Source organism: Armigeres subalbatus, chromosome 3 (genome assembly GCF_024139115.2).
Source record: "Armigeres subalbatus isolate Guangzhou_Male chromosome 3, GZ_Asu_2, whole genome shotgun sequence".
Lineage (NCBI taxonomy): Eukaryota > Metazoa > Arthropoda > Insecta > Diptera > Culicidae > Armigeres > Armigeres subalbatus.
This window is the reverse complement of record NC_085141.1, coordinates 267,776,123-267,848,211: the sequence shown is the minus strand read 5'-3', so window position 1 is coordinate 267,848,211 and position 72,089 is coordinate 267,776,123. Positions and strand designations below refer to the sequence as shown.

Below are 72,089 nucleotides of genomic sequence, written 5' to 3'. Positions count from 1 at the left end.
AGTTTTATGATAAATTCAGATTTGTATCAATACAAACATGTGTGTACAATACTCAATTTTAATATATCTTTTGATTGTGGTGTATTTTTGACCTGTATTTTAATCAATTTTGTGTCAAAACCTTATTTATAAACTTCAAATCTTATAATAATTTTGCCTATGCAGCGAAAATTTACATTTTCAAGTGTATTTTCATGTTTGAATTGAATTTTAATGCGGTTTTCACGTTGATGCATATGTGTAGCATCCTTTTAAAGATCATATAACTTTTACATGATAAAACTTGTCAATAAGCTCAAAATGAGGGTGGCTCATATTGCCCCGTATGTTCATATTGCCCCTACTACCCCTATACTTGATATCGAAATATGTATCTGTGAAGAAATACAGCGTGGTGGAGTTAATTGGAATAGTACTAAACTAGTCTTATGGCAGTTCATAAATGTCAAAATCTCGTCAAAATTCAATTTCAAATCTACCTCAACCGATGATGTCTCTAAGTCGTTGAATTAATAGGCTGGTTGATTAGTTTGAGAGTTTGAACTTCATCTAGTAGGTATACTGCCGTTCTATGCATGCTTGTACCAAATTTAAAAAACGACAAATTAGAAAATGGCATTTTAAATTGAACACTAATTTTCATTGCTGGCGTATAACCATAATGCAATATAAGATTATTACATCACAGAACCATTCAGAAGACTTAATTTCATTGTAATCATTCTTATATTTCACTCACAAATAGAATTTGGGACAACGATCATGAAAATAGTTTGGCAGGACAGTTATGCCGAGAAATAGAGCACTTATTTTACGGTTTCTACGCATATCAGTCCCGTTCAATGCATGATTTCGTGAATGACTACTGCGATTGACTTACGTCTCCACATGCTTTATCTATGGAAGTGAACCTGCCACGTGGTTGAAGTGATTATGTCGCTTAGAATGAGTATTGTACAAATTGGCCCCATTAAACCAGTGCAACAGGCTAAGATTGCAAGATCTAAACAAAAAATGCTATTTCAATGTGTGTTGCTCCATAAAATAACAGAATCCGCCATAATGATGAATTGAATCACCACGAGACAATTATGCGTAGAAATTAAGCAATGGGACAAATAGACTTGATGTTGTTTTCAATAATTTTCCGAACAAAGTTCGAAATCTGTTAGAGTTTTCTAAAAGTATACATCAAAATAAACTGCTCTATCCAGCTTTCCACGCTCGCCATAATGGCGGCTGCTATAAATATTTCTGACAGTAACTGCTTCCGACGTCGAAGCGTATCCGACGCTGTCGTATCCAAGCAACAATTTACACTTTGTTTATTTATTAATTTCAGTGAAAAAACATTATCTCTACAGTCGGGTTAAAACAATGTCTCCATTTACAGAATATTTTTTATTAATTATTTATTTCGTAGGTTCGGGCGCTTATAAATGATTGATTGGGCGAGAAAAGTAGACAATACTTGGCGAACTGGTTCCGATTGCAGACGACTAAAAACTATACAAAAAAAATATGGCCATTCAGGAGGACTAGGATAAATGCTTCAATTGCTTCAAACTGACGGCAATTTAAACGAATCTCGGTTGCTTCCTTGTTCCGAGTGTACATCCGAAACGGGGTCATCGCAGCTGACTATGCTGTTCTCCTTTTTTAAATCAAGTGAGATTATTTGACAATTTCCAAATATCAGATTTATTGTCTTTAAAAAAATCGCTCTTAACCCACCTCACATCGCTTCTTAATGCTTTGGAAATTGGCGTTGACTCAAATCTGGGAATTTTCTTATATTCCAAACCGAAAAAAAATCAGGCATGAAAATATGGAAGGGGTAACAAGGGTAATAGCACCTCAGCTCAGGGGCAATACAATCCAGTAGTAAACATTCTCGAAAATGAGTCTGAATCACCGCTAAAAACGCTATGAGGTCGTTTTGTTCCGATACCCAGTTTAACCTGATGTCAATAAAAACGTTTATTTCTTGCGACAGCTGGGAGTAAACAGCTTTTTAAACCGAATGAGAAAGAAAATAGTGTGTAATGACTGGATGGGAACTTCGACAAGATTTTAGTAAATACTTCCAAGTTGTGAATTCCTGACTCCTAGAAGTTAACCAGATTTCAGCATAAATCACATTCTTTTATCAGAGACGTACTTTAATCTGAATCTGAAGTGCAATACATCTCAAAGACTACTGACGGACTTCTACAAATTCTTGAAAACATTTCTGAAAATGTCATCATAATTTTGCCACGCCGATGACTAATCGAAATAAAAAGAATCAATTAGCTTAAGTCGAATTTAGCCAAGCACGAGACACTGAAAACGGACTTATACTTGATATCGAAATATGTATCTGTGAAGAAATACAGCGTGGTGGAGTTAATTGGAATAGTACTAAACTAGTCTTATGGCAGTGCAGTTACTGTCAGAAATATTTATACTGTGTTGAACTTAATTAATAATTAAAAAAACACATTAATAAAGATTAAAAAAAAAAGAAATATTTATAGCAGCCGCCATTATGGCGAGCGTGGAAAGCTCGATAGTGAAAAGTCATAAGTTTCATAAGCTTTTGTGGGGCCTAGATGCATGCCCAAAGCGTCCCCATTCTTAAAGGATCTGGCATTGTACAGGAAAATTAATGCAGTTTAGAAATTTCAAGTTAAGTTGCAAATTAGTTATTTTGACAATATTTTTTTTTATTTTGTTTTATAGTTTTTATAGTTTTATTTGTTTTTAGATTTGTGCTATTAAGACAAACAGACTGATTTAGCAAAATAATTAAATCCCAACTGTGAATGCTTTACCGATTTTTTTGTTCCGACTCCCGAGTAAGTGATTTATATTTTGAAATCAATTTCTGAATATAACTGTCAAAACCACTTGCTGAACAGCAAAGCAAATATTGCTGAGCAAATATTACGAGCATCAGTTAAAAACGCTTCTTATTTTCTTACTCACAGCCATTGTAACCCAGAACTGGGGCGTTCTCGCCTCGCTGCATAGTATTTAGTTAAATTATTTAGTTAAAACGTCAGGTATTTTCAAACATTACGAAAATTTAAATTTATTGTCTTGAACTTATTTAATACTGTATTGTAAGAGCCTTATTGCTATATTCCTGGAATTTCTGAGAATATTCGAAGAAGTATCGTTTAAACAATCATTTATGAATTCCTTCGAAAAATACTCCAGAAATTAGTTCAGATAAATCAAGAAATGTATTTGATAATTCCTCCAAACATCAAAAGATTATTTTAGGAATTCTTCCTAAAAGTTGTTTTCGTATTCTTTTGGATATTCCTTACAAAATTTCTCCGAAAATTCCTTAAGAATTTTCATTACGGATTTCTTGAATGCTTTCGGATTTTGGTCCACGAATTCCTACATTCACCTTTGGAGATTCCTTGAGCAATTTCTTTGGAAGTTCTTTAGCAATTCCTGCAGAATTTTCTTAAGGAATTTCTTAAAAAAATGCATTCGTCTTTTTGAGAATTTCTTCGGAAATTTTTCCTTTTGAAATTGTTTCAGCAATTATTTCATGATTCGCTGGAAAAATAAATCTTCTAGATATCCATAAGGAATACATTCAAAATTTGCCTCAGGAATTTGTTCAGAACTTCTTCCAACAATTCCTTTAAATCATTCCGGAACTTCCTGCAGGAATTTCTACGAAAATGCTTTCATCTTCTCGAAAGTCTTTTGGTGTTTGTTGTTTATTTTTGGATTTTTTTTCGAAATTTCAATAAGTAACTACATTGCAAACAACTTCATTTTCAATAAATTTCAAAGGATTTCCTGGAAGATCTCTGGAAGATCGAAAAAAAATCTAAAGAAATCTCGGAGGTTTTTCAAATAATCTTTTAAAGAAGTCCCTGGAGGAATATCCGAAGGAATTCAGGGCGGTATTTTCTTGATTATATAAGAAATAAAATTCTGGAGGATTTTACAAATAAATTTTTGGAGGCGTTTTTTTAAAAGAAATTTGTGTTGGGTTAATGCAAGAATTTCCAAAAAAAAAATTTGGGGGCTTTCTCTTTTGGATTCTCTGAATGGATTTTCGAAAATAATTCCTGAAAGAACTTTTGAGTTTTTGAAGGTAAAATACTTTCCTGAAGAATTCCTAAAAGATCTTCTAGAGGGATCGATAAAGGTATTTTTGAAGGATTCTATGATGGAATTTCCGAAGGAATTCTCAAAGGGAAATACGGAGAAATTCCTAATAGAATTTCAGAGAAAATGCCAACGGGTATTTCTGATGTAATTCCTTACTTTCTTCAAGAATTCCTTTGGAAATTTTCCCAGTAATTTATTCGCAATTTCCTCCAGAGATTCCTTTGAAGATTCGTCCAGGATTCCCTAGGAAATTGCCTCAGAAAGTTCTACAAAAACTCCTCCTGAAACGAATTCCAGAAAGTTCTTCGGAAATTCTTGCGGATAGTCCTTAAAATTTACCTCAGGAATTACGTCAGAATTTCCTCCACGTATTCCTTTGTTTAAAAGAACCTTAGGAAATTCGTTAAGTTTCGTTCTTTAGGAAATTCCTTTGAAAATTTCGTAGGAAATTTCTTTAGGAATTGGGTCCTAAAATGAAGAATCGATATTCGATTTTCTTTAAGGGAACGATGAAGGTAATCATTCTAAACGTGTCAGTTTTTCTTTAGACTCAAAAATCGAAAAGAACATTGTTTAATTTGAAATTGAAAAATAGATGAAAAATGCTTCCTCGACATTTTCGGTCTTGTTTGACGTACGGATTCAAACGCATTAGCAAAACACCGCAGGGCATTTGACTCAACCTTTGACAGTTAAAATATGGGGCTGACGTTGTGGGCTGATTGTTCATTCGTTCTGAAATGTTGCACAGCCCAAAATTTGACTTAAAATGTCTTAAACACAAAAATATTATTTTTACTGATTTAGAATTTTACCAGAATTTTTATAACAACGGTACAAGTATTCTTGACCGATGCACTATCGTTTGCAACCATAAACGAGGTAGGGCTTTAGGACCCAATTGCTTCATAAAATCCTTCTTTCGCAGTTCCCTTAGAAATTCTTTCGGATATACCTTCCGAAAATCATTCGCAAATTTCGACAGAAAATATTTTAGAATTCCTCTAAAAATTCCTTCACAATTTCAATCACAGATTCCATCGGAAATATGTTTAGGCTTTGAAAGTTTTCTTTGGAATTTCTTCGGAAATTAATACGGAGGATTTTTTTAAGAATTCCTTCGGATTTTTTTTTTAAACAATTTTGGAATTTTTTAGAAATTCCCCTAGGGGTGCCTTAGCAAATTCTTTGACAACTTTTCCTCAAATTCCCATAGGAATTCTGTCAGAACTACCTTAAACAATTCCTTGAGAATTTCTACAGCTAATCCTTTGAATTTTTTTTGGTATCTTTAGGAAGAAGTTTTTGGACATTTTCCTCAAGGGTTCTTTCTAAAATTACGTAACGCTAAATTTGGTAATTTTGGACCCCCACCCCTCGTAACACTTTTTGTATGAAAGGTTTATTTTTTTGTATGGATCGTAACGCTCGGCTTGACCCCCTCCCTCCTCATTCAACGTTACGTAATTTGTGAAGGCCCCCAATAGTTCCGTCACAACATTCTCCATTTCTTTTGATTTTTTTCGGAAATCTCTTCAGAAATTTCTTCGGAAATTGCTTTTGGGAACCATTCGGAAATTCATCTAGGTATCTAGGAATTCCCTAGAACATTTTTTCGAAATTTACTGAGAAGATTCTTCCTGATTTTTCTGCGGGAATTCCTTCGGTTCTCTAATGTGAACTATTTTTGAAGTCGGTGCTTCCGGGCAAAATTATAAAATACCTATACATATAATAAGAAACGCCTGCGTGCCCAAACATTTGTTCCTTATGACGAATAAACGAGTCTACATTAAGCAAGCAAACAAGCTAGCTCAGTTTTGTATTTCTTCGGTGTGATTTGTGGGAAGTCAGTCGTGGGATCAATACTGAAGTTGGTCAAGTTCGAACTAAGTATTTTTGCACTAAGTTCTTTCAAAAATTCCTTCAAAAATTTTGTGATGACTTTATAAACTCTTTTCGCTATTCCCTCGGAGAAGCGGGCTTGGTAGTCATATGGCTACTGCTTCTGCCTCATACGCAGGAGGTCGTGGGTTCAATCCCAGGTCCGTTCCATTCTCCTACTTTGTATCTTTCTCTATATTTCTCATGTTCTAGCAATCGCTAGAACTGGAAATGGACTTAATTTTAATTATTGATTAGAACTTCAATCAGTTGCTTTCTCCTATCTATCACATTGGCAGCTCGTTAACCAAGACGGACCTCTGCCTCTCGAACCTAACCCAAAAATTCCAACAAATTCGTGCAGTGCAGAGGTATATTCGGCTTGCAGTGGGCGAGTGATTGCATCATCATTTCCTCCCCCTTCCCTACATTGACTTGCATTCTGACGTGGCAGGCGCCAGTAAGATCTAACAAATGAGATCACCAGTACTTGTACATTGAAGATGTGTGCTATTCCCAAGCAAACATCTGTTGGTTCCCTGTGCAAGAACAGCTGATCTGGTCATAATGGAGTAGCAACTACGAGCAGTCAATCAAGCTCAAGCTCAAGCTCTTTTCGCTATTCCCTCGGAGAGTCCTTTCTGAACCCCTTCGAAGATTTTTCAACAATTTCTTCGGAAATTGTTTTAGGAATTCTTTCGGATACTATTTCATTCCTTAATAAATTTCCGAAATAATACTGGAAAAATATTTTATGGTTTTACCTGTGGTTTTACTAAAGGAATTTCTCAACGAGAACCTTAATGGTTTTTGATAAAATGCCTATATGAGTTTCCTCAGAATTTCTTATAGGATTCTACAAAGGAATTTCTAATGAAACTAATGAAAAAAATCGTAGGAAATTCCAAGAACTTTTTTGGCATATTTTACCAACTTTTGAGGAAAATATTCAATTTGGTTGGTCATCGTGTCCCAATATTACTCAGCCAGAGCTCATTTAAGTTAGTTTGATCATCTATTGAGATTTGTGCATACAAGAACGCGATGTGGGAAGTGGTTTTCATGAGTGGATTCCATCGTGAATGTCCTTCGAGGATTACAGCAGGTGAATGAAATAGCACTATGGAATGTACTGTTTGATGATCGACAAAAATAGAATATTACAATTTTAATCCTCGATTTTCATGCGGGAGATTCGTACCGTGTGATTCAAAACCGCATGAATTCAAAAATCCGCGTTAAAATTGATTTTTTTAGTCATTGATTTTTGCATCCAAGCCGATTCACGCCGCCGCCGCCGCCGATAAAAGCCAACGGCGCGCCGCCGTGACGCCGCCGCCGGGGCAAAAGTGACCACTACGCCGCCGCCGCCGATTATATGACCGGCGCACAGGTCTAGGACCAAGTACAACACATTGAGTAAAAATGAGATATTACCAAATATATATATTATATATATTATTATATATATTATTTTATTATTATATATATTACCAAATTGCACCAAACATCCATGCATTCCCCAAAAAATAGCTCTTTATCAATTGAAAAGATAATTGAAGTGATTCGATAGAAGGCTCGGGTAAGTATAGCTAAATAAAAGGCTCAGGTGCACTAAGAAAAGTAAACAATAATGAATTATTCATTTATTTCATTAACAATTCATAAAAATAGCGCGTTTTTTACCCTTCCTTCGGAAGTGTCTATAATTTCACTTTGTACGCATTACGTAGGTGTGTTACGTATTCATCTATCAATAAATCTTTTGAAATATGAAATAAAATTCACTTTAATATTGAAAATTTAATTATAAGAAATGATATGGAAATATCCCAACATACAATTTAAGCTGAACAAGCTAGTTTTTTAGCTGAAGAAGCTTAATTGCCACCAAACAAGCTCTTCTTCAGCTTCCAATGTTTGTTAGGATGCTTATTTGTTTGATTTGTTTCAAAGAAACAATTGATTTTAATTGAGGAGCATATAGAAGCATGTACAAAAAAATCTTCTCAGAAAAGCAAAAACGTAAAAATGAATTATTGGCAGTGACTGATTTTCTACCCGCCGCTTCCACATCCAGGCGCTATCGTATATGCGCAAATAGCCAGCATGAGTTAACCGCCAGAAATTTGTATGGCGAAAGACATCTAACGCGGGTTTTCTCAAAATTAGGAACTTTTCATGAAAAACTATTTGGTACCGGTTATGTAGGAAGGTGTCCGCTACTACGCCTACCAAATATTTTTTCGATGAAGATGCTTAAGGTGATTATAGAATGAAGCCCGTGGTGAATTTCAAATTCACCACACGTTTATCTACATACATTTCCAAAACCCAAAATCTGGCGTAATAGTTTTCGTACAGTACCGAAACTCAATTCATGATTGTTTAGCATAACTATGCAAACAATCTACCATTATTTCAGCCTCATACGCGTTATGGTTCTTTCATCTCGTGTTCTTGAAAAAAAATATTGGAAAAGCACGTGGTTTACAAAATGGCCGATTTCTGGCTTCATTCTATAATCACCTTAATTTTGAGAAATCGATTCTTAGATGCCTTTCGACATACTGATTTCAGAAAGTTAACTCCTAGTGTGCCGCTGTAAGCACGCTCAAAGCAGGCGATTCATTGAAAGGGATTTCAAAAAAAATCTTCAGTGTTAGGCTAACACAGGCTAACACCACTGGTAACTAGATAGCAAATGTGAGCATGTTTTAAGAAACTGTATGTATGTGTGCGTATGTGTTTTTTTTTTTTTTTACAAGGGATAATGCATTTACACACTAACCCAGTACACGTGCATTGTAGTTGCCAAACTACCACACGGAAGTGTACTGGAGTGTCGGACTCGACCATACCGGTAATACCGACTAAACTCCCTTGGGCTCCACCATCGTTTCCCCCAGGAACTACCTCCCAGTACTACTTCTGGAGGATGGCAGTACTAAACGTACTCGCTCATTCTCGCTCACACAGGCACCCGTCCCATGCGAGTCTGACTTGGGTGCTCGCTCTATCGCACCCTCAAACACACCCTACATACTCTGTTGCACCTCTGCCATGCCGTGTGGGTCTGACTTGTGTGCCCACCCTTCTCATGCCATGTGGGTCTAACTTGTATGCCCACCCAAACCCTTGATTCACGCTCATACACCCCATGCTTGCACACACGCTGACGCTCCTATGAGTCTGACTTGTGTGCTGACCTCTATCATGCCGTGTGGGTCTAACTTTTGTGCCCACCCTTCTCATGCCGTGTGGGACTAACTTGTGTGTCCACCTTTATCGTACCATGTGAGACTGCTCACCTCTTTCATTCAGTTCGCGCTGACACATACTACTCTAGTCATTCGACCTAACACTCCCTCTGGCATCCCTTGTGGGACATTTCACTTAGGTTCCCACTTCTGACATACCATGTGAGTCTGACTCACCTCGCTCATATCATATGAGACTAGCTCAACTCAACTCAGCACATGCCTTTCGTACCATGTGAGACTGACTTGGATGCTCACCCACACTCCTCTGCCACGCCACGGGGTATCAGTAGTCGTAAGAACCAACATTCATGCGCTACTCCCAGCGCGGCGTGTGCAGTTCATACATACACCTATTCATTCACACTTCTGCCATGCTTCGAGGTGACGAACTCGGTTGCCACCCGCTGCGCCATTACCTCTGCATGGGCAGACCATTCACACACTTCTCCGCGTTCGGCACTTTCCGCTCTAACTAACCAATCACAAGTTAGTCATGCTTGCCGATTGCTGCTCGGCGCGCCAGATTCTCTGCAAGCTGCAGGCAATCTGAGTGGTTGCAGTCGAGACTGCGTTCCACTTCTCCACCGCTTGACACATCCTCTGGATAAGATTATCCGGAGTTGTGTCCCGGCCGCAAACGTCTAGCATTGCTCTTCTTTCGACGTCGAAACGAGGACATACGAACAGTATGTGCTCTGCAGTTTCGTCAACACCTGGGCAGTCAGGGCAGACGGGGACCTCCGCGTGCCCAAACCTGTGATGGTACTGTCGGAAACAGCCATGGCCTGACAGGAATTGTGCCAGTTGGAAGTGGACCTCCCCATGGGGTCTCCCCACCCAGCTTGATATGTTAGGAATCAGCCGGTGGGTCCACCTACCTTTCGAGGAGTTATCTCACTCGCGCTGCCACCTGGTACGCTCGCGGGCTCCTCTGGTGCGACGTAGGTCAAAACACTCCTCGTCTTCCCGGATGACCAGCCCGACTGGCATCATACTCGCTATCACGCAGGATGCGTCGCGCGATACCATGCGGTAGGCCGATATCACCCTGAGACACATCAAGTGGTAGGTGCTCTCCAGTTTCTGCAGGTAACTGGTTACCTCCAGTGCTTTTGCTCAGGACGGGCCGCCGTGCCTAAGAATAGATGCGGCAACGCCTGCTAGTAGCCTACGTCTACTGGCGCACACCTCGGAGCTGTTGGACATCATCCTCGATAATGCCGCCACAGCAGTCGAAGCCTTCTTGCACGCATATTCGACATGGCTACCGAAGGTAAGCTTGTCGTCTATGATGACCCCAAGAATCTTCAGACTCCGCTTTGAAGTGATCGCGACGTCTCCCACATGTACAACTGCATGTTGTGCCGACTTACGGTTGCTGACGATAACCACCTCCGTCTTATGTTGAGCGAGCTCAAGGCCTCTCGCACTCATCCAGTCCGCCACAGTGCTGATCGCGTGTTCTGCGGTTAGCTCTAGCCGGTGTAATGTAATTCTGCGGCAGGCTAAGCCGGTGTAACGAGAGCGCGATGGCATCCCAGCTTGCGCTGTTGAATGCGTTCTTCACGTCCAGTGTCACCAACGCACAGTATCGAATTCCTCGCCTTTTCCGTTGGATCGCTACCTCTGCAGTCTTGAGGACTGAATTGATAGCGTTCACCGTGGACTTACCCTTCCGAAAACCAAACTGGTTACTCGACAGGCCATCCGTACCCTCTGCGTACGGGGTGAGCCTGTTGAGGATGATCCTCTCGAGCAGTTTACCCGTCGTGTCGATCAGGTAAATTGGTCTGTACGCCGATGGGTCACCCGGAGGCTTCCCGGCCTTCGGCAGCAGTACCAACTTCTGCCTTTTCCATCTCTCAGGGAAACAACACTCTTCCAGGCATCTCTGCATAGCTAGCCTGAACATGTTCGGGTTCGCTATGATCGCTGCCTTAAGTGCACTGTTTGGAACTCCATCGGGGCCTGGAGCTTTGTTCATTGCAAGGGTGTTAGCCACTGCGAGTAACTCTTCGTTCGTCACCGGAGCCACCATTTCGGCCACACTCCCAGCGCCTTGCAGCGCAGGAGGAGGCCAGGGACTTAATGGCTCGGGACGGAAGAGTACTTCGATAATCCTCGCCAACCGGTCCGGTGACCGTTCGGGGGGTGAAGAGCCCCCTTTGGTCTTGGCCATCACGATCCTATAGGCGTCACCCCACGGATTCGCATTGGCACCCTCGCACAGGTTGTCGAAGCACGCTCTCTTGCTGCTCTTGATGGCCAGTCTCGCAGCTTGAAACACTTCCCGGCGGACCGGTCTTTCCTCCTCGGTGCGGGCTCGTTGCGTCCTACGTCTAGCCTTGAGCAGGCTGATCGTAGGGCTGCAATTTCGGCACTCCACCAGTATACCGGGCGCCTGCCATTTCTTGGCAGGGCTTTCCTCGGCATAAAGGCGTCGCACGCGTATGATAGGACAGCGCATCCCCGCTTAGACTGTCAGTGTTGGCATCCAATCCCCGGGTTGCGGTGAAAACTTCGCTGTCGAAGTGATTGGTCTTCCACCCACGGACCTGACAGAGATCACCCGCCCTCGGACGCTGCACACCATAGTTGATCTTGAAGCGAATTGCTATGTGGTCACTATGGTGTAGCCCTCGTCTACCCTCCAGTCCAGGTCAGAGACCAGACTGGGGCTGGCACTCGTTACATCTATCCATGACTCGGCCCCATTCCTACGGAATGTGTGCGTATGTGTGCAAATTCTGAAATGTACTACAATATAAATCTCACTCATTTTTAAGGTATTAAACAAGATTATTTTTACAAATTTAGACATACATAATGCAAAATATATGTTATTATTGAACGCTAAATATTGAGTTTCGTTCAGATCAATGACTGATTTAGTTAGTTCGTGATTAATTAATACCGAGGTCTCTTGATATTACGAGGAGAATATATGCTACCAGCGTTACGATAGTTACTTACCATGTCACAATAGCTATTCAATCCGACGAGCGCCTAATAGATAGGCAGCATGATGCACAGTGCGTTATCATTCGTTTTGTTGTCACTCAACCCATGACATCCGCCTTTTGGTAGGCAATTAATTTGTCACTTTCTACGGTCAATCGCCGCGGGAAGCTAAGTAGTTTTATCTCGTTTTAAATACTGGAGTCTGGAAAAAAATCCTTATAACTAAGTAAGGGTCAAAATCTCACTGTAGGTGGATTAAACTGTTTTTTTCTAAATCATTTCTGAGTTAATTCGCAGTTCTCACTCACTTCTGACCAGAAAGCTTTCCGGAAAACCCGGAACGTTCGTAAAAATGGCACTTTTGGAAAGTTCGTCCTACAGCAGCGCAATTTTTTCTAAGCAATGTCTGCCTGTGATTTAAGAGTTCAAGACAAAATTTTCAAAACGACTTATCTGCTTTTGTAAACAAAGATTCAAACAACGATTTGACGACTATGATAGCTCTCCCACGCAAACCAACACAATCAACAGGTAGCGGAAACCTTCAGCTACCTATTGATTGTGTTAATTTACGTGGGAGAGCTATCAGATTCGTCAAATCGTCGTTTGCATCTTTGTTTACAAAAGCAGATAAGTCGTTTTGAAAATTTTGTCTTGAGTTCATACATAGTTCTTACTATGCTATGACCTATTCTATGCAGGTGGCTACTAGAAGGCTTTCTGGAGAATCCGTAACGTCCGTAAAAATGGTCATTTTGTGAGGTTCGTCCTAGAGCAGCGTAATTTTTTCTAAACCAAGATCTTCGAGTTAATACATAGCTCTTGACCACAGTGGCGTACAATCCGTAACGTCCGCAAAAATGGGTATTTTGGATAGTTTGTCCTAGAGAAGCATTTCTTTTCTAAACCATTTTTGACGGTTATCTTGGAGATATTTCAAAGTCTTACTCAGCTATAACCGCAGGTGGCCACCAGACGGCCTTCCGGATAATCCAGAACGTCCGTAAATGGTCACATAGGATAGTTCGCCCTAGAGTAGCGCAATTTTTTTCTTAGTCGTTTGTGACGGTAATTTTAGTGTTAATTCACAGTTCGTACTCTGCAATGATCAGAGTGGCTACCAGACGGCCTTTCTGCAAATCTGGAACGTCCGTGAAAATTTCTGATAATGACCAGGGAGTTAGTACAATATTGTATAGAGTTTACTACCTTCACCATAGGTATAATGGTTCATTCGTTCTGAAATGTTGCACAGCCCAAAATTTGCCTTAAAATGTCTTAAACACAAAAGTATTCTAAATTAATGATTTCGTGTGTGTTACTTCTACGTGAAGTTAAACGATTTACAATGATATGGAAATGCTAATATCATCTTCCAAACTTGGACGTACATGTTCATGATAGCATTAGAGGCGAAAGTATAGAATTGATAGTTCCGTTAGGATACGGCAGGCATGAAGAATGTTTTTATAGAAGTCGATTTGAAAGCGAGCGGAGGGCAATATCTGTGATGGCACATATCGCACGACCTTCCTTCTGCCAAGCTCCCGTATGAAGGGGGAGGGAAGAATATCAGTGTGGAAGCTGGTATATCTCCACTGGCAAAAGGAAGGTGGTTTGACTTGCTCATATGCCATCGCGTGCGGAAGGATTTACTATCGACGAGTACTGTCCCCAAATTTCTAATATGACATCAGCATGTAGTCGAATAGGATAAAAAATATTTTAGTTACCAGTTACCTGTTAGTTACCTGTCAAATCGTATGTATTTTTCCTTCATTGACATTTAGATCCCCTATCCTCGCCAGCAAAAGATGTTCCGGACAGCGACGACAGCGATAATGTTTATCTGGTAACTAAAATATCTTTTCTTCCAATAGACATGATCATATTGCACATTAGCAACGACTTACCCATTGCTGAGATAGCAAAGCAAAGATCATTACTCGCCTTCTCTATTAGGCTACTCTCGTATCAACTTCGTACTCTCCTCAATATCGCTCACGATATCAATCAGGAAATGACTCCAAGAACCTTCCGTAGGTAAATCTGTAACCCAATAAGAAATGAATAAAGACAGTTTAATTAGGTTCTGCAGCATGACGTCACGAATGAATTCGGTCCTCGTCAAATGAACTTTTTTGACAGTTCAATAGTACTTTCCACTGACTCCGACGAGAACTCCCACAAGGGTCGAGTTCGTGATTGGTTGGCTGCCCCCTTTTTTTCTAAGCAATGGAGGGGAAATCTGCTCAACAGACATCCTGGGCTGTCCAGGAAGTGCGGGGTTAGGGACCACCTCCAACAAAAAACGAGGGAGGCAGGACTACATCCCCGACCCGCTAAACCGTTTCCATTGCCGCCAAGCCCATAGTCCCTTCGGTACAACCAGAAAGTAATGCTTCAAAGAGGGGCCAGTGCACAACGCACCCTCGAGGTTAGCTGCGTGTCCTTGCAGCACCGAACACCGCGACTCGCTTTTTTTTAGAAGAACACCATGGTATCGTGCCAGCGCATTGCCGGCATTACAGGTGGCCTTACCACGCCCTATGTCCTCGGAAGGTGGGAAGGGTCGACTTTGCGTCTGCTTCGCTCTGCACGACTGGTATCAAGAACGATGATGCCTCGTGCACCCCCAATTGACCTCTCTGCGATAGGGTCTATTCGTCAACACACAGAGGGACTTGCCGACGCGGGGCCTACGCCTGCCCCAGCCTTGACCAGTACCCCTTTCCCTCCTCGGGCTCGGAACTTGCCCGGTTGACCGACGCCGCGAAAGCGACGATACCATGTTGTTCTTCGCGCGGCCACTTGTTCGATAAAAGGATCGAGTTCGACCACAGGCCATGACCACCGGTATGACCCATGAAGCCGACTCCGATCCCTTGGACCACCTCTTAATTGCGCCTGAACTAGCCATCCTTGAGTCCACGCGCCACCTTCTGTGTAGCTCCGAGACGATTTGGACGATAGCCGATAAAACGGCGTTCCAGCCAACTTCATCTTTACACATCCTCCGAACTAGGTTGTCCGGGGTAGTGTCCAGAACACATGTGGCAAGCATGTGGTCACGCATTGCGCGAAAACGTGGGCACATGAACAACACGTGTTCCGCCGTTTCCTCTAAACCTGCGCACACCAAACACTCGGGCGAGACCGAGCATGCCAGCTGCGTTACCTTGCAGCACGCTTAAACGCCGGGCACTTCGAACCCCCCTGGGGTGCTTGCTGTTCACAGCTTTGCTGGAACAAATCAAACAATTGAGAGGGTTCGTGCAGCATTGTGCCTTATGTCCCTCCAATCCGCAGCATCGGCAGAGCTTGCTTCTGTCAGGGCCTTTGCAGTCCCATTTTGCTTGTGCCCCGGTTCCAGGCACTTGAAACAAACTTCGGGTTGCTCGTATATGCCCACAGGGCATACCGACCATCCCACCTTGACGCTCCCTAACTTGACTACCTTGGAGGCGTCCGCTGCAGATAGCCGAACCAATGCTACCTGCGTCCCTGCTGGACCTTTCCGTAGCCGGTTCACCTCCGTCGTGAGTGCCCTCACTTTGACCGTCTCGCCTAGGACTTCCTCCGCCAACTTCTTGTAGCTCCGCTTCAGCTCGAGGATCATCTCGCCCATTCGACGTACGTCGGCGCCGAGTTCACCGAGCTTGACGTCACTCCTCATCGTCTTCAAGACGTCCGAGTACTTAGCCTCGTCCGCCGTGATGACTAGGTCATCGCCCTTGAGTCCGCGAATCCTTGGGCCTCAGTCTGGGTAGACCTCGACTCCACGGATTTCACGGGTTTACACTTGGCCGTCCCGACCGCCCTCTCCAGCTTGGCGTCCAACATCGACTTTCGAAGTTTCAGCAAGCTCCTCTTGAGGTCCTTACTGATATTATGCTTAGATGACGCAAAGTCGATGATGGCGTCCAGCTGTTCCGTCGCCACCTCGAAGGCCGAAAGCCCATCGCGTTTGCGGTTCATCGCTTTCACAAGCCATGGGCCGTCCATAACCCCTTCCGGCGTAGCCGGGGAGAAGGTTAAGTGACCCACGCTGGCGCTGTGCACCGAGCTGCCGACTATTGCCTCTGACCTCCTAGGCGGAGTCCTGAACCATCCACCTCTTGCGAAGGGGTTGTCACCTACACTACTATCACTAATTGAAGAAGAATTGACTTGGTTTTCCATTTTGATCCCACGAGTTGCTCGGGAAAAGAGGTCCACCACGCCAGAGCCCAGCATGACGCGGTAAGGGACAATTACTGTGGAGGGTGCCCAGGTACCCCACAGGCTCCGTTAAAGGCCTAGCTCATTATTTCACCCCTGGCCATGCATCCCCTCGGCACGGGTCGCTTAACGCCTTGGGATTAGGGGTTAGGGACGATGGTCCCTTTGTCGCACCCACTCACTCTAGCTGATGTCAGAAGGACAACAGTGCCCAGGCTGCACTACCAGCTAAGTACAAAACCCTTAGCTGGCGGTCGATTGTCATCGGAAGACCCGTGGAAGCGTGAGATTGGAACTTGTGAGGACCAGAGCTGTGTAGGTCGCTCCTTCCCAGATGTCAACTCACCATTTCGCAGCCCGGTTGGCTGCCCTGAGTCCATCAAGAAGTACTACTAATCCGTCATCAGATTGAGGTTACATTCAGATGCTGCAGAACCTAATAGGCCTAATCTATTTATGCCTCTGTCTAGCTAAGTTAGCTTTCCTGTGCGATGAATTAATGTGCGTTGCGACTGGGGGTGTTCAAATTAACTTTGCCGACTACCGACGCATAAACGAGACGAGCGGTAGGGCTGACTAAACGGTGGCCAATCAGCGGTTTAACTCGGGCTAGGGGCAAACTTCACCAAGCGCTTGGAAAAATATGGACATGCCTGTACTCACGTTTTATACTCTTTGCATGGCGACAGAGGCGCCGCCACGTTCCGAGACTTGGGTAGGACAAAAACTGGACTATCAAATCTATAGAATACTTTCATGGAATTTCAGAGATTTTCCGGAGATCCTCTCGGATTTCAAAGATTTTTTCGGACGTCCTCAGATAAGTAATAAAATTATGACTATCACTATTGACTATTAAGACAATTATTGGATGTTTTTAAGCAATTGGGTTCTAAAGCCATTATGGTTGCAAGCGATAGTGCATCGGGCAAGAATAGATGAGCCGATGTTATATAAATTCTGATAATAGTCTCAGTCAGTAAAAATGATATTGTTGAGTTTGAGACTTTTTAAGACATGTTTTTTTTTATCTGAGCCACATCTGTTGCTGAAAAGGCAACATATCACAACGAATGAACCATCAACCCAAAACGTCAGGCCCATATATTAACTGCCAAAGGTTGAGTCAAGTGCGCTGCGGTGTTTTGCTAGTGCGTTTGAATCATATTATTCCGTACGTCAAAAAAGACCGAAAATGTCGAGGAAGCATTTTCCATCTATTTCTAAATCTTAAATAAGACAATTTTTTATTTCGACTTTTGAGTTGGAAAAAACTGACACGTTCAGGATGTTTAACTTCATCGTTCCCTGAATGCAAATCGAATATATATTCTTCATTTTAGGACCCAATTGTCACTAAATTCTAAGAATTCGAGCCTTTAGAAGTCTCCAGAAACTTCGCTTCGATCACCTTTAAGGCTTATGATCGTCCAAGAATCTTGTAAGGTGTTCAGTACTATTTACAGAATTTCAGAAATCTCAAGAGTAGTGTTACTCCGTGTTTTGGACTTTTTCTTTCTAACTTCTAAGATTTCATGCAAATGTAGGTATATTTGTGATTCCTACAGATTCCAATTAGTACATCATTTTTCTAGGTGAATCATCGATCTATACTTCGGTTCATCTACCTCACCGAGTTAACGAGTTTACCTTTCCGTAGTATTGTGGGAATGCACATGTTTTCCCAGCCTCTAGTAGCAACAATGAATGCACACTAACATTCCTCTCCTTTCTCTTCTCCTGACTGGAGCCGTGAGTAGTAAACATCATCCTTTATTCTCTTGGATCGTAGCGCTATTTACACCAGTTCTGACCAGTTACGGAGAAGCAACCATTGACAAGTACAGCTAGCCTTAGCTAAGTTAAGCTAAGCTACATCCTTGTATAGATATTCAACTTTCAATTAATTCACCTGTCAGCATGTTAATTCCTATAAAATTTCATAAATTCTCTGGACTAACAGAAATAATTACGTACTTCCAGAAAATTTTCAACAATTTTATGGAAGAACAGAAACTATTAGAAATCTCAAGACTTCTTGGAAAATATCAATACATCATTGAGCACTTTTTGTAATGGAAAGAATCCCTCATAGACTCGGAGAAGCCTTTCAGAATAGATTTCTAATTATCAATCCCGGAAACCTCCTCGTTCCACGATTGTCAGTTTAACTTCTAATAAACTTTCAAACCTCTGATTAACTTTGGAACGTTTTGATGATATTTTTTAGATCTAGAAATTGAAATAGTATTGATAGTATAAGATCTTTTAGTATAAGATCTTTTAGTATTCCATATTCCACCTAAAGCAGTGCATCGTGTGTAGCCTCTATTCATTCGTGTTGTTAGTTTTGTGTGCTTTGAACCAACAAACAGCGTTCGGTTGGCAGTTTCGCGCGCACATTCCGAATAATTGAATATTCTTTGCGGCCAAATTGACTTTTTCCGTCAAACAATTTTATTGGGGCAATCGATTAATTCTCTTATTTATGATACACTTTCCTAATAAATCCACATTTTTAACGAGATGATTTTTTATAACTATTTTTAAAATTTGAAAGAAAAACAAAATTGTTCTTCAATTTAATTTTGGCTTTGCACGGACTTTGCACTTTAAGAAAAAAATCGAGACGTCAAAAAATGCGTTGTTTGTCGAGTTGGTATTGACTAGGTCAAGAAATCGACTGATACAATAGAATGGAATAACATAATTTACGGGAAAAGGTAATCTCGCGGGTTTTCGCGAAAATGTTGAAAATCGCGAATTTCCACCACCCCTATAAATAACCATCTGACTTTTCTCTGGATTATCAGTGGTTTTAGGAAAATGTTGCATGGATTTTGGTCATAAATTAAAGCCACACGATCAAAAATACGACCGAAATCGTGTGAAAAACAGAATTCTGTGTATAACATGTGTACTTGTGTATGTGTACTTCTCAACATCCAAGGCGTCGTCAGCGATAAAAAAAAGATTTTTTTCTATTACAGCCATGAGAATTCTATACAAAATTGTTGGCTATGACGATAAGTAATACGAAATTTGTCTAAGAACATTTAAAAATAAGATTAGCTTCATCTAAAGACTACATTCAATTCTAGCCAACTACATATGATTAACCCTTTTTATTTATGTTTAAATTAAATAGACAATATCAAATGCACACATATATATATCTTCTTTTCACAATAAGTTTAGGCTCACAATAGATGGGTTTTATATAACTTCGGCGTATATGCCGATATATGCTCATTGTGCCATCCCTGCCCATGGCCGAATGTATTAAAAAATCCTTTTATATGAAACTTTGTGATATGATATTTGGAGGTCTTCGAAAGATCCTAACTTTCCCAGGAGACAACGAACTTATCAATTGCGACATAGAATTCAGGTGAAGGTTTATATGAGGAGTTGCAAACATTTTGAAAATGCTTCAAAACCTTTAAACAAAAACCACAGATGTCATTCACATTGCACCACTATTAATAACATGCTCCGATAACGCCAACAATTTTAGATTTAGAGAAATGACATATTAGAAAAAAAGTTTTAAGATCCATTAAGGGCTACTTGTTTATATAAAACATAATTGTGACAAAAGTTATTCTATATAAAAGTTATTGATTTCGACTTGATACATGTTATTTTCAATGCTAACTGCTGAAAAAAAAAAATTACAAAAATGAGAGCAACGTAATTGCCCTTCAATTCTATGTTTTTGATTGATATTGGTACATGCATTCAAGGACCAGTAACCCATCTGTTCTCTACTAAAGCTTCATCCGTACATACGTCAACAAACTTTCTCAAATCCGCATTAATTTAACTAAATGTGCGCAGCATCGAGAAGATCGTGGTATGCTCAGTGAAGCAGCTTAAGACACTTTTGGGGTGTCCTTGTCGGGAATAAGATGTATTTTTCGCAGCATGCCCGACTTTTTCAATTTTTATTAGTAGCTGAATATTTACAATAGTCCTGGAAATGCCACTCTCAAGTTTTTCTCGGCCTCGCAATTAGTCATTATTTCTATTATCAGGTTTACAATCTTAAGGTCACCTGCGATAATGTACTCAAAATCGTTCAATTTAACAAGCTGTCCCATATAAATACGGTTCGAATTTTCCAGGTAATAAGTGTGGATTCAAGACAGCACTTGTAGCCGATTGTTGCCAGGTTTTGAAAGTTTGGTTTGATCTGGAATTATTTAAATCGATACCATTTTTAATGAACACATTTTCGTCAAGGATATGTCTACTGTTTTTAATACATTGAATCAAAGCTGGTACATCATTGCAGTATGCAACTGGTATATCAGCAAACTACACCCGATTCTGTTTTTACACGGATTTTTTGTACACGGCCGTGTAAAAAAAATCCCATGCCAAATTTTAGCAAAGTTGCTCCATTTTGCATGATTAGTCGAGAAATGATAAAACTTTTTTTACATGGATTTTTAAATTTTGAACTGAAAACTTTTTTTACGCGGAACGCATCCTCCGTGTAGAAAAAGAATCGAGTGTACTTTTATTGTTGACGACTCAATGGAAGTTGAGAAATATGCATACGACGAGATATTATATTGATTTTCTTCGATATCATACAGTTACGTCTTAAAAAGGGCGTAACTCCAAAACGGACCCAACGATTTTTTTTTTCGAATTTCGTCAGACATGCAGTATGGCCCCAGAATTTATCTCCAGGTAATAGTTTTGATGGAGATTTTTTTTTTAATAACGGTCATGAGAGCACCGTGCTAGGCCTTCTTCAGCGAGGCGCAGGAGCGCCAGCGGGAGTCATCCGGCTCCCGCACACCAGTTAAGTAACACAACACGCATACAATTTTTAAAAAACTTCAAAAAACAAGTTTCGTCCTCATAGCCATATTCTGATCAGCCAGCAATCAGGGCACTTGTTGCAATTTAGGAACTCAATTTGTAGTGTAAATAGGTGGATAGGTTATCAAATTTAGTTTTAAGTTATTTCATACAAACAATGCCTTACTTTGGCTGAAATTCATGACTTCTTGTAAAGAACAAAAACGTAAACTCTTTAAAAAAAATTTATAGATTAAGGGGCATTATGTCAAGCACTTGGAATGTAGCAAAACTGTAGAAATGCAAACATGGAAAAATATTAAATTCAAGTTACTTATCCTAAAGTCCTAAATATCCAGGAGGCAGTTGTACACGTTGGGCGTTTGGATGCGGTAAGCTTGAGAACCTCTTCTTCTCGATGTATCAAATGGTGGAGTGATATGCGGCAGTGTTAGGTATTTCTGATTTTTACTTTTTACATCGAAATAAAGTAAATATACTTTCCTCAAACACGAGAAACAATTAAATTTAAATTATGAGCATGAGCATGAGCATGATTGACCGCCCACGGTTGCTCCTCCGTTATTGCCAGGTCAGCTGTAGTTACACAGAGAACCAACAGATGAAGTTTGGGACTAACATCATCTTCAATGTGTAAGAACTGGTGACCCAAAAAATAAGCAATACCAGCGCCGGCCGTGTCCGAATGCAGGTCAATTAGGGAATAGGTAGGAAATTGTTGACGTGATACTCGCTTTGATAGAAGCCGACGAGTCATCTGCACTTCCACGAGAGATCACTGGGATGTTGGATATATGAGGTAGGGAGTGTGGCAGGGTTCGTTTTGGTAAACGGTATGCCGTGTATAGCGTGTAGTTTGATCGATGAAAACAATACTTTTTTTTATGGCCGCACAAAGCAGAACAAAATTTCGGTGATCGGCTGATCGTTCTGCTTACCGCACAAAGCAGAATAAAACTATGATGACCGGCCGATCGTTCTGCTTACTGAAGAAAACATGTCTAGACGCGATTTAAGCTTTTACTTTCTAATTAGTTTACACACACGCACGAAGCAGAAAAAAATTTCGGTTACCGGCCGATCATTCTGCTTACCGCACAAAGCAGAACGAAATTTCGATGACCGGCCGATCGTTCTGCTTACTGAAGAAAACACGTCTGGACGCGATCTCCGATCATTCTACGTCCAATACAAAACGAACAATTCTGCACTGAACTGATTGTTTCACTTTCCAATTTACTCGCGTACATAGCAGATTAAGATATTTTTATAACCGCGCGACCGTACTGCGTCCAACACAAAATACGAACACACTTGCACTCTTTACGAATTATCAACTTATATTTATTCCGTGGATTATCCCGCGACGAAGGAAAAATCTCACAAACCGACGCGCATACTAAATATTACTCCACGCATTCTTTATTCTCGTCCTAGTGCTCAATTACATACCTTATGCCACACTAAATACTTTATATGATAAGGTACATTCATTCTTCTACTGATAAAATATCACCATTAAGTACTAATTCCAGTATTCGCACAGTTTTATCAAGTTCAATGTCAAGTCATATGTTGTCAAACTTCATTTTAATAATAACCGAATAATAAATGGTGAATCCGTTCCTACAAACAAAAAGAAGAAGCAAAAGCACCGTCTGATGTGGGTATAACATAAGCAATCGTCAGCTCTACTAAATGAATCGAAACATTGGGGAGGAGAAGACCGCTAGCTGCCACCGAGAGAAAAAAGCAGAATCATGGAGATTCTAAACGGCATAGTGTGGGAAATGAAGTATATTTTGGTTGTAAAAACCCAACTTAATTCACCGAGTAGTGATACTGCCTTTCTCGCGTTAAGCTAAGACACAAACCTTATATGAGTTTATATGGTTCGTTGTACCATTTTCTTTATAGCTTTAAAACGCAACGGCAGATTGTTACCAAATTCAATAGTGATCAACTAGGCTTTGTCCCCTGTCGAATGAAACTTGTTGCGAGAAAATCGGTTAAAGATTACTATATGAAAAGTTGTCTAATGTTTTTCTTAGCTTCTGCGCCCACACATACACACACATACACACCTACATACACACGGACAGACAGACATGTGCTCAGTTTGTCGAGCTGGTTGTACGAGAAAGGCAACAAAAGTTAAAGATGTTTTTCGAAAAATCTGGATTTAAGGAGTTAGATATTTAAAAGCACACAAAACAAACATGATATCTTGATTTTTATATTTATTTTGAATAAGCAGTTAGTTCTTAGGATTGTGGAATTTCTAACTTAACAAACTAATAATTGTTAGGCTAAAACAATTTTGTAACGATCTATAGGTATTTTAAATCTAATTTCTCACATAACGCCATGTCAAACCCCCACGATTCCACTCTCTCCGGTTTTTTTTTCAGGTGGCAGCATTGATGAAGTAACCGTCTCTATAGTATTTGCGAGGTCTGTCGTGCGAAGCATTTTTGTTCACCATGGTGTTCACCATTCATCACACTGATTCACACATTTACTTTCCATTCATCAATGATTATATTATTGTCTGCATATGGCGTAAATATTTTACAGTTCTATAAAAACGAGTTCCCATAAGACGCTTACGCAATTATGTATGTCTCCATTTTTGCATTTGATTTGTACTTTCAAAAGTATTTACACACACATACAATGACAATGTACAATCACTCACCTTGCAATGATATCTCCTTATTAGAATCTGTATGAACATTTCTACTACACTAATACAATCATAGTACGGTATTGATATGGGGTTATATTTATATGATATATCAATAGTTATGAAAGAAATGATGGATATGAAAAAAAATATGAGGTCTCTATTTAACCTTGCGAGCAAAGGCGTAGGACTGCCGATCCAGAAATGGCAGGTTCAATTATCGGTTTAAAGTAAGCTTTTTTTCAAGTGTCTCATGATCGTAAAAAAAATAACATGGATAGCTAACCAAGTTGGGAAAGAAATATAAGAATATGATATGTGATAAAATAATTCAATAAGTATGCGATTAGTAATACTACACTGCCAAAAATATCTATATAAGATATATGTGTCGCCGTTATAAATTTTTGCAATTGCTCCACCCTAATATAATCGATTTAGAACCACACATAAATTAAATAATTGCTAATTGGAGACCACACATAAATTTTATTTGGATATATAGTTTATAAGTAGTTCGCGTTATATTGTTATATTGTTATGTGTTTCTATTCATGTTGAACAAATTTCAAACTACACCAGAAATCCTGTTCAGAATCTGGACTCATGCAGTTTTTGTCATGCCTACACCGAATAAAAAGTAAACTCGTTAAACAGATGTTGTACTGCAACGATACAGATGAAATGATTTTTTTTTAATTGTTGTTTTAATTGGCCTTCTTCGGTGACTGTCACCAAAAAAGCCAATTAAAACAACAAATAAGTGTCCACGGTGATTAAACCCCAGTCAGTACTTTTTTTTATTGACTGAAAATTAATATAAAGTTTAAGATGCAATACATTTTTGCACTGCTGTCATAATATTGCTGAAAATGAATAATGTTTTAATGAAGGAATTAACAGGGTTTCTGTTTCTCCTTTAGTATTCACATTTGATCCTTCATACGTCAGAATTGAAGGAATCATTGTATCGTAAATTTTTTTCTAGAATCTGGCAGGCACTCCAATTCCACTGTCTTCAATGATATCCTGTGCTTCGTCCCACCCCAATGATATAACATTAATTTTTTTTTTGTTAGATATAAATGCAATATAATAGGGTAATAATCAATATGTAGTACAAAATATAGTAATGAAGGATATGTAACAATAAACGATATATAATATAGTGGGGCCCTCCTTAGCCGTGCGGTAAGATGCGCGGCCACAAAACAAAACCATGCCGAGAATGACCGGGTTCGATCTCCGGTCCGATCCAGGAAAACATCTGGTTGGAAACCCTCCCGATCTCCCTGGGCATAAAAGCACCGACAAACCGACGTGCCTTCCCATATACAAATCTTTAAATTTCCTGCAATTCACTCTCCTTTCACTACCTCTTTCTGTAAGACGGTCCACACAACAGCTCTCTCAAGTGTGCGAGCAAACACAGTCATGCACTCTTTAATTTTCTAAATTTATTATAAAAAGTTTGTTTTATAATAAAATGAGAAATAATAATCAACTTCTTAGCCTTATTTCCATAAATTATAATAATTTAGAGTTGAAAACTAGAATGTCATGTATTGTTTTTGTAACATTTCTTCAACGGAAAAATTATTCACCCAACTGGAGGTTTAATTCACCCAATTTTGAGCTCAGGAAATAAACTCAAAATTGGTTTCCCGTATTGAATTGGCGTCGTTGGATTGTTTCGCTCTTTTGTTTTTAACAACAGAAGAAAGAGTGGATGAAAAAGAAAAGAAAAAATAACTCAAAAGTAAGTTTAAAAAACTCAACGCTGAGTACCTTTTTTCTTCCGTGTGGGGTATTTTTCTTAAAAAAAAACTTTGTTGTACGAGAAAGGCAAAACTTTAGTATCCGTGTATAATGGAGCTCGATGCGGATAAGCGTCATTACTCAATTTTCAATCAGACATTAGATGCATTGTGAAAATGAAATCTAAATTTAATCTTGCAGGCTTTAACGGAAACATTTGTAAGTCGCACACCATCGGCAATGCTCAATGCAATTCCCAAGCTAGTGTGCACATTCATTTTTCATCCAAAAACTTTCTACTATTACATTTTTTCGGCGATGACGAAAACGACGCGATAAACATTAATCTCACTCTACATCAATTTGCAAACAATCACGACAGAAAAAAAATAAAATAAAACCGCTCTTGGAAGCACTTTATAGTTAATGTAATCAATGATTATGATTTATAACATAATGTTAACATAATTATGAGAGTGAATATATGTAAAAACATTAATAAATATATTATATATAAATAATAGAGAGTAGCACTTATTGGTAATATGTTGAAAATTTGAGCGCGGTGTATAAGAAAATTTAATTTTGACTAAAATCCAGATTTTCTTCAATTTGTGGAAATGATCTAAAGTAAAATTAATTGTACTCACCTTACCTTACTTCGTGGAACTACTTACCCACTAAAATTGACTTACTGTCATTGTCCAAAATAACTCCGGGCAATTACTTGAAGGTTGCGCGATACATCCGGACGTTATTGTTGTGAGGCAGCATACTGTTTCCACCGAAAGTAAGGCCGTCGCCTCCACAGCAAACGCCTTTGCCGGTCCTCGTATTCGCCGTCGTTGTAACCGCTGTAGTCATGCTGCCAGTAGTGTTGATCTTGGCTTGGATGGAAACTGCATCCTTCGAAAATTCCGTCATATCATTATCCAGCCGTTGTTAGTAACCTCTAGCAGCTCAAAGTTGAGGATTCTTGATAAAGAGTTTGAATTTTTCTTGAACCGATAAAAATGACGTATGAATAAATTTTTGCGACCGTTTATTTCGCCTCTTGAAAAATCGGATCAAATATTTGTCCGAAAAAATGACGGACGTAAATTTTTTGCGTCCACTTTGAAGCGCAACCTACTTCGATCCTCTCGAGAAACAATTAAATTTAAATTATAGGCAAAAAGTCACGAAAGGCAAAACTTTGACGAATATTTTTTTTCTGGTGTAGTTCTGTAAAATGTTTCCCGATGTTTTTGATTTTTCCAATAGCACGCTTCTTGAAATTTGTGAAGGGTCCGAGAAAAAATCTAGATTTCATAGAAAAGTAATTAAAATTTGAAAAAATGAATGTGTTTGATCATTTAGCAATTTGAGTTCGATCATTTAGTACATAGTTAGATAAAAACTCATTCCAGAGGCAAAATTCCAAAATCTGTTGTATGTTGGACTTCGAGTATGAAGTTTTTCTACAACTCTGCCTAACAATTCGTTGTTTGAATTCTATTAACAACGTAGTGAAAGCGTTAGTTGCCGTAACTTGTACTAAATGATAGCAAAATTTCAATCATTTTACGTTTCAAGTTTCAACTTTCTCGACACCCCGGGTATAGTGAATCCATTGTACTTGCCACACAAGATACATACTCATGCAATGGCGGGCATAGAAAGCTTTCAATTAATAACTGAGACTAATAGAATACTCAGGGCTGACAATAGGCATCGTCATTGACTTCTCCAAAGCTAGAATCACCAGCACTAATGCCACTGTGTAGGATGTATAAAATAAAAATGGGTGGTAATCCAGTTGCAGCAAAAATATCACAAACACTTTGAGAGGAATACAGCGGAATCACACACACTTTTATTCATTTGGAGAAGTCAATAGGCATCGAAATGCCACAGTAGCGACGAGTTGCAGTGTCTTCATTGCTACTCTACACATCGTCAATGACGCGCACGACGTTGGCTTTCGTCGTGTAACCAAATCGTCATGACGACATCGAAGAACGAAGACTTCATACCGTTATTCTTCAAACGGCAGCTGCCATGCGAAGATTTTTATTAATCCTTTGTAATAATGAGTTTGAAGTAACGTATGAAAGCAAGAATGTTATCGATACATTTATGTTATCAAAGTTCCTACTATTTGTTTATTTGAGACGCCATTATGTTTAACCAGTCCGTCTATAATGACGTGCAATCAATTGTGTGAAGTAGGGTAAAATGCCCAATAGTGGACCCCATAGTAGCGAAATTTTGCTCTTCCTGGCATAAGGAGTGGAAATTATCAAAATATTAATTCTGCGTGATATCTAATATCAAGCTCTGCATCTCCTCTTTACGATACATACATGAAACACGCAAATACTCGACGTTATTCGTTGAAATTTACATTTTAAAGTCTGACTGAATTCGCCCTATAGTCGACCCCCTGGGGGTCCATAATAGAAAATTGCTTCCCTATAGTCGACACTTCATTTGATTTTTATGTTCCGTTTCGGGACGTTCTTCTTCCCTATTATGGACCTTCCAAAATATTCCTATAATGGACACTCTCGTGTTTATTTTATATAGAATTGTAAAAAATCATCTATTTTTACTTTTCATAGCAATTCCACTGTATGTAATCAAATCATAGAACTGTAAGGTATGTTCTCCCGATGGAATTTCATAGCAAAATGTTTACATTGTGCTGTAGTAATGCAAAAATGGCTGGAGGGTCCACTATTGGTTGGGTGTCCACTATTGGGCACTTTACCCTAGTAGTTGTTAGTAGAATTGAAACAACGAACATTAGACACATTTTGAAATTCATCCCTTGGAATGAGTTATTGACAAACTACTAAACTGATGGGGCCCAGATTACTAAATCATAACATCGTTTGCTAGAAGTTCACCATACGACACATTTTGACCATGGATTATCCTTGATCGGAGTATAATCTGCATTTGATAAATGGTGATATTTTATAGGCATCAATTTCAGTACCCGTTGATCATTCCCGCAATAATTAGTGGAATTCCCGCACGATTTTTCTTCTTCATCCTGTTCCTTTTGTAGACCATAGATATCACACATGATCTTTGGATCAAATTTCACATGTATTTACACTTACGATTTCTTATGATTTCAATCGATTCTTATCACAATATTCTCAACAATAAAACATTATACAACAAATAATATCACCACACTTATCACTGCTCCGGCCGCGCATGTGTTCGGATGTACTCCAACGCTCGAAGTATCGCTTCCGGTATGGGTGGCGGCTGAGGAATAACATCTCCCTGCGGATTGAATCCATTTTCATCAGCAGTATACGTTATCCGGATAACTTCTCCTTCGGGAGAGGTGTAACTGTATCCACCGTTGGCGGACACTCCGCCTTGACCTTGTTCTTGAGCTTCCGTTCCATCCGTTAGTCGATATCGGTACGAGTAGGTCCCGTCCGGTTCGATGTTATTCTCCTGTTCAACGATCTCTACTTCCTGACTGCCGACTGAGTGGGCCAGCAGTAGAAGGGCACCCAATAGCACTGCCTGAATCTGAATCGTAAAAATCTATTACAATAATGTCGGCAAAGTTCAGCGAGTTGAAAATCAAGTTCAAGTTTTACCTGTGGCTTCATTGTGAACTCCTGCAAAGATGTGGTGTGAGAGACTGAGATAAATATCACCAACTGGTAGGTCGCCAAACTCTTCTGCTTTTATATAGTCGCATGGGGCAGAGAGCACCAGTTGGATGCTCGATGATATGGAATCCATACCTCGTGACGCAACAGATCAATAGAAGGAACCTGTCACCAACCGACACCGCCAACGGGTGGCTACTGTAGTGCATCTTGACAGTGAAACAAGTCGCGTGACATTGTGCTGGTACTTGACCAGTTAGGAGAATTGTTGCGAATATCATTGCACAAAAGTTTAAAAAAAAAAATTCGCAATTCTTGCACCAGAATGCGATCGTATACGATGTTCTAAAAAATCACATTAATAACGATGTAACAACAACATGAACATCAATAATAATCGGTTGACTAAGAATAATCATCTGTACTGCAACCCATTGGCCCAAATTTGAAATTATTCGACCGCATGTTTTGCTTGACCACATTAGCTTCAGTAAACATCGAGGAATAGGTCAAATGCGTTGCAATGATGATCAACTATAGTGTCAATGCAGACGCAGCGCGCTTGATCGCAATATTTAGTATATTTTTGGACTTAACCTCTACATACGGCTAGAAATTTTGCTTTGACATTAGAGTTGAGTGGCTCAGACGACTTGGGGCGCATAAATCTAAACCGTCTATGGCATTAGACATGCCTTCGACGCCTCCACCTACCGGTTTATGTTTGCCAAAGTAGACTAGCGGCATAAATTTGCATATTAAAAAAAGTTCGCCTAATAAAGGTGGTATTAATTGTTTATCTGACGACCTGTCGAGGTAAGCTTACTCAAATTGAGTTATATGAGCTTCGCTTTTGACACGTCTTTGTATTAGCTACTGTGTTGATTTACAGGAAGGCAGATCAAGACTAATAGGATTAAATTATGTGATAACATTAATTAAATGAGGGTCATTCACAAATTGTTATTTTTCGAATAGGTGATAGACAATTCATGATTAATAATCAATTCACGAGTTGATAATGAGGAGCAACATATGGGAAAGATCTATTCGGACACCCTCATGTCTGGCCCCGGCCTTTTTCGCCAAGCCACATTCCAACCAAATGACTTTATTTTTTGTGTATTATTTGTATCAACCAGTTTAAGTTGAAAACCCCATGCATTCGGTGCCTTTGTTGATATGTATCTTTTCTTTCTGAGCGAAGCGCCATCTGTCATTAGAACACGTGCATGAAATCGTAATCGCGTGTCTTCATAACTCCCCGAGACAAAATGATAGTCGTAGCAAAACTAGATCTCATATTATGTAATTTAGGTGAGAGAAGTATTGGAATAACTGACAAGAAGATATGTAAATCTCAAACGTCCCACATTTGAATGAAACATTTAATGATTTTGCGAGGTTAAATGTCTTCGCAGCGTAACAATAATCTATGCCGAAGATGATGAACCATGAATCCACGTTTTTTCCACACTACACTACTATTTTTCTTATTACACTATTATTTATCCATGATATTAGTTATTTCTATCATTTTGAATTAATTACCCATTTAACCATATCTTTATTTTTCTTCTTCTTTTATGGGTCTATATTCTAATTGGAACTTGGTCTTCTTTTCAACTTAGTATTCTATTTGCATTTCCCATTATTATTTGAAAGCTTTTCTATGCCATCTAAATCCTAGAAATGCAAAATTTGTCCTGAAGATAGGAGAGAACTTCTTAAATTATGTGAAGGTTTTGCCAAACAAGATCTCTTGAAGTCCAGAAGAATCTCAGGATGTATTCAAATACCAAAGCCAGAGCTATTGTCTTATTTGGCATTTCCCATATTTGTCCAACTCACGACTCGGAACGTGGACGCGCTTCTGACTGTGGTCGTATTCTGACAAGGAAAGGGGGGGCGTTGCTGCTCATCTCTGGAGGTGCAAATCTCACCAAGTTCTCCATGTTCACCGGGAGCACACACATACTCGCCGATGTGCTTTCAAGGACCGTTGATTTGGCATCGTGGCGCTGCAGGAGGTTTGTTGGAAGCGATCAATGGTGCGAACGTTTAGAGGTAATGCAACAACACACACGAGCTGGGAACAGCTTCATAGGGCGGCCGATCAACGAAGGAATGTGCAGGTTGAGGATCAAAGGCCGGCTCTTCAACTTTAGCATAATCAACGTCCCTCACCCACACTCCGGAAGCATTATACGCGCAGCTGGAACGTGAATACCACCGCCCAGCAAACACAAGATCGTATATCATAGCGAATAAGTGTACAAAATGGAGGCCATATAGGTGCACTTTGCATGCAGTCAAATGGAGGAATGCGCCTATATCGCCTCCACCTTGTACACTTATTCGCTAGCATATGCGACTTTGTGTTGGATGGGCGGAAGAGGGTGAGCTCGATGGGGCCCCACTTCAGGACTGTTGGATTACAGTTAAAGCAGCCATTAAAGACGCAGCGGAGAACAACGTCGGGTATGTGGGAAGAAGTCGACGGAACGATTGGTTCGGGGTGTCCTACGAAAGGCTGAAACACAAAAGGCTGAAATCTCGAATGGCTGAAATCTCGAAATGCTGAAAGTCTCAAAAGGCTGAAAGTATCAGAAGGCTAAAATATATCGAAAGGTCTAAACTCATGAGATAAAATGAATCCCAAACATATGAGTTGTACCAACCATGTTGATCAACTAGGTCCGAGCTCAATGACAGACAAAGAAAAAAAAAGAATAAAGAATCAAGAATCAGGAACCAAGAATCAAGAATCAAGAATCAAGAATCAAGAATCAAGAATCAAGAATCAAGAATCAAGAATCAAGAATCAAGAATCAAGAATCAAGAATCAAGAATCAAGAATCAAGAATTAAGAATCAAGAATCAAGAATCAAGAATCTAGAATCAAGAATCCAAGAACCTAAGAATCCAAGAATCCAAAAATCCAAAAATCCAACAATCCAAGAATCCAGAAATCCAAGAATCCGAGAATCCAAGAATCAAAGAATCAAGAATCAAGAATCAAGAATCAAGAATCAAGAATCAAGAATCAAGAATCAAGAATCAAGAATCAAGAATTCAAGAATCCAAGAATCCACGAATCCAAGAATCCAAGAATCCAAGAATCCAAGAATCCAAGAATCCAAGAATCAAGAATCAAGCATAAAAAATAAAAAATAAACAATAAAGAATAAACCTCGTGAGATATTGTAGAGGAGGCGAATGTTCCCGGTTGCTCTTCGTTCCTCTATGTTGCTCCAGATCTCATCTGTGATCCATTGTTTTCTCTGGGTGCGCAGTTCGCCCACAGATAGAAAAAGTTGTTGAAATTGAAATTTACACGAAAGTAATGCACATAAAGGGAATGCCAATAAGAGCGTAAATTAAAACGATATTATCATCTGAATGTATGCAATTTATATTGCATTATGTCACTTTTTATACAAAGAAGTGTCATGATGCTATGTAAATTGCATACATTTAGGGTGAACTTGTTGGAAAAGATCCATGTACGCTCGGAATAGTGTAATTTTCCGCGTCTTTTTCATTATTTTTTTCTGTGAGATTATTCTCGCTGGTGGCGATGAAGGCATTGTTTATGGCGGTCCAATGGTCTCCCACGCTGCCACCTTCCAAAATATCTGCAGCACGCGTCTCCAGCTTTCCGAAGGACACCTAGGTTTCACCGAGGCATCTCTCAGTCGGCGTGTGTGCGCAGATTTCACCGATGAGGAGGTGATGATCAGACACGATATCGGCGCTACGTTTATTCTGTACATCAAGAAAGCTCTGTTTCCATTTTCGGCTAATGCTGATATGGTGGATTTGATTTTCTGTGAAGCCGTCACGGGAGACCCACGTGACCTTGTGAACCGGTCGATGTGGGAAGAGCTATCTCCCGATCACCATGTCGTTATTACCACAGAATTCTGCGAACAGCACTCCGTTTTCGCTCATTTCTCCAAGACCATGGCGTCCCATAAAGCGCTCATAGTTCGAGTTGTCGGATCCGATCTCTGCATTGAAGTCGCACATTCATTTCATTTATTTAGTTAACATCTAAACAGATAACACTGAATCAACAATTTGACGCCACAATGCACGGTTCGAGGCCGCATCTCTCCATCCTCGGATACGCCCCACGCTCGCCAAGTCGTTCTGCACCTGGTCTGCCCATCTCGCTCGCTGCGCTCCACGCCGTCTCGTACCTGCCGGATCGGAAGCGAACACCATCTTTGCAGGGTTGCTGTCCGGCATTCTTGCAACATGTCCTGCCCATCGTACCCTTCCGGCTTTAGCTACCTTCTGGATACTGGGTTCGCCGTAGAGTTGGGCGAGCTCATGGTTCATTCTTCGCCGCCACACACCGTCTTCTTGCACACCGCCAAAGATGGTTCTAAGCACCCGTCTCTCGAATACTCCGAGTGCTTGCAAGTCCTCCTCGAGCATTGTCCATGTTTCATGTCCGTAGAGGACAACCGGTCTTATTAACGTCTTGTACATGACACATTTGGTGCGGTGGCGAATCTTTTTCGACCGTAGTTTCTTCTGGAGCCCGTAGTAGGCCCGACTTCCACAGATGATGCGCCTTCGTATTTCACGACTAACGTTGTTGTCAGCCGTTAGCAAGGATCCGAGGTAGACGAATTCCTCGACCACCTCGAAGGTATCCCCGTCTATCGTAACACTGCTTCCCAGGCGGGCCCTGTCGCGCTCGGTTCCGCCCACAAGCATGTACTTTGTCTTTGACGCATTCACCACCAGTCCAACTTTTGTTGCTTCACGTTTCAGGCGGGTGTACAAATCTGCCACCTTTGCAAATGTTCGGCCGACAATGTCCATGTCATCCGCGTAGCAAATAAATTGACTTTTCAACAGATTGAAAATCGTACCCCGGCTGTTACACCCGGCTCTCCGCATAACACCTTCTAGCGCAATGTTGAACAACAGGCACGAAAGTCCATCACCTTGTCTTAGTCCCCGGCGCAATTCGAACGAACTGGAGTGTTCGCCCGAAATCTTCACACAGTTTTGCACGCCATCCACCGTTGCTTTGATCAGTCTGGTAAGCTTCCCAGGGAAGCTGTTCTCGTCCATAATTTTCCATAGCTCTACGCGGAGAAGTCGCCCATACAGATCTTGATATCATCACCCTTCGGAATTCTATCTACGACGGCATTGAGTTGGCTGTAAAAGTTCTCTTTGTCTTGCAGATCGGCAGCATCGGTTAGCGCATAACATTGGATTATAATAAGGTTTTGGACCCGTGTTCTAAATCTGGCAACGTAGGAAGCCAACTCCGCGAAGCGGGGGAGTGTGTTCACTTCGTAAACCAGAGTATAGCAGAACTGCTCCCGACGGCGTTCCATGTGCCAATTCGTGTCCGTTGTTTCGCGCTAAGAGTCGTTGCCGTAAAATCAGTCCGTATTCTTTCATTATGGGATTCTCGAACAAATTGATGTTTCGGGAACCGTAGGTTGTTGGCTCAAGGTTCCCTATCCATCAGGATGGGGCTGCCATCTTGAGTATAGCTTCCGGGGAATAGCATAGCAGAACAGAACAGACGCTGTTGGAGCCTGTTGGAGTACATTTTTCCCCGTTATAACGTACACTTTGAAAAAAAAAAATTTCAATTTGGATAGTTATTACAAAATAATGTACTAAATTGTTATGATCATTCATATAGAATTTCCGAAGGAGTTTCCTGAATGCATTTTTAAGCAATTCCTAAAGGAAGGAACTCCAAATAGAATTTGCGAAGAAATTCCTAGATTTCTACAGGAATTCCTTCGGAAATTCTTTCAGTAGCTCATTCCTGAATTCCTTCTGGAATTTCTTCTGGATTTCTTTCTGGATGCACAAGTAATTTATTCTAAAATTCGTTTGAAGATTACTCGCGAAATTTTTTCGGTGATTCCCGGAGGGATTTTTTCAAAACATCTTCCAGAAATGAATCCAGTAATTTCTTCGACAATTCTTCCAGGAATTCCAGGAGTTCTCCAAAGGTCAATACTTCCACATCGAGTTATTTCTTTAATTTCTTTAAAGAAATTGCTAAGTCCTCCGGAAATTCCTGCAAGAATTCCTTCGGAAACTCCTTGAGCAATACTTTTAGAAATTATCCCAGGAATTTCTCAAAATATTCTAGAATAAAATTCAAAGAAACTTCCGGGGAAATCCTAAACGAATTTGTAAGTGTTGGATATGTTATGTGATGAGTGTTGCCGAGAACTTCATGAAGATGTAGTCTAATGCGTGAATTGTTTGTGAATGACAGGTAACACTCGTCTTTATGTTTAGGTTTTCCCAGTACTTTAGCAGCTGCAGTAGAGCAGGGCATTATTAGCCTCCACCACCCTATAAGACTGCATCTAACCACTCACCGTAGTCCTCCAACCCAACACCAGAAGCACCTTTGATAAGTAGTTATTAAGGGGTGGTGTAATTGGGTCGATACGTAATTGAGACGAGGTGACTGACCTGGAAAAGGAGGATATTACCCTGGGTTGCGGTTACTATTCCAAAGTATTTCGAAGCGAACGGATGTTACAAAGTTACAAAGTTATCAAAGTTGGAAGTTGAAGAATAGAGAAGAAGTGTGTGGAACAAGAGAAGGCGTTGAGGACAACCCCACTGTTTTTGGGTTAAAAACCCCAGCAAGACCCGCCGTCATTCTCTGGTTCCCTAGTCGGCCTAATCCGGCATTGTTTCTGCCGATAGTCGATCGGCCTTCTTATTGATCAAGTTGCAACGAAGCAATGAACGAGGAAGATCCCCAAGCCACCCCGGCGATACCACCGGTAAGCCCGCAGCAAACGAAGTTGCTCGCCGCCGGGTTGTCGGCCACAGAAGGAAGGAAAAAAGAGGAAGGAAAGAAATGGAGTGGCGCAGTGCTGCCAGGAAGAGGGGCTCTAAAGACAGGTTAACTAGCTTTAAGAGAGAGAAGACATAAGTGAATAAAGTGTCGCGAAGTGAAGCTCTGTGGGTTACCCTGTATTTGATTGCGAGAGTTGCCGACCCTGAGGCCATTGGTTCTATAAGTCTCAGTATAGTTCTGGGCATACTTACCCGAAAATTACAAATTCCTGATGGATTTTTAAATTGATCCCCTGAAAGAACTTCCGACATTCTTAGATTTCTTCAAGAATTTCTTTGGGCATTGCTTCAAGATTTCTTCCTCCAGGGATTTCTTTGAAAAATCCTCCGGAAACAAAAAATCATTTTTAAATTCCTCCTCAATGTTTCTTCGAAAATTGAAAGAATGAATTTTAAGAATAACTTCAGAATATTCCTCAGGAGTTCCTTCGGAATTCAAAACTTCCTCCTGGATTTTTTTGGAAAATTCTTCAAATCATTCATTTTGAAATATATTCACGAATTCCTTTGAAACATTTTCCGGAAATACCTTCCGAAACTCCATTAGAAATATCTACGGAAACTATGTTGGTGATTTTCTTCAGATATTTCTTCGAAAATTCCTTCGGGGATTCGTTCTGGATTTCCTTTACAAATTCCTTCGGAAAATTGTTAAGGTTTTAGAAATTCGCGTAGGAATTTCTTCTGAAGTTGCTTTAGAATTTTTATTTGATTTTTTTTAGGAATTCATTTAAGAATTCCTTCAGGAATTCCACCGGAAATCCATATGAAGATTCTATCACAAATACCTTAAGAAAATTTCTTCAGAAATTCCTGTTAGTGTTGAACTTAATTGCTAAATTAAAAAAAGACGTTAATAATAATAAAAAAAAATCAGGATTTTCTAAAAAGTCCTCCAGAAATTCCTTTAGAACTTTTTCCTGGAAATATTTCAGAACTTATTCCTCAGTTTTTCCAGGAGTCTTCTTCAGAATTTCCAGAATTTCTTTAAACATTTCTGAGGAAATTCCTTTGAAATGTTTTTCGATAATACCAGCGGAAAATCCTTCGGAGAATTCTTTCAATTTTTTAGGAATTCCTTTAGGAAATAGTTTGGAAATACCATTTGAATTTCTTGGGAAATCCCTCTTGGAAATCTTTAACTGTTCCGTTGAAAATTCCATCAAACATTCTGTTGGAAATACCTTCAAGGAAGTATTAAAATTTCTGGAAATTACATCCAACAAAATATCGGATATTTTGTATGATTTTATTAAAGAAAAGATTTCCTATACTGCCGTAATCTGAAAAAGTGACGTATATGCCATTTTCCAAAAATGGTGTTAACGAGTACTACTCATCAAGCTCTTTAACAGAAAAATGGAAAACATGCATGTTGTAAGGGCCCTCCTTAGCCGTGCGGTAAGACGCGCGGCTACAAAGCAAGACCATGCTGAGGGTGGCTGGGTTCGATTCCCGGTGCCGGACTAGGCAATTTTCGGATTGAAAAATTGTCTCGACTTCCCTGGGCATAAAAGTATAATCGTGTTAGCCTCATGATATACGAATGCAAAAATGGTAACCTGGCTTAGAAACCTTGCAGTTAATAACTGAAGAAGCTTAATGAACACTAAGCTGCGAGGCTGTGTCCCAGTGTGAGGATGTAATGCCAATAAGAAGAAGAAGAAGAAGAAGATGCAAGTTGTAAGATGGCGGTTACGTCAGTTTTCCAGATTACGGCAGTATATGAATCTCTGAAAAAATATCAAAGGAATTTCCGATGAAGAAATCCTCCCTTTCTCCAGACTTTTATTCAGGAACTCTAGAAATTCCATCGGACATTTCGAATAAAATTGATTCAAATTGGTGTGATATTAGATTTTTTTAGAATAGAATAATTAAATTTCAGTGCCCAAGTTTAAATCTACTAAAGATCGCAGATAAATGAATAAAACGGTGCAACGAAAAACAAGCCTTGTGTTTCCTGTGCCCCTTAGCCTCTTATTTCCTGTGCTTTATATAGAAATAAAATGAAGAATTCAATTCTTCGGGTTATTTTTCTTAGTAACGAACAAGTTTGTAGGAATTGTTCACAAGAAAAGCTGTTTCACAATGCTGGTTGAGCCTTATATATAAATATTATATGAAATATAAAAAAAAAATATTTGCCCATATAGTACATGATAGAACAACATTTAAGTAGTGTAAATAAGGATGATTACTCATGCTTCGATATAACGTACAATTCGATATAACGTACAACTTTGAAATCGATATGTACGTTAAATCGAAGTACGTTAAAACGAAGAAGTACGTTAAATCGAAGGTTCATAAACAAACTTCCGGATTTTTAAAATCCAGCGCGTGTTAAGTTTTGGAATTATAACAAAAATATATTGAAACAGTCTTACCAAATTGATCCAATTCCGGATAATTGTCACTTGAACGTTTTTTCTTCTCTTTTGCCAAATGTAGACATCAACCGAATCTAATTGTTTATTTTACGGGAACGAGCAAAAACGTGACAGCAAAGCAATCATCCGCGCATGACTTGCTGCGATCCCCAATCATGTCCATATCTCATTTTGCGATCAAATCACGATTTTTATTATCCGTAGAGTCCTGTAAGAAAAGTACCGATATTTGTCGCATTTGAGCCGCATTTTGGCAACCATCCTGTCGTAAGTCTTATCCGATACTGCTCCTATGGCCTGAGAAGTCGAGAAATTTTCAACCCAACATTTTTCTAGATCATACCGGAAATTGTATCAGCATGGTCTTGCTTTGCAACCGCGACGTACTCTGTGAAGTGAAGTGTGATACAATCTTTACAAAACTTATTATAAGTTGCATTTCCTTTCACTTTCAGTTATTGAATGTTTGAGGCAGCAACATAGCCTATGATCAAACCGTACTAAACGTACTAAAGGTAACGTTCAATTCAATGAACATTTATTCATTGATAAGACCCTCGTATGTTACGTTACGGGTTTTCAAAGGATAAAGGAATGATTCCGTCAGGTCCTTCACATGGTTTGGTCCAGGACATGTGAGTTATTGTTTACGTTACGTGGCACATGCGCATATCCGTTCGGGTAAATTCTTCTGACATTTGTTTTGCACTTGTATCGGGATGTTCTTTCCTCGGATATTTTTCCATGGATTAGCTTGGTTTGCCACACTTGCCAGAGCTGGTGAACGCTTGCAGTAGGTACCATCCTGAATTTGGAACAAGTGAACGTGGTTACAGTGGACTTTTAAGGACTATAATTTGTTTTGTAGCGGTTGAATTGTTTTTGCATGTGATTCGGTGAAATTGTTTGAACATTATCTCAGTGCTTGTGTTATTTTAATCAACGTTAGCTGATTGACACCAATTAAGGAAACTGATAGGTGAGTGATGGCATCTCATATTGCATTGTTCAGCCTTAGAAATGAGATCAAGTAGATTGTGTGTCGCAACTGAATAAGGAGTTCATTAATAATTCATGCACTATCGATTTTGTAATAACGACATCGCTTTGTATCGATAATCGTATATTTTACAGTAGACATTTGGAGCATAGTCATATATAGTAGTACTGTGCTTAGATGGTAAAGTTTTGTTGTTGGATATATCTACTCACGTTCGTCCTTGTCGACCTGCCTGTATTAGTCATGCTGGTGTGCAGGTTAGGGAATCGATAAAATATGGTCAACATTTCAGCAGCAGCAGACGTCTTTAACAGATTCAGTTATCATGCTGATTTGATTTTACATGCCATTCTACGCAAAGGTGCCCCCTATTTAGACTAGATCAACAAAAATCATAACTTTTAAGGTTATTTATTCATCATCTGATTGTGGGATTTATTCGAACAGCACGAGAGATATAGGCAACTGGTAGATTTATAGCTCATTGTGCTCGTGCGTATAGACAAACTCTATCATACTATGTGAAGCCTGAGGCATCTTCTCGCCCATTTGAAACCAGATTTCGGAAAAGGTCTTGACTGTGACATTGAAAGCTGGTCTTCCTGAGCCCAAATATGGGGGCATAGGTGAAGAGAGTGCTGCTAGTCAGTGGGTGACATTTGAGTGCGTCTCATTAAAATTGATGAATAATGAAATTTTCTTACCGAGTACAGACCGATGATGTCGGCATCGGTGTTATGTAAATAAGTCGGCATCTATAACACATGTGCGTAATGTGCAAGGCTTCATGCGTAACCATCAATGCTTTTGTGATGGATGGGTAAATCCTATCTAATAACACACCTGGAACACCTTGCTCAATTGAAGTATTTCTTTTTCTCGTAATTACGGTTTGATAATGACGGAAGTAATTCGCATTGAATGATGATTGAGTGAACAGAGGGAATCCACCCACATTACTTTTTTCCTTGGAAACAATGATAACAAAAGCTGGATCGACCGACACAGCTCAGATCATGACAGAATTGAATGTGTGCAAATGTTGACACACATTTAATTGTTAACCCCACGGCCCTTCTCCATCTATATGACAATACGAGTGCCCCATTTGTTCGAAGCATATATCTTGTACGTTGCGCTTGCACATTTGACCGGAAACAGGAATAAAAATTGCCAAGGTTGAAGCTTGTGAAAATATTGGCCGAGCACGTAGAAACATAGTCATCAACAGTTGTTTGCTGAACCGAAATGAAACGTGCTCTATGGAGATCCTATGTAGGGTGTAGGGCACGAGAAATATAAAATGTCTTTTTTATGAAATTTATGTTCGCGACCAGAGCCATCACCAGAGTTTCGCTTTCCCTGTTTTATCACGTGTGGAAACGAATAAAGCGAAGTTCGTCGAAGTTGTATGCTTTTGGTGTGCATTGCATTTCATTTATTGGTTGTGTAGCACATTGCAGAAGATGCTCTATCGAATTTGAGCTTTACGAATCAATGTCAGTGTACGACACTACGAATAGTCCACATTCGCGATCATGTAGAAGTTTTATCAACATAGGGAATGAGTGCTAGTAATGGACCCCTTAAGGACGGAAATTTACTTCAATCGCTTCGCTAGAGTCAGACTCATGACATATTGCCATTCTGTAACACCAGATGACAAGTAACAGTTATCAGCAATGCGTTTCGTACATAAAACATACTAAAATAAGTAATTTTAAAATAATGTAGCCAGATTGCCTATTATGGCCACCCCGGGGACCATAATACGCAACATAGAGTTTGTTTACATACGTATTATGGTCCCCCCATTTGATTTACATGTTCCATTTCCACATGTTCCTGTTGCCTATTATGGACCCCCCCTTGTTTGCTAGTAATGGACCCTCTAACGTGTTTACTTTTACAAATTATTTAATATAACTTAATTTTGACTTGGGATCCAAAACAATTGCATGTGTGAAGCAACTTTATCCAATGGAAATTTGCAGGAAATCGTTGATTACAGCGTAACCTTTTGCTTTTTGTTCAGGGGGTCCATTATACGCACGGGGTCCACTGCTAGCAATCACTCCCTATGTTTGCCCTGATAAAATGTTCCTTAAAAATATATTAGAAAGCTGAAATGAAAAAGAGCATCTCTACTGAATCTGAGTAGTAAACGGTTTTGAATATTTTATTTTGGGGTTTCATTTATGATGCTGTGCAATGACGTTGCAATTGATCTTGAAATTAGAAACGGCTGATACTCTCTTCATTCAGCTGTATGTATGTATGTGCGTGTGTATGTGTGTACACAAAAATCTCACTCTTTCTTGGCACTTATCCTTAACCGATTTGCTCGCATTTGCAAATTGCATTTGATGGAGAATTATGTCCTATTATTTCCTAAAAATACATTATTTTAATGTACGAGAAAGACATCATTACCTTTTTTGCTACTGATCAATTCGGATGAACATTATACAGTGCAGATGAGTTACTACTACTCCATTTATTTCCTCCAGTTTGTATGTAATCTTTACAGATACGTATGTTGACCTCAACAAAAGAGCCGTCTTCAGTGTCTCGTACTTGGCTCCATTTTTCAAGTAAGAGATTCTGAAGACGGCTTTGCTGTTGAGGTTAAAAAACTTATCTGTAAAGATTACAAAGTGGTTTAATTGAATGGAATATGCAGTACTAACTCGTCTTACGACAAGTAAAAACATTCCAATAAACGAGTCTCACTCAAATAATTTTCTGATCATTAGATCAGTGGTTTCCATTGATGCATTAATGGATGAAGCGAGAGGTTATAAACGATTTATTTCGATCCGGAACCCAAGTTCGCTGACATAGTTCAGTGACAAGAGCTGTTTATGCTTTTAAACACTCATTTTGCTGTATGTTTTCCTCTTCTTACTGGTGCTTCTCGATAGGTATCCGAATGGTTGTCCTGAAACGTGTTTTTCTTCCAATTTATATTCTTCGATCAATCCCGCATGGTGTCCGATAGACGAGCTTCATTGACTATGGTCTCATTTTGATTTGTTGCTCGACGAATGTTTTGCATGATATTATCGTACACTGACCATAGACTCGGTAGATTTTAGAGGATCGTTTCTGTGAATACAACTCTGTTTGGTAGCCGTACTCTTCCGTGAACATAATTTTACTCAACATATGAAAAAAATCTATCAGGTGATATGGTGCTTTGAATATATCGAAGGCTTCTGTAATTAATAACGGGGCAAAATGCCAGAGTTTGTGCTTCTTCGAAACAGTTGATTGACATTTTCAAACCGCAATTTTGCTGGTATTTCCACGTATTCTGTCTCAGATGGAACAAACATGTGTTATGTTTGAAGTAGGTATTTGTATTCATTAATCATAGTCGTCTACTTCCTAATGAAAATTTTGCCTCACTTTTGGATGTCATAAGTACACCGTTACCAATATATTCTCTTCGGAGGTGAGCCAGCCTAGGACTGCAAACCTTTTTAATCTTCTTCTTCTATATACATAAAAATGAATTTCTATCTGTCTGAACCTTATAGACTTCAAAACTACTAAACCGATCGGTGTGAAAATTTGTATGCAGAGGTTTATGAGGCCGGGGAAGGTTCTTAAGACGGTTCGAGACACCTCCCCGCTTTGGAAAGGGGGGCTCCCATACAAATGAAACAGAAATTTCTGCATAACTCGAAAATTAATACAGTCGCGTACCCATCTTTATTTTTTTTACCAAATTTAAGTATTACCGTTTACGAAATATTTCAAATTTAATTTTTAAACTGAAAAAAAATTGTATTATTTATTCAGACCAAGGCCGAAGTGGCCTGTGCGGTATATAAGAGTCTTCTCCATTCGGCTCGGTCCATGGCTACACGTCGCCAACCACGCAGTCTACGGAGGGTCCGCAAGTCATCTTCTACCTGATCGATCCACCTTGCTCGCTGCGCACCTCGCCTTCTTGTGCTTGTCGGATCATTTTCACCGGGTTACTGTCCGACATTCTGGCTACGTGCCCGGCCCACCGCAGTCTCCGATTTTCGCAGTGTGAACAATGGATGGTTCTCCCAACAGCTCATGCAACTCGTGGTTCATTCGCCTCTTACACGTACCGTCCGCCATCTGCACCCCACCATAGATGGTACGCAGCACTTTCCTTTTGAAAACTCCAAGTGCGCGTTGGTCCTCCATCGAGCATCGTGTCCGTAGAGGACTACCGGTCTAATGAGCGTTTTGTAGATTGTCAGTTTGGTACGGCGGCGAACTCTATTCGATCGGAGCGTCTTGCGGAGTCCAAAGTACGTACGATTTCCAGCCACTATGCGTCTCCGAATTTCTCTGTTGGTGTCATTTTCGGCAGTCACCAGTGAGCCCAAGTACACAAATTCTATCACCTCGATTTCGTCACCACCGATGCAAACTCGCGGTGGGTGGCTCACATTGTCTTCTCTTGAACTTCTTCCTATCATGTACTTCGTCTTCGACGTGTTGATGACTAGTCCGATCCGCTTAGTTTCCCTCTTCAGTCTGATGTAGGTTTCCTCCATCTTCTCAAAGTTACATACGTGCCATAATATCTATGTCGTCGGAGAAGCCAAATAGCTGGACGGACTTATTGAAAATTGTACCACTCGTGTTAATCCCTGCTCTTCGTATTACCCCTTCCAAAGCGATGTTGAATAGCAGACACGAAAGACCATCACCTTTCCGTAACCCTTTGCGCGATTCAAAGGGACTCGAGAATGCCCCTGAAACTCGAACTTTCGGGCAGCAGGGACTATGTCCAAGGGCTTGACGATCCCTCCCCAGGCCATCTGCGAGTTGTGGTGCTTGCCTAGGATGTGGTGGGGTTTGACAGTGGGCCCTGTTAAACCTCTATAAAAAGCTGCATGTATTCGCAAGTAGGCCCTACCAAAGCGACCGTGTGCCGCTCAAAGCGCACAAGCCCAAGTCCTGGTGTTAGGTGAGACGCTAAACAGCCCTGACACGACGGCCTTCCGACGAGACAGGAGGTTTGCGCAGGCCCAATAAGCTGCCTGGAAAACCAATCATTACGAACAAAGATAATGCGACTCGATACAATCGGCAACGACCTAGGCGACGAATAAATGATCACGATTGGAAGCTTGGAACATGGAACTGCAAGTCGTTAGGCTTCGCAGGTTGCGGCAGGATAATCTACGATGCATTACATCCTCGCAACCTCGACGTCGTAGCGATGCAGGAAATCTGCTGGACAGGACAGAAAGTGTGGAAAAGCGGGTATCGAGCGGCTACCTTCTACCAAAGCTGTGGCACCACCAGCGAGCTGCTTCCGGCTTCATAGTGCTGGGAAAGATGCGCCAACGCGTGATTGGGTGGCAGCCAATCACGCAAGAATGTGCAAGCTGAGGATAAAAGGCCGTTTCTTCAACTATAGCATCATCAACGTGCACTGCCCACACGAAGGGAGACCCGACGACGAGAAAGAAGCGTTCTATGCACAGCTGGAGCAGGCATACGATGGATGCCCACTGCGGGACATCAAAATCGTCATCGGTGACATGAACGCTCAGGTAGGAAGGGAGGAAATGTATAGACCGGTCATCGGACCGGATAGTCTGCATACCTATCGAACGACAACGGCCAACGATGCATAAACTTTGTAGCCTCCCGCGGAATGGTAGTCCGAAGCACTTTCTTCCCCCGCAAGAATATATATCCACAAGGCCACATGGAAATCACCTAATAAAATAACAGAAAACCAAATCGACCACGTTCTAATCGACGATAAATTCTTCTCCGACATCACGAACGTACGCACTTACCGCAGTGCGAATATTGAATCCGACCACTACCTCATTGCAGTATGTCTGCGCTCAAAACTCTCGACGGTGTACAACACGCGTCGGAGTCGTCCGCCGCGGCTAAACATTGGGCGGCTACAAGACGGTAGACTAGCCCAAGCAAGACTACGCGCAGCAGCTGGAAGTGGCACTTCCAATGGAAGAGCAGCTAGGCGCAGCATCTGGAGCATCTGAAGATGGCTGGATAGATATTCGATCCGCCATTGGAAGCACTGCAACCGCACCGCTGCACTAGGCACGGTGGCTCCGGATCAGAGAAATGACTGGTATGACGGCGAACTAAATCTATCACATGTTGTACATATGTATAACCGAGTTTCAGGCTTAGCAATTAACCGAAGTTTGTTGTCCCTTGTTTGTGGCATCTTGAAGCGCGGTCCAAGGAAGACTAAAAAAAACTGACCAATTCCCTCTGTATTAAACAGTTCCAGGACTCCATGATTTTCATTTTGGATTGCAAAGCCTCGTTCCAATTTTATCCAGAAATTTCTTTATATCTATACGTGAAAAAAAAGTTTTTAAAAAACTGACCAATTGCTTCGGTCTAAACCAGTGACGGAAATCTGTGAACCTTGCTCACAAAACGAGAAGTAGTCAATGCAAAATACTCGCGATCGTTATTTTTACTCGCGAACAAAAACAGGACAGTCTTTTTGTCTTTGTTCTGTCCAAACTCGTGAACAAAGCAAGCGCCATTTTTGGTAGGCTCAATTACACCGTTCATAAGGGACCACAAAATTCGGTTAATTTTTAATTGCATCTTGAAGCAATTCTTTCACCAGTGCACTGCAGTGGTCACTAGAACCTCAGCTCAATTTTGGTTTTTACTTGAAGCGCGATCCAGTGTTTTGAAATGCTATTAGGGAGCATCCATAAATTACGTAACGCTTAGAGGGAGAGGGGGCTTGCCCGAAGTGTGACAATCCATACAAACATTTTAAATGATTCATACAAAAAGTGTGACATAGGGGAGAGGAGGGTTGAAAATGGCCAATTTTTGCGTTACGTAATTAATGGATCTTTTCGGATACGTTTTTTCTGCCTTGCAGCCGTCATTTTTTGTTTTATTTTGCCTGGTAAAAATTCAAAATGTCCGGTTCGATTGTCTACTTTAAGAAGCTTCAAGTGTACTACATGCCGCTAAAATAGTAAAGATGTAAAAAAATCATTGGCGTAAATAAGGGGGGGCTAGGGGGGGCTTAGCCCTCCCTAGAAAAAAATTAGCCCCCCCTAGGATTTGACAAAGTAGTTAGCAGTGATATCAGTTTTCAACATGTAGCATAGCGAATTATTGAAAAAGTTTGAAGACAAATGAGTTATCTCGCATATTCTCCCTGTCATAATGAAATGAGTGGCAGACAAATGAGTTTTTTTCTCATTTCTGAGAAAGATTCCTGTGTGGCACTAAAATTGCACTTGGTGTTAATTATGTAAAGGCAATTGGCGAATAAAGGTTACATGAAGAAGAAGAAGAAGAAGAAGCCGAAAGATGATATTTGAAAAAAAAAAATGCACGGGAAGCAGACGGATATTTTTGAAAAATCCTCAAAAAATCTAGGAGCATTATATTTAAAAACGGTTGCAGTACGGGGTTGAACTTTTTTTTATATTGTATAAAAACACATCAATACGATTTTGGATTTGGTCCAACCCCGTACCGCTAATCGTTTTTAATTAAATTGCTCCTAGAATTTTTGAGAGTTTTAAAATAATTTCCGTATGCTCTCCGGTGCATTTTTTTTTAAATATCATCCTTCGAATTTTTCTTCTTCATGCAACCTTTTTCACCAATATCTAATTGATTTGAAAGCATCAAAGCAAGCTTGATATGAACAACAATGGAGAGCTTGATTAAGCATATGTACAACATGTGATAGATTTAGTTCGGAAAAGGTATTGGAGGGTAACCGCCCCTTCGGTGGGGTTTGATCCCACGACCCCAGTTCGCATGACAGGTGCTTTCCCTACTAAGCTACGAAGGACCTCCGTCGTCCTCCGCAGCTTAGCGGGTACTGATGAAACCAAATTCCCAGCACCAGGTACCAGCCGATCTCTCGCAATACATTTTCAGAACCAACTCTCTCAAATGTATTAGTAGGGAAAGTAGGGAAAGCACCTGTCATGCGAACTGGGGTCGTGGGATCAAACCCCACCGAAGGGGCGGTTACCCTCCAATACCTTTTCCGAACTAAATCTATCACATGTTGTACATATGCTTAATCAAGTTTCAGACATAGTAATTAATTTCCACACCGGGTGGCTTAATACCCGGCATATAGGCAATTAACTTTGAATGTGCTGAACTCGAGTGGCGATCTCTCTTCGCTTGTGTGGTCGGGTTGGGATCTGACGACCAAACTGGCACAACCTCACACAACCCTACTTCATTGAGCGCCGTTGCTGATGAAGCAAGTGTGTAGGAGCCGGACAATACTAAATACTCATCCTACACCGAAAAAATTCTTTATATTGAATATATTTGTCGCACACATAAATTTTTGCAATTTGGCGACCCAAATATATGCAATTTGTACCCACACATAAATTCAATAACTGCATATTAGAGACCACACATACATTTTATTTGATAATAGATTATATTTGTACTTCGCGTGGAGAGTGGTTATGTGTGCACTAATTAGAATCATGAATTAAATTAATGGATTTTTGCCAATAAAAACTCAAAGATGCAGCCCAATCGGGTTGTACGCAAAGGTGACGTTGAACTACGTGGCTTTATATAATGTACAGGTTTTCGACTTTTCTGTTCGATGAGAGAAACCAAAGCAAGCGTTTTTCAAGCCCATGTTGAATCTGTTTTCGTTATTTCTAGACCAACATTTGAAAAGGGCGTAACAGTTACGCCCTTTTCAAATGTTGGTCTAGATTTATCTTGCGCTCCTGAGATTGAGTGAGCATTACGCACTCTGGTCATAGATATAATTATCAAGGTTTTGGGGGTCAGAGCAAATTAGTACTCATTTTATGATTTCTCAGTCTAAAACCCCGGTGGCTCGTTATAGAAAATCACATCGTGAAAGCTGGGCTGATAATGGCGTTTGGTGGTCTTCCTATGGAGGAAGTCAGAATTGACGCGATAAATAAGTTTGATAATAATTATTATTCCTTCATGTGAGTTGGGTCGGACTTTGGACACATAGGAATCTGCAAAAACGAACCGAAGAAAGTTTCTCAGAACACATCCACTGCAGCAGTGAAGAAGATTCCGAGATTCTCTACTGGCATCAATAGACGTAAGCGAGAAGCTGCCGTCAAACACAGGCTTTGGGAGAAAACGCGCGTGTAAGCTAGCAGAAACGAACTGCACCAGCTGGTGCAGCGCTGTAAGTTGCATTAATTTGACTTCTATGCTGGCTTGAGGTCTCCAGTAAGCTTTGCGAACAAAGGTTAAGAAACCAGAGATGGCGAGTTCGTTTCTCGATCCAATCTAGGATATTTTCGGGTGGGGAACATTCTCGACACCCCGAGCATAGTGTATCCATTGCATTAGTCACACAAGATACATATTTAATACTCATGCAATATCGGGCACATAAAGCTTTCAATTAATAACTAAAACGAGATTACTTTGAAAAGCAGGCCAAGTTCCAGTTGGAATGTAGTGCTATGGAAGAAGAAGCTTGCGATACACTTACGAGATTGACTGATTCACCGAAGCTAAATATTACTAAATATTATTATTATTGCTAAATTGTTAGCAAATTCTCAATACAAAATATTATCATACCTAAATATTGTAATACACTGGAGTCGGTTTTTACGCGGAGGATGTGGGCCGCGTGAATTAAAACAACGTAAAAAACCGCGTAAATCCCAAAATGTGTCTAAATGAGCCATGGAAATCCCGAAATTCTAGTGAAAACAAAATCGCATAAAAAGCGAATCGTGTACAAAAACCGCGTAAAAATGACTTCAATGTACATTGGTTATGAAGCGTTGACTCTTCCTTGATCAAATGGTCCAAGAAAATTGAAAATCCATCGAGAAACGGCTGAGATATTAACGATCAAAGTCTATCATATTTTCGTGACGGTTTTTGATTTTTCGAAATCGTAAAGTGTACCCCAATATAGAAAAGACAGACGTAGTTCTACGTCAAAATGTGTGGAATTTTTGTAGTGTACTTGGTTGACATGTGTACAAAAATACATTTGAGAGAGTTGGTTCTGAAAATGTATTGCGAGAGATCGGCTGGTACCTGGTGCTGGGAATTTGGTTTCATCAGTACCCGCTAAGCTGCGGAGGACGACGGAGGTCCTTCGTAGCTTAGTAGGGAAAGCACCTGTCATGCAAACTGGGGTCGTGGGATCAAACCCCACCGAAGGGGCGGTTACCCTCCAATACCTTTTCCGAACTAAATCTATCACATGTTGTACATATGCTTAATCAAGTTTCAGACATAGTAATTAATTTCCACACCGGGTGGCTTAATACCCGGCATATAGGCAATTAACTTTGAATGTGCTGAATGGAGAGCTACCAAAATATCAATCAAAGCAATCGTGTTAGCAGTCAAAGATATGTGGTCAACCATCACGGACTAGAGTAAAAGATTTTCAGCAGACCTCCGCTTGCCTAGCAGCATGATAATCTCCACAATTCCCATATGCATCCGAGAAGTATTCCCATCAGAATCCGAGAAGAATTCTCATTGGAGCCTCTGAAGAATTCCTTTCAGAATCATCGAATTATTCCATCCGGAATACAGAATAACTCACGCTGGATTCCTTTCGGTATCGTTGATACCCTTGGGAATCTGTGGGAGATACCCTTCAAAATTCCTAGAGGATTCTCTTCAGAATCTCTAGTTAATTGCCTCGGTATTCCTCCAGAGTCGTTCGAATATTTGTTTCGTTTGGAGATTTGCTTCGGAATTACTTGACAATTTGTTTCAGAATACGTCGACGATTTTCTACAGAATCCCTAGAATATTTAATTCGAAGTCTCGCGTCTCTCGACATTTTGCCCCGGAATCCTTTAATGACTTGCTTCGGAAACCCTCGCCGATTGGAATCCCTCTGACGATTTGCTTTAAAATCCCTCGAGTAATAGCTTCGCAATCATTCGACGATTCGCTTCAGAATACATCTACGGTTTGCTTCAAAATTCTTCGAAGATTTAGTTTGGACGACGATTTACTTCGGAATCCCTCGATGAATTGCTTCGGAATCATTCGACGATTTGCTTCGAAATCCCTCGACGATTTGCTTCAACATCCCTTCGCAATCGCAGGAGGATTCTTTACGGAATCCCTAGAGGATTAATTTACTGTCCCTCGACGATTTGCTTCTGGATCCGTCGATAGATTGTTTAGAAATCCTACGACGATGTTCTTCTACATCCCTGACACATTTGCTACGAAAACCCTGAACATTCACGTTGGAATTCCTGGAGGTTTTCAGACGGAATCTCTGGAACATTTCCATCGGAATTTCTGAATATTCGTGTGGGAATTCCTGGAGAATTCTAATCAAAATCTCATTGGGATCCCTGAAACGTTTGAATATGGCAGCGATCCGTCACAGTGCAGTGTGTGGGACCAAGCTGAGCGCTACAACACTTAGTCGCAATAGTAATAACTATCAATTTGAGGCGTAGTAGCAATCATCGGCTGGTAAACAAATGCTCTTCGACACTGTGGGCTACAACAGAAAAAAAAACATGCCTCCTGAGCCGACGTTCTGATATTTATCACATTACCACTAAGATAGAATGAGGTTTTAAATTGTTTGAGAATTTTTGAAAAGAAGCTCAAAATAGAGAAAATAGATGAAGGGGCTATAGCCCCCCCTGGGCATCGGGGCTAGTTACGCCAATGAAAAAAATGCAATGAAATTGCAACTGTACCGAGGTAATCGATGTACATGTAGGTAGTGAGGGTGGCATCGGAGTTCTCCATTCTAAGGGTCCTCGCTTCCAAAGCAAATTTTTCGAGAAGCGTCGACACCAGTCAGATGACAGTATCGGAATGGAATCATCACTTAAATTCTTGAAGCTGTTGCTAAACTTCCTATTTCAATCTTGTGGGTAATAACGGCGGGAAGCAGCTCAGCTCATTAGAGTGCACAAGTAAGATCCACCCATTCAAGTAATTTTTTTTCTCTCCTCAAAAATCCGTACTACATAGGCTTTTCAATTAAACGAAAACGAACTATGAACTACTTCAGTATGAACTTGTAAAAATGGTCCTCAATATTTGTGAGCACAGATTTGCTTCTTTTTGTTATAAGCTATATCTCTTGAAATCTATAAACGAGTCTCTAAATCGTCCTAACATTAATTTAAAATTTAATTGAATTTAAAGTAAATTGTTCTAATATAATTAGATTCTATGTATAAATTTGGAGAACAAAAATCTGTCTTCTTCTGTGTCATGACTTTATCTTTTCTCTGAAAAAAAGTGTTCTTTTCAACACATCCGTTTTAGTTTCGACCGTTTTAGACCATCATTTTTGGCCTCCTATTTAGGATTACTGTACCGTTTCGTACACCCGCAATCCTTCACCCTACAAGGACTTTTTTGGTGTTAATTGTACAAGTATATATGAATAATCAATATTTTATTTCTTTATTTGTGTAATTTTTAAAAAGAAAATAATCAAAGAAAGTAAGTCATTTTTCCTTCAAAGACCACATTGGTGGCGTTGAGGAGCAGTTAAGCATCTTGAAGTTAGACTTGACAGTAAGCTGAATTGGAACTTACATCTTGAGGAAGCATTGAGTAAGACTTCAAATGATTTATGGATAAGTAAGGCGAAATTCGGTAAAAAATGTGGACTAAAGCCAAAAATGATTCAATGGATTTATACGGCGATTGTGAAACCCAGAATTTCATATGCCCCATTAATATGGTGGCCAAAAACAAAAGAAAGGGTGGTTCAGAAAAAGTTGGAAAAACTTCAAAGATTGGCTACTCTTTCAATAACATGCCAAATTAAGCGCTAGACGCTTTGCTCCACGTGCTACCATTGGATCAATTCTCGGGTACTTATTCAAAAGGACGTATGTGATTTTGTAAACAAAGATTCAAACGTCGATTTGTCCAATCTGATGGAACTCCCACGCAAACCAACACCACCAACAGGTAGCCGAAGGCTTCCCCTATCCGTCTGTGATGATAGATTGCGTGGGAGTGCTATCAGATTGGACAAATCGACGTTTGAATCTTTGTTTACAAAATCACATACGTCCTTTTGAATAAGTACCCGAGAATTTATTCAATTAGAAGCAGAGAAGAGTGCTTTGAAGATCAAAAGAGATTCAAACCTCTTCGAAGGTGACTTAACAGGGCATCTTAGTATTCTAAGCAAAATAAGTATCAACTCACTGATCACAAACAACGATGATTGGATGAGGAGAAGATACAACTTTTATCGATGTTTTGGTGTAATTAATCTTGAGCGAAGCATATGGACAAATGGTGGACCAAATCTTCGCTCAGGATCAATTGTATTTTACACCGATGGTTCAAAGCTGAACAATCAAGTTGGAGCAGGCGTGACTGGCCCAGGAATAAATATTTCGATTCTCATGGACAAATGGCCAACTGTTTTCCAAGCTGAAGTTCAGGCTATTCTTGAATACTCTAAATTATGCTTACGCAGAAATTATAGGCATTCAAATATTTGCATAATGTCTGACAGTCAAGCAGCATTGAATGCTTTGAAATCAGCAATATGTAGATCTAAACTCGTTTGGGAATGTGTTCAGTCACTCCAAACCTTGGGTAGTCGTAACAAAGTGAACCTGTATTGGGTTCCTGCACGCAAAAAAAAAGCGTTCCCGAATTCGTGAACCAGCAAAAATACATTCATGGATTCGGAACACAAGTCACGCTTTCCAGAACGTTCCAGAAAACGTGACTGTATTCCCGAATCCGTGACTATTGTTCTCGAAAAAATACGCCGTGAACTCGTTAGTTCACGAATTCATAAACGCATTTTTTTTTTGCGTGTGGTCATTGTGGCATTAAAGGCAATGAACAAGCTGATATGCTGGCCAGACTTGGTTCATCTCGACAATTCATAGGTCCCGAACCATTTTGTGGTGTATCTGCGTGTTCTCTTCGAATGGAACTCAAATCTTGGGAACATTCTAAAATAGAGGACATCTGGAAAAACACCTTGATTGCGAGGCAGTCTAAACGATTCATCACACCAAACGTATTTATCACTCGCAAAATTTTAGATCTTTCAAAAAAAGATCTTAACACATACACAGGCCTTATAACAGGCCTTTGCCCGAGCCGATATCACTTGAAGCTGTTAGGAAAACTTCAAGATGATGTATCTCATTTCTGCGGCATACATGTAGAAGACTCGGAACATCTGTTATGCCATTGTCCGGCAATTTTTAGAAAGAGATTACAGTTCTAACAGGGGCTAATATAACCATCAAAAGTTTGGGGAACAAGTCCCAATATGGTAGTACAAAATATATTTTAGTTACTAGATAAAGATTGTCGCTTCGGTTCCCTTTGTTCTGCTGTCCGGAACATGTTGGGTACCAAGCTGTCAAATCGTATGGATTTTCCTTCTTCGACATTTAGCTCCCCTATCCTCGCCAGCAAAAGATGTTCCGGACAGCGACGACAGCGACAATCTTTATCTGGTAACTAAAATATCTTTTGGTAGTACGATTCATCAGAACCATAATACCGCATTGGGATAACGCTGGTAGTCCAGGTAATGCAATTGCTCTAAATAGTAATGTAGCGTCAACTTGACAAAGCTAGATCAAATGGGGCATATATCACAATAGATCTAATAAATGGTCGCAGTGATTAAAATATACCCAACATTGAAAAAAAAATAGGTAGAAAGTTATTTCTAGCTAGATTTTTGGCTGTGACATCTTCTTAAAAATATGTCGATGTGTTACTGAATGCTGAAGTAGGCCTTGACTAAACAAGACAGTTTTTTTCTGCACGTCATTTTTTTTCTCTGTTTTGGAACTAAACTTTTTCGAGAATATCTCCTTATTTTCAATTCCAATACCGCTTCTTTCTTTACCTACGTTGAATAAATGATAACGCGGGTGCTTAGTCTAAAATTGAAATGAACAATCGCTCACTTTGAGCGATGGATCGTTTAGCCTCGCGAAGGATGAACAATTGAACAAGATAAGGAAATGTTAATACAGTTGTATAGAAGTTGCATAGGTCACATCACTTTCCATGGTGAATCCCGATCTATGTTACTAATAGCCCCTCCCAAATAAGATAACTTCCTTCCCGTGGTTCATGTGGAGATGCAGAGATATTCTCGGTCTCTAGTAGCAACAATAACCACACACTAACATTCCCTCTTTCCCAACTGACTGCAAGGACTTGGCCGGCGCCGTTATTGATCAACATTTTTGAGCCGCTGAAACGTGCACTTCGAGAGTAGATGGCAAATCCCAACCTCTATTCACTTGGATCGAAGTGCAATTTGCACCAGTTCTGATCAATCACGGAGTAGCAACCATTGATATGTACAGTCAGTCTAAGCTATGCTAAGCTAAGCTACGTAATTAATGGATCTTTTCTTAATTCCTTAGTTTTTTTTCAAAGGCTGGCTAGACACAAAATATCCTAAATTTTCGGAGGACCACGGTGCACAATTTTGCTTATAGTTTTGCCTCCCTTGCACTGGGACGATGAGCAACTGTCTTTGACGGAGAAAATGTCTGCATTTGTCATTTTAAATCGTGCACCCAAATAATGCAGAACTGTAGAAATTGCCTATTTTTTCTGGTTCGTTGCTGAGACATAATCCTTGTGGCGAAATCAATGAAATTATATCGTGCAGGTAGTGTCGAACCAAGACTTTTCCAAGACAGGAAGTCACTATGAAAGTAGCTAATAGGAAACGTATTATCTTTCTGCCCCGTACGACACTGCGTGACATCGGATCCCTCTCGGCTAGATTGCACAACCAAACATCGCCACCGGTAAAACAGAAGAAGCAATTTGGATAAATATAGCACGTATCGAAAATATTTCAAATATCGTGTTCAGTGTTCCGAGCAAGGTACACATTCTTGCGACTTCAGCGTCCTCTGCTGCGAGGCGAATGGTCGATATGTGCGGGTGGCATTGCAGACAACCTTGGTCGATGAGAAGAATTATTGGGGGAGTTCTCCTTTCCTTATCAGATGGAGCATTTTTGTTATTATATGGCATTGGGATTGTAAAAAAACATGTGGCATTAGCCGTATATAAAAAATAATGATTTGTAAAATCGTACTATAATTAGAATATTCATATACATTAGGGTGTCCCAAAAAAAATCGATATTCGAAAAGTCATGGTGCTCAACCCTGTAATGAAAGATATACCTGTCTGGATAATTTTTGTAGAACAAACCGAATTTCTAAAAAAATGTTAAGAGGTCGCGCCAGATCGATTTTTGAAAAATGAGCTTTTTTTAGGTCAAAAATCAAATATTGGGTCCTTTCACAATTTTTTTTCAGGGTCACCCATTCGTTTTATATTTTTTTATTTTTCTGTGGATCTTTGCCAATATTCTCCATGAATTAGTTTTTGTTATTATGCGTTTTTACAGTCTGCAGAACTTTTTAAATATCGAAAAAAGCACATTTTTTTGACTAATTTTCGAAGTTATTTCATCCTCACACAAAAAATATTTTTTTCAAGTTCAGAAAAACTTACATACTACAAAGAGCTATTTATAAGAAGTGTTTTCATAAAAAAAGATCCAAGAAATGTTGTTCTGGGGCTGAGATATTGCAGTTTTAGTAAATAGTCAAAAAGTGTACAAATTCGGTACTTTTTCTTTACATGTTATAATTTCATCAAGATTGCACCAATATTCTAATTTAAATTAAAAACAATTCAAAAGCGAATAAATGAGAATATTTTCTATGTAACATAGCTTTTATTTCCGATGGAGTTGGTTACCTGAATTACAGGATTTGGTCGGAATATATGGATGGAGCCAGTTATAAAATGATATCACATCCTACCATTAATATGTAGCAATATACAAGTAATCAGGTTTATTATGATCTCTTTATTAGTTTTGATTCAATCATAGGCTGCTTTTCACGGTATACAAAAAACAAGGCAGGCTCAGCACATATGTAAACATTCAGTTTGAACGTAAACATGTGTGGTCACTACTTTCTTCGCACAAGCTGAACTGAGACGATGCTCTACGGTCTCAGCATTCTTACTTTTGTACTCTAACATGTGGCGATAAAATATGCGTCACTCTTGACGTGTCACTTTTCTTACAAGCCTACCTTGTTGTCTGCATACCGTGATGCTTTTGATATGTCATATGACAGTCAAACAATTTTTTTTTCGTCGTACCAGTTCGACAGCTTTTCCATGAGTTTACTTGAGATATTGGAAAAGTAAAAACGGAATAAACGTAAAGTAAAAACGGAAAAATGACACTTCAAGTGAGACGCATATTTTATCGCCACATGTTAGAGTACAAAAGTAAGCATGCTGAGACCGTAGAGCATCGTCTCAGTTCAGCTTGTGCGAAGATAGTAGTGACGACACATGTTTACGTTCAAACTGAATGTTTACATACGTGCTGAGCCTGCCTTGTTTTTTGTATACCGTGAAAAGCAGCCTATGATTGAATCAAAACTAATAAAGAGATCATCTTCTTCTTCTTCTTATTGGCTTTACATCCCCACACTGGGACAGAACCGCCTCGCAGCTTAGTGTTCATTAAGCACTTCCACAGTTATTAACTGCGAGGTTTCTAAGCCAGGTTACCATTTTTGCATTCGTATATTATGAGGCCAACACGATGATACTTTTATGCCCAGGGAAGTCGAGACAATTTCCAATCCAAAAATTGCCTAGACCGGCACCGGGAATCGAACCCAGCCACCCTCAGCATGGTCTTGCTTTGTAGCCGCGCGTCTTACCACACGGCTAAGGAGAGATCATAGTAAACCTGATTACTTGTATATTGCTACATATTAATGGTTGGATGTGATATCATTTTATAACTGGCTCCACCCATATACTCCGACCAAATCCTGTAATTCAGGTAACCAACTCCATCGGAAATAAAAGCTATGTTACATAGAAAATATTCCCATTTATTCACTTTTGAATTGTTTTTATTTTAAATTAAAATATTGGTGCAATCTTGATGAAATCATAACATGTAAAGAAAAAGTACCGAATTTGTACACTTTTTGACTATTTACTAAAACTGCAATATCTCAGCCCCAGAACAACATTTCTTGGATCTTTTTTTATGAAAACACTTCTTATAAATAGCTCTTTGTAGTATGTAAGTTTTTCTGAACTTGAAAAAAATATTTTTTGTGTGAGGATGAAATAACTTCGAAAATTAGTCAAAAAAATGTGCCTTTTTCGATATTTAAAAAGTTCTGCAGACTGTAAAAACGCATAAAAACAAAAACTAATTCATGGAGAATATTGGCAAAGATCCACAGAAAAATAAAAAAATATAAAACGAATGGGTGACCCTGAAAAAAAAATTGTGAAAGGACCCAATATTTGATTTTTGACCTAAAAAAAGCTCATTTTTCAAAAATCGATCTGGCGCGACCTCTAAACGATTTTTTAGAAATTCGGTTTGTTCTACAAAAATTATCCAGACAGGTATATCTTTCATTACAGGGTTGAGCACCATGACTTTTCGAACATCGATTTTTTTTGGGACACCCTAATATACATATGACGTGATGTGATAAGTCTTTGATACTCACATACCATTGAGTTCCACAAAACTTAATTAGGTGAAAAATACCTACTCATAATTGTACTATCAGATTACCATTTCCAAAAAAAGGTGAAAATAAATCAAATTCGTATATTAATATTATAATGCACAAGCAAGGTATCATCACCATTGGATGAATTGATACGGTTATGCTCAATGCTTATAATCTTGAATTTTTCTCATTGAATCCATAGAAAATTGTGGGTTGCCAGTGATGGTATAAGGACCTCTAAAAGCATGGAATCGATCCTTCTCCAGATGGCGAAGAACATTGGCTATAGGAGGAAGCGATTTTCTCCTGGTATCAAGTCTGACACTCATTGGGTGGTGAAGGAAATTGTTGCGCGCATCGGCTTCGTTCTTCTGTAGGGCGATTTTCCTGGCTGTTGTAGAAACCCAAGACATAACGATCATATCGCTATACCTACATAGATGAAGCGTCTTCAAAGTATGTATGAAATTTAAATGAGCAGTCCGTCTGGAAGAAGAACGTATCCGGATGCTACCCCGTGGCAAGTTTCGATGACTGCGGGTTACAAGGTGACCGAATTGATATGCATAAAATTAAAAGACGACGTTATGCGGAAAGGTGAAGAGAGTCGGGATTAAAGCAGTGCTTTTGAAACCGTGTGGCGTGTTGCAACTGATGTCGGTCGGGTATGATACAATTGATTGGGAAATGGCAGATTTTAAAAAAAGAGTTGGTTCATTGATTGAAAATCAACAAAAAATGTATGGACATATCATTTTTTGTGACAGTGTTTATTTTTCTTCACTTGATGGTGAATATTACTGCATTGAAACATCTATTACATATGTATTCTTCAAATCTTTTGCATCTAGACATAGACCTAGATTTTACCAATTTCTCAAGCGATATCATACTTTCTATAGTGCAAAAATGGGGATGGGGATTATATTTGAAATTAATGTAAAAATGTAAATAATAATCAACTCTTATTTTAATCAAATGCGTCGGTGTTTTTCGTCGTAAAATAACACAAAGTTTGATGATATTAATAACATATATTGGTTTAGGTTAGATAGATAGATTAAGAAATTTCATAATTTGGTGAACTCAAAATTTATTAATGAATTTTCTTTTTCATTTTCCAGGAACGGTCTTTTGATTTTCCACTGTAATTTTAATTAGATCACTTGAGCTAAACGGTAAGTGTTTCAGTTATTAGTGATATTTATGCATATTTATTTATTTATTTATTTATGATACAAATATACTCACGTAATCCATTTCATATCCCGCTACGGTATGTGAAAGATTTGATTTGGCATAGCACCTGTTTAGCATATTAAGGTCAACGGTTTGAATTCCACCGCATAGTGACTACCTTCAATTTGAAATTTAAAGTAGTTCTACAAAAATGATTTATACTAGATTACCTTGCATTGAAAATTTACGCACTACATCTTTTCAAACAACCATTTTTTGGCAACCTATTGTAAACGTTTCGAGACTCCTTTGCTTTAAATATTTGATGTGTGGTGCGTAATACTGAACAGCTTTACATTTCTCATGCTAGTCTCTATAGAAAATTGTAGAAACATAAGCGAGATGAAACTGGCGCCCCTTTCCCTTGATAGCATTCTGTTTTGATAGGCATATCTTCTTGATGAAAGTTGATACACAATGCATAGAAAAAAAAGCCCACAGAAGTACAAACTCATATCGATACAGAACGAAAGCAAATACATTTGAATATTCAATTCGTGGATGGAACCCAGTGTTGATTCCGGATCAAGTCATCTGTCGACTCCGGAAAACTTAGCACTATCCAAAATTGTTCAAGAAGAGGGAAAATCGAACCCAACGAGAAGAAGCAACCGGTATCATTTTCTTTCCTTTCCATTCATTCAGTATTGAAGAAGGCATGATGAAGTAGAAACACTTGAAGTGATAGGATCATAGCACGATTTCTTGGAGACCGGCTCCAATGCGCATTTTTACTCGGGGAGTGGGTGGAAGTGCTAGTTCCAGAGATATTTGCTTTCGTCGCTCCTGCTAGGTCTTATGGGATGTATAAATACATATACATGAAAAAGAAATGGTAAAGAAATTGTTTCATATTTTATTCTACACCTTCCGTTTGGCAATGTAAGCAGAAATGTTTTTTACTGCTTTTGTGTGTTCAAACACGTTTTGTTTGTTTCTTTGGGATGGTGTATATCAAATTTTTCGCTGAGTAGAAAATAAATCAATGTTCTCTGTTCAATAGTTTTTCGTAGTGAAATGTACACCTTTTCTTCTTTTTTGATTTTTCTACATTGCAAATGGATCATGACTTGCTTTTTAACTTGGAGTTCCAGCATTTCCACAGTTATTAATTGAAAGCTTTTGCATAATTAGGGAAAATATTAGAAACTATGCCAGTAGGGAAAAAGGTGCCACTATATTTTTTTGGTAAATAATCCAAGTTTTGGCTTAAAATTGTGAGCGACTGATGCCAATAAAATTTGTAAGCCCTCATATAAAAGAACTTGATCAAAAAAGCATTATTTAATATTTTTTTCAATAAAATGTTTTGTTGAATAGCCTGCTTCAATGCGTCTAAGGTCACAAACGAGGTTGACTTGACACTTCGTTTGCAAACCAAAAACTTGATTTCGAATGAGAGTAAAAAATACATCTTTTAAACATATTGGTTGTTTACCCGAGTAGACTAAAATAGGTCAATAATATCAAATGATGATAAGATAGCAAAATGAGATATGAACCTGATTGATTTAAGAGATAAAAGATCAGACGACAATATCAATATTTTGCATTAAAATATCATGAGGACATCAAGTTATGCTATTTGTAAGAAGTGATCAATATCATGTGCCATTAGTTTGTTCTTATCCATAGCATATCTTGATATTTAAATGGTATTTCGGTGCAAATTTTTGATATTGTTGTCTGTTCTTTTATCTCTTATATCAATCAAGTCCATATCATGTTTTGTTATTCTGTTCATGGCTTCTGCCTGGGTATGCTTTGGTATATAAACTTATTTCATTACCTGTACACGACTGAAACAGCGCAAAAATTGTTGAAATTCTCAACATCTTTCAGTCGCAGGAAAGAAATCGTAATAAATTCACAAGACTTAAGTTAAGCTCGAAGTAAGTATTGAGTAACGTTCTCTCAACATGATTTGATTGACAGATCAAATACAAATAAAAGTTGCTGACAAATATTTCAATTAATAGGATGTTTACTAAAATGGATAAATGAATGCATTCTTGAAAGCTATGAATTCTATTTCGATATAAATAATTTATTAAATTATACATACAGGGCATACTCGATTATCCGGAGGCTCGATTAACCGGAGGCTCGATTATCCGAAGTCAATCTTCGAAATAACGTACCCCCGATATAACGTACACTCGATATAACGTCACTCGATATAGCGTACATTTTTCCCCGTTATAACGTACACTTTGAAAAATATTTTTAATTTGGGCAGTTATTACAAAATAATTTACTAAATTGTTATAATCATTCATGTAGGGATGACATTATTGTATGGAGTCTAATTTTATCAGCTAGAGGCACTAATTACTGTCATCCCCAGTTTGCACTATCCTCAGAATTCTCTTCAGGTATTGGATGATATTGAGTTAATGAGGTTTTAGGCATATTCTATGGACAAATGTCTAGTTGATATTAGTCAAAGTCAGAATTGATGACGGGATGTTTTCAGGTCTAAGTCAGCCAATGTCGAGTAAAGTATTGGTATTGTAGATCCAGGCTTGAAATGTGTACCAGATTATTTTTAAATTAATCCTAGAGGAAATTCCTGGAGGAGCTCCCAAAATAATTTCTGGCGAATTTTGTGGAGGAATTCCTGTAGGAAATTTTTCATGAATTCATGAAGGAATAAAAAAAATTGAAGAAATTTTCGAAACGAATTCGTAAAGTAATTTCTGAAGGATTCTAAAATTTCTTTAAAAAATCTTTTGCAGATTATTCCAGGAATTTCTTCGGCGATTTCTTCAAAACATCTTCCATTCCAGTAATGAATCCAGTAATTCCTTCGAAAATTCTTCAAGGAATTCCTTCGGAATTTCCCTTAGACATGAGGTCAATACTTCCACATCGAATTCTTTCTTTAACTTCTTTCAAGAAAATCCTAAGACCTCCGGACATTCCTGCAAGAATTCCTTCGGAAACTCCTTGAGCAATACTTTTAGAAATTATCCTAGGAATTTGTCAAAAAAATTCTAGAATAAAATTCAAAGAAACTCCTGGGGAATTTATAATCGAATTTGTTGTGTTATGAGTGTTGCCTAGAAATTCATGAAGATGTAGTATAATGTGTGAATTGTTTGTGAATGGCAGGTAAAACTCGTCTTTATGTGTAGGTTTTGCCAGTACTTCACCAACTGCAGTAGAGCAGGGCATGATTAGCCTTCACCACCCTATAAGACCGCATCCAATCACCCACCAAAGTCCTCCAACCCAACACCAGAGGGCCAGAAGCACCTTCGTTAAGTAGCCATTGAAGGGTTTGCCTAATTGGGTCGATACTATGAGACGAGGTGACTGACCTGGAAAAGGAGGTCATGACCCTGGGATGCGGTCACTATTTTAAAGTATTTTGAAGCGAACGGATGTTACAAAGTTACAAAGTTACCAAAGTTGAAGAGTAGAGAAGAAAGTATGTGGAACAAGAGAAGGCGTTCAGGACAACCTGTTTTTGGGTTGAAACCCCCAGAAATAACCGCCGTAATTCCTTGGTTCCGTAGTTGGCCTAATCCGGCATTGTTTCCGCCGATAATCGATCGGCCTTCTCATTGGTCGAGTTGAAACGCAGCAAGGAGCGAGGAAGATTCCCAAGCCACCCCGGCGATACCACCGGAGTGATGCAGTGCAACCAGGTAGAGGGGCTCTAGAGACAGGTTTACTACCTTTAAGAGGGAATGAAGACATAAAGCGTCGCAAAGTGAAGCTCTGTGGTTTTCTCTGCATTTGATTGCGAGAGTTCCCTGTCCGCGAGTTGGTTGAGGTGAGCGTGCCGATCCTGAGTCCATTGGTTCAGGGAGTCTCAGCATAGCGCTGGGCATACTTACCCGATAATTACAAATTCCTAAACGATTTTTTAAATTGAACTCCTGAAGGAACTTCCGACATTCTTAGATTTCTGCAAGAATTTCTTTGGGCATTGCTTCAAGATTTATTTCAGAAATTCCCCCAGGGTTTTCTTTGAAAAATCCTCCGGAAACAATTTCGAAAATAAATTTAAAAATCATTTTTAAATTCCTCATCAATATTTCTTCGAAAATTGAAAGAATGAATTTTAAGAATTACTTCAGAATCTACTTCAGGAGTTCCTTCGGAATTTTGAAATATATTCGCGAATTCCTTTTAAACATTTTCCGGAAATATCTTTCGAAACTTCTTAAGAAATATCTACGGAAAATTCATTTTTTTTATTCCTTTATTTATTTGTTAGGCACTCTGTGTTACATAACCGCTACTGTGCCGAGATCTACTGTGGTATTCTGTTCTACAGAATCCACACAGAATTTATTTTTAGATTTCCATTACCATTATTGTTGTCGTTGCCAATCCATCTCATCGTGTGTCCCAATGAGAATAGATAGAAGGTGAGGAAGAAGACCAAATGCAAGTGTATTAGTGGATGATAGAAAATGTAAACAGCAAATGGTGACGTACATATTTGCACGGCTTCTTATGGGTGCTCGTTCGAATGTAGTAGTGAAAGGTTTTTCGCCATACACGAAAGGCACGCACACAGTATATGGATTTCCATACCTTAGTATTTATTTTCATTGCGTGTGTCCATTGTGTCCGTTTGTCCATGTCGTGTATTCAATGATCGTTGCATTGTTCGGTTGCCATTAATCCGGGTAACGTTGGAGGAATGCCTCCGAGAAGAACAAGTTGTCAGTCGTCATCAGGCAGCCGTGACGGTAAGGCGCGTACCCCAAACGCCACCGTATGGGCTGCGAATCTGGCGACTGACGAGGGTTTGGTGGAGGGGCTGGGAATCGAACCCATGACCATTCGCTTGTAAGGCGAACGTGTAGCCAACTACGCTACGGGATCCCCCAGAAAATTCCTTTTCTTTTTGAAATTTGAATTCTTTTGAATTTTGAATTCTTTCAGAAATTCCTATTAGCGTTGAGCTTATTTTTCTAAGATGGTAATAAAAATTAAAAAAAAAACAGGACTTTCTAAAAAGTCCTCCAGAAATTCCTTTAGAACTTTCTCCAACAAATCTTTCAAGACTTTAGAACTTTCTCCAACAAAACTTTCAAAAACAAACTCAGTTTTTCAGCAACTTTTCCAGAAATTTCTTCGGAAATTCCTCTGGAATTTTCTTCATAATTTCCAGAATTTCTTGAAACATTTTTGAGAAAATTCGTTTACATTTTTTCCGGTAATACGAGCGGAAAATCCTTCGAAGAATTCTTTCGATTTTTTAGGAATTCCTTTGGAATTTGGAATTTCTTGGGAAATCTTCGACAATTTCGTTGAAAATTCCATCGAAAATTCCTTCAAACATTCTGTTGGAAATACCTTCAAGGAAGTATTAAAATTTCTGGAAGAATACATCCAACAAAATATCGGATAGAATTCAGGTATTTTGTATGGTTTTATTGAAGAAAAGAATTCCTAAAGGAATCTCTGAAAAAATTATCAAAGGAATTTCCGATGAAAAAATCCTACATTTCTCCAGACTTTTATTCAGGAATTTATCTACAAATTCCATCGGAAATTTGGAATAAAATTGATTAAAATTGGCGTGACATCAGATTTTTTTTAAGAATAGTGTTGGCGTATATAATTAAATTTCAGTGAAAATATTCAATTTGGCGAGTCACGTGCCCCCATCGTGCCCTAGTTTAGATCCACTAAAGATCGCGGATACTCAATAAATTAATATTCATGCAAGCGATGCAACGAAAAGCAAGCCTTGAGTTTGCTGTGCCTTTTAGTCTGTGCTTTATATAGATATAAAATGAAGAATTCAATTCTTTGGGTCATTTTTCTTAGTAACAAACAAGTTTGTAGGAATTGTTCACAAGAAAAGCTGTTTAACACTGCTAGCTGAGCCTTATATAAAAAAAAACAATTCGATATAACGTACAACTTTGAAATCAATATGTACGTTATATCGAAGTTTACCTGTATTTACCCATCATACAAAGATAAAAATATTAGTCGTGTTTGGCACAACATAAATAACACAAAATCAAGGCAAACGCAGCCGTAACCCAATATGTGCCAGATTTATATCAAAAAGCCAGATTAATCCACCTAGGGAATATCCATAAAGTACGTCACGCAAAAATCGACGATTTTCGACCCCCCTCCCCCCTTCGTCACACTTTTTGTATTAAGCCTCTATAATTTTTGTATCGTCACGCTGCTCGGAATCCCCCTCCCCCCTAGGAGCGTGACGTACTTTGTGGATGGCCCCCTAGTGGTGATAGTGCCTTTCTCGCTTTTCTAAGGGATCTAAAATGAAACATTCATAAAGATGGGAAATTCATGAACTTCATTTCAAAGTATCGATTTTTTAGAAACATTTGTAAGCTCATTATGAGTACGGTGTTGATATTGGGACTCATGCCACCAAATGTTCCTCTGGAATATTTAAATGAAAAAAATGGCTAACCACCACAGGTGGGTCATGTATGAATTACAACAATGGCTCCACCCCAGTACCCCGAATCCCAGTACCCCGAATGCCATTACCCCGAAGGCCACTACCCCGAATGGGACAGTGCCCCGAAAGTCATTACCCCGAATGGGACACTACCCCGAAATCCATTACCCCGAAAGGCAATTACCCCGAAAACATTTAGAATCTATAGTATTCTATTATTATGTTTAACACCAACAGATATCGATGAATCGCAAAGTTTTTAACCTACCAGTTTAACCAACGGTTTTGATTTTTCTTCTTATTGGCTTTAACTGTCATTCCTGTCATCATGACATGGAAAAGTACTATTCTACGAAATGGAGTAAGAGATCCTTTTTTCCAACAGAACGCGTTTTCCCGGTATAAGGCGAACAGAGGAGATGATGCCTTGTTTTAATGAACGAGTTTTCCCGGTATAAGGCATACAGGATAAATATGATCTTTTTTTGTTTTAATAAACGCGTTTGCCCGGTATAAGGCAGAGAGGGGAGATGATGCCTTCATTAAATGGACGGGTTTGCCCGGTATAAGGCACACCGAGGAAATAATTCCTTGTATAAATGAAGGCGTTATCCTGGTATAAGACAGACAGAGTAGATGACGCCTTCTTTAAATGGACGGGTTTGCTCGGTATAAGGCATACAGAGGAAAGTATTCCTCGTTTAAATGAAAGCGTTTGCCCGGTATAAGGCAGACAGAGGAGATGATGCCTTCTTTAAATGGACGCGTTTGCCCGGTATAAGGCAGACAGAGGAGATGATGCCTTCTTTAAATGGACGCGTTTGCCCGGTATAAGGCACACCGAGGAAATAATGGCATGTTTAAATGAACACGTTTGCCCGGCATAAGGCAGACAGAAGAGATGATGCCTTCTTTAAATAGACGCGTTTGCCTGGTATAAGGCAGACAGAGGAGATGATGCCTTCTTTAAATGGACTGGTTTGCCCGGTATAAGACAGACAGAGAAGAGGATGCCTTCTTTAAATAGACGTGTTTGCCCGGTATAAGGCAGACAGAGGAGATGATACCACCTTTTAATGAACGTGCTTATACCTCGATAAGGCACACAGAGGAATTACTGCCTTTTTAAAAGGAACGTCTGCTCGATAGAAGGGGAAACGAGATGATGCCTTCTTTAAGCCAACGCAACTTCCCGAAGACGAACAAGATCTCCCTCTCTCTCACTCTCATACACAAACTCTCACTCACTCACTTCCTCTGTCTCACTAATTATTACTCATTCACCCACTCTCATTCATTCACGCACTTTTACTCACTTCACCACTCTTACTCACTCATCCACTTTTACCCACTCATTTACTTTCAATCACTCGTTCTTTCTTTCTCGCTCACTCTTACTCACTCACTCTTACTCGTTTACTCTTACTCGCTCACTCACTAACTCTTACTCGCTCACTCACACACTCACTCTTACTCACCCATTCACCCCCTCGTCGATATTGAGATTTAGACCACGCTTCATCCAGAATCCATTGCTTTTACTAAAGTGACCAAGGAACAACTTCTACCTTGTTGCCCTAGTAGCCATGCTGACGTGGACCGCAATTGCGTCCAACTCTCTGCATTGTGCATGAAAACGTGCTGCATAATCTCCCCCTGCCATTCAGGAATCTTGAAGAGTGCCATACGAAGTTCCAAACTGCATAAAAACAGTATAAGTTCTAATTATTGTTCATTCTTATGAAATTTGAATAAACTTTTATTGAGTAACATTTTTTTCATTGAAATGAAGTATTAACTTGAAATAATGACTAATTCGGGGTACTGGCTCATTCGGGGTAGTGTCCCATTAGGGGTAATGGCATTCGGGGTAGTGACTCATTCGGGGTTGTGGCATTCGGGGTAGTGGCCTTCGGGGTAATGGCATTATGGGTAATGGAATTATGGGTAGTGTCGTAGAGTCACAACAATAGCTCCAAACTCATAGTAAGAAAAATTGTGCTTGTCCTCACGATGAAATGGATGATCCGGATTTTCCAAAAGATCACTACAGAGACCACACTTAGTTTGAATAAATGAAATGAAATAATTTCCATTCTAATAATGTAATCGCAAATGGTGCTTTGCAAGGGTATTTAATAATTCGGCATTTTCCGGATCTTCCGAAGGGTCATAGTAAACATGTTGTAGAGGGCGCATCATCAAATCCATACTCAGCAGAATATGAAAACAAATGCATTTATTAAATCCTAGTGCTTTTTCGATGAAATTCGCAGGTTTGCCCTGATCACGCCACTGATCTACAGTTTTCCACGCCGATTAAAATTTGCAGAAATCCACAGAATTTGCCTTGGAAATTCCGAAGAACCAGTGAAATTTCCGTATAATTTCCCGGTTTATATTATCAAAACAAAATTGAAATTCCAGAGGATTTCTTTTGAAAATTCCATACAATTTTTCCGTTGAAATTTCAAAAAAACTTTCCATAAACACTAAAAAGAACTTTCAATGGAAATTCCGAAGAATTTTTCGTCAAAATCTAAAGAATTGCTTTCGAAATGCCGGAAGTACTGCAGTTCAAACCCTGAGTAAATTTCCATTAAAAATTTGGAAGAGCTTACCGTGGAATTAATGGATAATTTTGGTGCTCTTTCCAGAAAATTAGGTGCAAATTCCAGAAAATTCCGAACAATCTCCCATGAACATTTAAAAAATATCCGTTCAAATTTTGAACAGTTTGTTGTGGAAAGGCTAAAGAATTCCCTTTGAAAATTTTATTAAATTTTCTGTGAAAATTCTCAAAAATTTCCCATTAAAGCCCAAACAATTTTACTTTGAAGTCAAAATTTGTTTGAAAGCAGGTCGTCATTGCCGAACAAATCATTAGACCGAAACTCGTTTGATCGAAAATCATTTGGCAATCAGATAGGCATATGGCCACTAATGCCGTTGGGCAGAATAGGTCATTCGGACGAAATGGTCGTTTGGCAAAAAGGGCCATCTGGCCGAAAATTGTATTTGACCGAAATGGTTATAAGGCCGAAAGTGTTGTTTTGCCGAACTGCTCATATTGCCGAAAAAATCGTTTGGCTGAATAGTTCATCTGGCCCAAAAATATCGCTTGGTCGAAATGCCCATTTAGCAGAAAGGGTCATTTAGCCGAATGAGGTTATATTTCTGTCCATATGACGATATGGCAAATGACATTTTCAGCCTTTTGGTTTGGTCGCCCTAACGTCATTTTCGGACAAATGATCTGTTGGGGAAAACAACTTTTTCAGCCAAATTATCAGTTCGTGGTTCGATTGACCACTTCACCCGTATGTCGTTTCCAGCCAAATGACTTTTTCGGCCAAACCGGTTTTGACCTTATAACCGTTTCGCCCTAATGGAAGTTGGCTAGATAACTCTTGCCGAATGACTTTCGGCAATCGACGAGAAGGACCGAAAGGTCACAAACCCTCCTGGTCGACATTTTTGGCCGTATTTCTTGTTCAGCAAGTGACATTTTCTGTACAAATTCCGAAGAATATCTGAACCATTTCCCTTAAAATTTGAAACAATTTCCCGTGAAAATTAAAAAAAAATCCATTACAAGTACCAATTTTTATGTGGAAATTCTATAAAATCTGCTTTTGAAAAAAAAATACTCTGAAGAATTTCCCGTGAAAATTTCAAAGAAATCTCCTTGGAATCTTCAGAGTATTTCCCGTCAAAAATCCGAAAAGCTTGGAATAATTTCATAGGGATTGCGAAAATAAAAATTCACTTGTTAATGTCTTAAAAATATTCTGAAAAATCTTTAGGTAACGAATGAAATAGAAAAAACCGCCACGGCGCATCACACCGCCGGTGACTAAATGGTATTGAGCTTGACGCCGAAATCGCCGCTGACCAAAATTATGACAAACGCTGCCGCCGACGATTTGCGGATCGGGGCACATCCCTAACGGTGGTCGAAACCGTCAGAACCCATGCACGAACCCACGGGATATTTTCTAAGCTTTTATTTTACTGGAATAATGATTATTTGAACAAAAGTTATATTTTCAGCAGCAAATTCGGCTCGATTATCCGGAGGGTTCGATTACCCGCAGTGATTTTTTTCGATACTCCGGATAATCGAGTCCGCCCTGTACATAGAATTTAAAGTCCATGTCGATGCATAATATGCGACTCGTGATTCATCATGCAACTTTTTATTTGACTTCTCATAAATCCATGCGACATTGATTGGAGAAAACACGCACTGTACCAAAAGCACAAAATTTAGGAATTCATCTGTAAACACATTCTCGAATTTTCATAATAGCAATATGGCGCGTTCTTAGCCATAGAATTGACAAAAAATGGTCTTTACCACTGAGTTGATAGCGTCCAACGTTCAAGCGCTCTATGCAAAAATAGGACACTAATGTACGATTCTCTCTCTCTCTAATTGGCATTACATCCCCCACTGGGACAGAGCCGCCTCGCAGCTTAGTGTTCATCAAGCACTTCCACAGTTATTAACTGCGAGGTTTCTAAGCCAGGTTACCATTTGTGCATTCGTATATCATGAGGCTACACGATAATACTTTTATGCCCAGGGAAGTCGAGACAATTTCCAATCCGAAAATTGCCTAGACCGGCACCGTGAATCGAACCCAGCCGCCCTCAGCATGGTCTTGCTTTGTAGCCGCGCATCTTACCGCACAGCTAAGGAGGGCCCCAAATGTACGGTTGATGTAGTGAAGAAATGTGTGAATAAATGAATGATTGAATCAATGAATCAATGAACTAATGAATCAATGAATCAAAGAATCAATGAATCAATGAATCAATGAAACAATTAATCAATGAATCAATGAATCAATGAAGCAATGGATAAAAGGATAAATGAATGAATACGGAATAAATGAAATCATCAATAAATTAGCCAATAAATAAATAAGTACATAACGTAATTAATCTATGGTAATACAGTAAAATTTGTCTCCCCTTTTTTTAGGGAAGATTCATAAAGTACGTCACGCAATGGACGATTTTCAATCCCCTCCCCTTTTCGTCACACCTTTTGTATACAATCTTCAGAATTTTTGTATTGATCTCTTGGAAATAATATTATAGATTTTCGTGTATACAATTTTCTGTCAAAATTTTCATGGTTTTTTCAGTGAAGAAAATGATTTATAGGTAATTGGAATAAATTAATCAATCCGATCAAGTTTGTGATGCATCGGACGTTTGTCACTGGGTGGAGAAGTTTTCGAATAAGATTGATGCTGGACAAGCGCTACATAGAACGATTCTGGACTAACCGGATGCCTGATTTTACCCGGTGAGCCGTTTCCATTTACATTCTTTCTTATTCGGTCTTTTCCAAACATTTGCATCTCTACCTTAGCAGACGCTGCCCAAGTAGCACACTTGTCACACATCAGTCACTGTGACTCATATGTGACCAAATCCAGTCCCATTGGAGTTGCTGCAACCAAATCGATCTGAACTGTGTTACTAGGGAGGGTCGTATGTCGTGACTGATGCGTGTCTGGAGTGGATACCGTATAGTACACTTTGCATGTGGTCAAGTCTCGGGTACTTATTCGAAAGAACGTGTGTGATTTTGTGGACAGGGATTCGGACGCCGATTTGTCCAGTCTCGTGGCACTCCCGCGCAAACCATCACCACAGACAGGTAGGGGAAGCCTTCGGCTACCGGTTGGTGGTGTTGGTTTGCGTGGGAGTGCCATCGGATTGAGCAAGTCGGCGTTTGAGTCTTTGTTTGCAGGGTCACATACGTCCTTTTGAATGGGTGCCCGAGAAATGGAGATATGCGCCTATATCGTCTTCACTTTGCACAATTTTTCACTTGCATATGCGACTTTACGTTGGCTAAGACCATTTCTATCTGCTCCTGTCCATAGGTTTAATAGAAACATTGTCAGTGAGATCTAGTTTCTGTAATTACTAACACTCATCCTGTGATTGCTGGATTTTCTAGCAGTTCTGTGGAGGAGCCTGTCGGTGCCTGTATGGGACCTGGGCGTATGCGACGGTGCAACAAGTATTGTATGGGACCTTACAGCTTTTGTTACAATATTTGATGTGTGAGAGTCTAGCGGTTTCACAGATGCTCAGTTCTTGTACAGGCTTGTGAGTTCTTGTAAGGAATTGTTGGAGGGTCTAACAGTTGGGTGTAATTCCGAACTTATCTTTCGTTATGTCAGTAAATCGTGTTTTCGTATAGCACGC

At 39.5% G+C, this 72,089-nt stretch overlaps 1 protein-coding gene across 2 annotated transcripts; it reads right to left on the bottom strand.

The window, feature by feature from the left end:
* Positions 1-28,811: 28,811 nt before the first annotated feature.
* On the bottom strand, positions 28,812-29,510 carry LOC134219592 (pupal cuticle protein Edg-78E-like). 2 transcript variants are annotated; one of them, XM_062698362.1, is made up of 2 exons: positions 29,346-29,510; positions 28,812-29,289 (listed from the first exon to the last, which is right to left on the bottom strand). In XM_062698362.1, the coding sequence occupies exons 1-2, from the start codon at positions 29,355-29,357 to the stop codon at positions 28,927-28,929; spliced, it is 375 nt and encodes a 124-aa protein (XP_062554346.1). In that variant the 5' UTR covers positions 29,358-29,510; the 3' UTR covers positions 28,812-28,926. The 2 variants fall into 2 exon arrangements, with proteins under 2 accessions (XP_062554346.1, XP_062554347.1); XM_062698363.1 differs by having other exon boundaries at positions 28,812-29,274; positions 29,346-29,508.
* Positions 29,511-72,089: the final 42,579 nt, after the last annotated feature.